Raw genomic sequence first — 72,089 nt, 5'->3', positions numbered from 1 at the left:
AATATATATAGAAAAATATATAATTAGAAAAGAACCCTGACTAACTATTTAACTAAACAAATAATAATCATCAACAAACTAATAGATAGTAATAACTCAACTCTACCAAACATGACACTCATACGTTCGCAGTTCCTCCTCCCTGTATATTGGATTCATAAAACACATTCATTACGGTTGTATAAAAGCCCTTATTCGTGTGGCAGATAAATCTCTGTCCAGGTATTCCAAAAAGGGCTGCCATGTCTTATAAAAATTCTCAGTTTTGTGGTGTACCATACTTATGAGAAATTCCAAGGGGAATGTGTTCCATAACAATCTTCCGCCAAGCCAACAGGACTGGGGGGTTTTCAGATACCCAACCTAGCAAACCATTCTTTCTTGCGCAGAGAGTGAGGATATTGAAAAGTTGTTTTCTTATGCACATCTGCAGGGAACACGCTGGGCAGGCCCAGAAGAAGAGATCGGGTCCTTCTCCACCCTTACACCCAAAATCCTCTCCATTTCACCCGCTACATTACTCCAGTATGTTTGAAGCCCACCACTGGACCAGAGACAGTGGGTAAGAGTGCCCATATACACCTTGCACTTGGTACATGTTGAAGATATCCCTGGTCTAAATTTTGATAAACGGTCCGGATCAGTCAAAAGTGTCTTATTTTTTGAATAAAATCCCTAACTTGAAAAAAATGAAAGAGGCCTCTGTTAGATAGCTCGTATTTCCGTGCTAACTGATTAAAAGACATCATTGTGTTTGCCACAAATAAATAGCCCATGCAAGACACACCCCTAGCTGCCCAATGTTTGAATCCTGAATCTATCATCCCCAGTTGAAAACCCGGCATACCCACTACAGGTGTAAGAGGAGATGTTTTGCCAAAGTTGCCTTCCCTCTGCCGAATTGCCCTCCATGCTTTAACAGTATTGATAAATATTGGGTTATGGTAATATTCCCTAACTGTCCTCATTTTGTCCAAAAACAGCAAACTGGTAAGGGGGCACCTGGCCTGGGGGGTTTCGATATCTAACCATATTGAAAGAGGTTCCCCCACAGGACCAATCACACACATAGGATAAAAGCGAACTTAGTTGGTAGCTTTTAATGTTTGGGAGATCCACTCCCCCCAGTCTGTGAGACACTTGCAAGTTTAGCTAACTTATTGAGGGGCTGCTTATGATACCAAATAAAGGAGCTGAACCAGCCATTCAGTCTTCTGAGAGTTTGCTTATTGAAAATCAGGGGGAGCATCCGTATACGGTAATGCAAACAGGGAAGAATATTCATCTTAATAAGCGCTATCTGAGTCAACCACGGCACCATCTTTGATGGTCTTGTTTGATTTTGTCAAATAATTGAACAAAATTAGCTTTGAGCAGCCGATCCAGAACTGAAGGAATGAATATACCCAAATACACAAAACCCCCCATGACCACTAAAATGGGAATCAATACTCACCCTCAAAACCTAGCACCTTTGTAAGACCACCTATAGGCGTAGCCTCTGATTTTGAAAGATTAATCTTGTTCCCTGAAAAGGCACCAAATGCACTGATGGACTGTATCAGGCGAGGCACTGAAACTGCTGGATTTGACCAAAAACAATGAGAATATTGTCCATGTACAACAAAATCTTATGTAATTTTGACCCCATTTCTGGAGCTGATATATTAGGATCCCTACGAATGGCCTCCGCTAATGGTTCAATCACCAACGTAAAAAGCAGTGGTGAAAGGGGACAGCCCTGCCAGCTGCCCCTAAAAATGCTAAAACTGCTGGATCACACCCCATGGGTAATGGCCGCAGCGAGAGGGTCACTGTCGAGAACCTTTACCCCCATCTTATAAAGAATTCGTCCAAGTCCAAACACTCCAGACTATAGAAAAGGTACAGCCATTCAACTCAGTCAAAGGCTTTCTCTGCATCTAGAGAAATCACCAATCCCTGTATTGACTGTTGTTGACATACTTGGATTACATTAAGCAGCCTCCTAACATTATTGGGGAATCTGCAGCCCTTTATGAAGCCCGTCTGGTCCTCTAACAATAGAAGGTAACACACTCTCCAGCCTTAACGCAAAAGTCTTAGAGAGGATTTTAAAGTTGACATTTTAAAGTGAAATGGGCCAATATGAAGCACGGTCCTCCAGGACCTTCCCTTTTTTAAGAATAAGTGAAATATTGGCTGTATGAGGCATTCAACATGTTGAGCATTGGGCCTGACAATATGCTTATAAATTCCTTATAGAATTCGCTGGGAAATCCATCAGGACCAGGCACCTTTCCACTCTGAAGCTGCTTCACAGCCTCCTGCACCTCTTGGTCTGATAAGGGGGCATTGAGAAAAGACTCTTGTTTGGTGGTCACACCTGGAAGCTCCAGATCCTTAAAAAAGGCCTGCCCCTCCTCACAACCCTCAGATTGGTATAACTTAGAGTAAAATCTCTGGAATGCCACATTAATCTTTTTGGAATCACATGTTAGTATCCCAGGCCCTTCCCTAATCGCCATAATGGCTTGAGGGATGCTCCTTTCCCTGGCGAGATATGCTAAGCATTTGCCTGGCCTGTCACCATGTTCACACAGCCTTTGCTTTTCAAACGTAAGCCCCTTCTTTGCTGTCTGCGTGAGCACAGAGTTCAGTGCAGACTGCAGCGCCATAATCCTCCTTAACTTGACCAATGAGGGCCTATCAGAGTAAACCCTTCTCGGCTGCCTTCAACCGTGCTTCAAGGAGACGTTGCTGCACATTCTTCTGCTGCTTCCTATTGGCCGAGTAGGAAATAATTAACCCACTGGCATAGGCTTTGGCAGTTTCCCAAAGGATGGATGGGCTACTAACTGAGCCTGAGTTACTGTCTAGGAATGTCTGAAATTCCCGAGAGAGGTACACCACAAAGTTATTATCCTTAAGGGTAAAGGGATCCATTCGCCAGTGCCTCGTACCCACTGTAACGTCCTTAATCTTAACCAACAGGTACCCTGGGGCGTGATTGGAGATGGTAATATTACCAACTGCACAAGATGTCACCAAGTCCAGGGTTGCCACGGGGATCAGAAAAAAATCGATCCTGGTGTGACATCTGTGTGGATTGGAAAAAAAATAAAATCCCTGCCTGTAGGGTGGAGACGCCTCCAGATGCCCAGCAGCGCTAACTCCACACACAGACCAACTAATTGTTTAATTTGCACAGAGGGTATAGAGGGGCCTTTGGGCAACCTGTCTACTGTGGGATCCATGAGACAGTTAAAGTCTCCCCCTATAATGATATGCCGGGACTCAAGATGAATCAGTTTAGGGAACATATCTACCAAAAATTTGAGGGGATGGGCCGGAGGGCAATAAACATTTAAAACACCATATTCTTCCTCATTTATCAGGGCTTTGAGAATTACAAACCTGCTGTGTGTGTCTTTAACACACTCTAGTAACTTAAATGGGAGATTCTTTCTAAACAATACAGCCACTCCCCGACTTCTGGTTTTAAAGGTGAAAAGTAAACCCAATCAAAGCCTTTCTGCTGCAGTTTCAAATGTTCCTGATCATCCAAGTGTATCTCTTGTAACAAAGCAATATCCACTTCCTTCTTTCTAAGACTCAAAAGTACCTTCTTCCTCTTAACTGGTGAGTGACTCCCCTTGGTATTCCAGATACACCATTTAATCATGTCATTAGCCATAACCTTCTGCAGTAACATTTGAATTTCAGAGAGGAGGAACTCGAACCACAAATCGCCGAGCCTTCCTGTCACAAGATTCATCGAATATAAAAACTATGCAAACTAAAACCGCTATCGTTAACAAACGTACAAAGCTATCAAAGATTACATGCAACAAAAACCAAAAAAAAACCCAACAGCACTGAATAGGGGAACTCACCCCTGCCCAGAGGGGGCAACTATCCATCACAAAACCCAATTTCCCATCTCGCTGCCAAGACTGTAGCCCGGGCATTTAAATACCTGAAACGGGTATAAACTGCCAGTAAGTAGGCATCTAGCCATCCCAACCATTTTCCCTCCTTCTAGCTAGAGCCTCACCGCAAACACAAACAGGATCCTGCAGGCTGGGCCGCGGACCTGATCTCGGACACTCCTCCCTTCTTCAGCATCTCCAGATGGGGAAAACCAAAGTAAATTGATTTTTCACAGTTTCCTGGGATTCCATGGCTTTTCTAGAGTCCCAGGATATTGGAATAGTCTGGGTTGGGCCAGTTAGAAATTCGTCCCCCTTGTGTTGCGGTGTGGAACTCTGCAATGCGGTCCTCCTAGATCTCCGCCATCTTGAATCCCCCTTGAAAATTATCTGCTGTTTTAAAGATGAATGGAATCATATCAATGATCTTTGACCATATGCTTGTTTTCTTATTCCCTGTAGCAAAATGCAGGTCAACTCAATCCCACCACAGGTCTTCTCAGCAAAATGTAATCAGCACATAAACCGGCAGGAAGCTGAGGTAAATAACTTAGATTTAGAAGGCTTTAACATTTTACCAGGCAAAACTGAATAAATGTACTTTGAGTATCAGTTACAATGTGGCTGATGTTTTACACAGGAAATGTGAGCTGGGATGAGAAAAATGTTTACACCTTACTACTGTCTCAACAGGTCCTCAACACCTTTGAGAATCATAGCTACTAGACATCCGGTGTCAAGAGACTCAGTCAAAAACCATACATTTAATGTTATGTTTCAGGATTTCTAACTAAAAAGTGTGCCTTGTTTTTATCAAATAACACCATGAAGTTAAATGATACTCAATAAAGTGTGGAATTCTTCACAACAATATAATCTGAGCGAAAGGCTTTTCATTAAAGATTGATAATGTGAATTGTTTCAGATAACGAATGTTCACTGAGAACCGTACCAATAAACCATTCGTTCTTGGACACTCAGGTGACCATCGTCCAAGGCAGACTTTGGGTTGGGGATCATGAAAAGTAGCCGAGCAGAAGCTCATAGCCAAGTTTGGTACCCATGGGGATTGCCTCAAGTGGGACCTTGGGTTCATGTCACACTACAGTACACTCACACACTCACACACTCACCCTCTCACTGTCTCACTCTCTCTCTCACTCTCTCTCTCTCTATCTTACTCTCACTCTCATTCTCATTCTCATTCCCACATGCTCACTCTCACACTCCCACATGCTCACTCTCTCACTCCCACATACTCTCTCTCTCTCTCTCTCTCTCTCTCTCTCACACACACACTTTTACATACACACACACACACACACCCCTATGCTAACACCCATGCAGACCGTCTCTCATATACAAGCCTTTCTGATCACCAGCCTCTCCACATTAAAAGATGTCATGCACAGGCATCCTTCCAAGAGGTGGCTTACCTACTTGTATCCTGGACCATAGTCCAATGGTGATCAGTTTGTGGCAGAAGGGGTAGGATAGTGATATCTGGATGATCTTAGTCACAAACTGAGAAATTAGGTGGTGAGTGTCAGATTCCATCATCTTGCTCCTGGATGAGGTAGAGAGAGCATTTCAGCAGCTGCACCCAAGCCTGAGCAGCCCTGTTTAGGACCAACCCCGATAGGGAACAGGGCTGGAAAAGGTGATCTCAAAATAGCCTCCTTCCAAACACCTGACTAGATTACTGCATCCACAGGGATCACCCACATGTGATCAGAAATGAAGAATAATAAACTTTGGAGCCTGGAATGTAAGAACCTGATGGACCCAACTAACAGTGACTGAGCTGAGAGAAGAACTGCAATTACAGCCAGGGAACTGAATAGATGCCAGATTGACCCAGCTGCTCCGTTGGAAACCCACCTTGCAGTTAAAGGGCAACTGAAGGAGGTAAAAGGTGGTGACATCTTCTGGAAAAAGAAGGCTGCTGATGAGCCCAGAATTCATGATGTTGGATTTGCAATTAAGAATCAGCTCATCAGTTGCCTGTCTGAACTTCCTGTGGGGATCGATGACTGACTCATGACCATCTGCCTAATGCTCACCAACAGCCAGAAGGCTACAGGTGTGCTTATGCCCCAACCCTTAACTCAGAGGAGGAAGTAAAGGAGACTTTCTTTGTCAACCTTGACACACTTTTGTCAAGCATCCTCAAGGAGGACAAGACAATTCTTCTTGGAGACTTCAATGCGAGGATTGGTCAAACCCACAATCTTTGAAATGGCACTGTAGGAAGGGAAAGTATTGACAATATCAACTCCTTTTCACAAATGTGCTGCTTTTAACCTCACCATCACAAACAAATCTTCCATTAGAATCTTAGAGGCACCCACACTTTTAAACAATGGCATCTCATTGGTTATGTCATTATTCACTCCAGTCACCATCAGTACATGAATGTCACCAGGGCTATAATTGGCTCAGATGACTGCTGGACTGATCACTGCCTTATCCATTCCACAATGTCCACCAGACTACACAGAAAGAGGAGGGTTTAGAAGAAGCAGACCTGGCCAAGTTTCAACATCAAGAGCCTGGGTGACATGGTTGCTATGCAGTATTTATAGGCCCCACTTCCTGAAGACTGACCTTTGGGATACCCAAAGAACATTGGAGAACACCAGAGTCTGTTTAAATCAACCATTCTCAGGACCTGCAATAAAACCCTCAGGTAGAAGTCCAGAAGTCCATGAAGCGTGGATTGATGACAACGATGCAGAAATTGAACAGTTCAGCTCCAATAAAAGGACAGCCATCTGTGATTGGCAGCATGACCAAAAGAAGGGCTGATGCCAAAGCTAAGGCTGATGTCCTGAAGAGGGTAAGGGAGATCAAAAACTGATAAGGCCTTGGAAACCCAACAGTTGGCAGATGCCAGGGGACACAAGAGGCTTCTTCAACACCACCAAGGCAGTACCTGGTCCAAACTACCGTGGTCTAAACCCCCTGCAAAAACTGCTCAAGGACAGCAAAGATATAAATACTCGCAAGAGAGAGCATTTTCAAGAATTCAACTGCAGTACTAATATTAACTTGGAAATCATTAACCAAATCCCCAAGAGATCCTTGCAAGGTGACATGGGAGAGCCTCCCAGTGTGACTGAAATATGAACTGTCATAAGATGCCTAAGAAACAACTGCTGGCCCTGATGGGGTTCCTGCAGAGATGTCCAAAGATGTGCACGTTTGGTGGATTGGCCATGCTAAATTGGATGTAGTGTCCAGGGATGTGTCAGTTAGGTGGATTAGCCATGGGAAACAAAGGGTTATAGGGATAGGGTAGGGGTGTGAGTCTGGGTGGGATGTTCTTCAGAGAGTTGGTGTGGACCTAATGGGCCAAATGGCCTGTTTTCACACTGGAGGGATTCTGAGATCCTAAAAGAGAGCAGCCCACAGCTCCGTGAACACATACAGGCTTTGACGTTAAAGATTTGGCTGAAAGAAGAACTTTCCTTAGAGCTCAGGGATGCCCCAGTTGTGGTCATATTCAAAAAGGATGTCAAGGCTGACCGTGGGAATTAGACGTCTCTCCTTCTGTCAACCACTGGCAAAGTACTTGCACGTGTCCTTGTCAATAGATTTCTACCTGAGGAAACACTCCCTGAGTTGCAGTGTGGCTTTTGCCACTCCAGTGGAACAACAGACATTATCTTCACAGCACGTCACTTATAAGAAAAATGTCAGGAGCAGAAAAAAAACACTCTGCACACCTTTCATTGACATAACTAAGGCCTTTGATACAGTCAACTGCCTCGCTATCTGGCAGATACTGTCACAACGCAGCTGCCCTTATAAAGTTGCCAGTAACTAAGGCTGTAGCATGATGTCACATCTGCGACAGTGCTTAGCAACCATGGATTGGAGTCTGAGCCTTTCACCGTTGAGACAGGTGCATCACTGTTCGCCATCTTCATTGTCACTATCCTCCATTTCACTGACCAAAATCTGCCCAAGGGACTTCAAATCATTTATGATATAGATAGCTGACTGTTCAACCTCAATAAGTTCAAAGGCAAGCCTCCAACACCTCCTGTTTGGTGCTTCAATATGCAGAAGGCATTGCCAACTCAGCACACTCTGTGGAAGATCTGCAGTGCATCTTGGATGGCTTTGCCAAGTCTTATAAGTTCCTGGGCCTTAGCTTTTAACATAAAAGAGGCTCTCGTACACCATCAACCACCACCCAATAGTCTCTCCATTCCTCCTTGAAAATGTGGATCACTTCTCATACCTCCGGAGCCTTCTCTCCTCCAACATCAATGCAGAAATACAACACCGTCTGAGCTGTGCCAGTGGAGCCTATGCCTGACTCAGAAGGAGGGTGCTTGGAGACCATGATCTACAGGCCCAGACTAAACTTCTGATCTGCAAAGCCAATCACCAATCCGCACTATATGGAGCTGAAACGTGGACTACTGGATCACCTGGGAAGACAAGTGCACAAACATCAGTGGCTTGGAGGAGGCCAGCGTCACCATCATCATAATTCAATAACCACTCCAATGGACTGGCCATGTCAACCGAATGGCCAACTCTCACTTACCAAAACAGATCTTGTCCTCCCAGCTGAAGGAAGGTCAGCGTGCCTGATGTGGCCAAAAGAAAGGCTTCAAAGATAACAACCTCAAGAAATTCCATATCAACATTAACAATTGGGAAGACAGGTCTACCTTCCAGACTAACTGAGGAAGCATCATCCAGCAGGAACGATACGCCATGAAAACAATCTCCACCATGCCGATGAGCAGATGTGACTCCTTCGAAAGGACAGATAGACCATCAAGAAGGCCTACTCACCACCACCATCACATCACCACCGCCAACTCCAACCACCAATAGAACCCACCAATGCCTACACTGAAATAGAATTTGTGGATCCCAGATTGGCCTCTTCAGCCATCTGAAGACCACCAAATAGATGCCCTTATGGAATACAATCATACCCAACCTGAGTAAATGCTGTTATTGTTATTGTTACCACATTGGATAAGTGTTGAGAATTACAAGGGCACAGCGTTCCTTTTGAGTGGAAGACCCAAAGTGTCCATTTTGACCCAGCAACAGTGAAGGAATGGCAATATATTTCCAAATCAAGATGGTGAGTGTTTTGGAGGGGGACCTTGTAGGTGGTGGTGTTCTCATACACTTGCTGCCTTTGTCCTTCCAGATGGAAGTAGTCATTGGTTTTTAACATGCTGTGTCAGGAATTTTGGTGAATTTCTACAGTGCACCTTGTCGATAGTAGTCATAGAGTCATAGAGACAGACATGGGAACAGACCCTTCCGTCCAATCGTCAATACCGACCAGATATCCCAACCAAGTCTAGTCCCACCTGCCAGCACCTGGCCCATATCCCTCCAAACCCTTCCTATTCATATACCCATCCAGATGCCTTTTAAATGTTGCAATTGTACTAGCCTCCACCACTTCCTCTGGCAGCTCATTTCATACATGTACCACCCTCTGAGTGAAAATGTTGCCTCTTAGGCCTTTTTTATATCTTTTCCCTCTCACTCTAAACCTATGCTGTCTAGTTCTAGACTCCAACCCCCCTCAGGGAAAAGACTTTGTCTATTTATCATATCCATGACCCTCATAATTTTATAAACCTCTATAAGGTCACCCCTCAACATCTGAAGCTCCAGGGAACACAGCCCCAGCCTATTCAACTTCTTCCTGTAGGTCAAATCCTCCAACCCTTGCAGCATCCTTGTAAATCTTTTCAGAACCTTTTCAAGTTCCGCAACATCTTTCCAATAGGAAGGAGACCAGAATTGCACACAATATTCCAAAAGTGGCCTAACCAATGTCATCAACAGCTACAGCATGACCTCCCAACTCCTGTATTCAATACTCTGACCAATAAAGAAAAGCATACCAAAAGCCTTCTTCACTATCCTATCTTCCTGCGACTCAACTTTCAAGGAGCTATGAACCTGCACTCCAAGGTTTCTCTGTTCAGCAACACTCCCTGGGACCTTACCTTTAAGTCCTGCTAAGATTTGCTTTCCCAAAATGCAGCACCTCGCATTTGTCTAAATTAAACTCCATCTGCCACTTCTCCGCCCATTGGCTCATCTGATCAAGATCCTGTTGTAATCTGAGGTAACCTTTTTCACTGCCCACTACACCTCCAATTTTGGTGTCATCCGCAAACTTACTTTCTATACCTCTTATGCTCCCATCCAAATCATTTATATAAATGACAAAAAGTAGAGGACCCAGCACCAATCCTTTGTGGCACTCCACTGGTCACAAGCCTCCAGTTTGAAAAACAACCCTCCACCACCACCCTCTGTCTTCTACCTTTGAGCCAGTTTTGTATCCAAATGGTGAATTCTCCCCATATTCTAAGAGATCTAACCTTGCTCACCAGTCTCCCATGGGGAACCTTGTCGAATGCCTTACTGAAGTCCATATAAGTCACATCGACCGCTCTGCCCTCATCGATCCTCTTTGTTACTTCTTCAAAAAACTCAATCAAGTTTGTGAGACATGATTTCCCAAGCATAAACCCATATTGACTATCTCTAATCAGTCCTTGCATTTCCAAATACATGTACATCCTGTCCCTCAGGATTCCTCCAACAACTTGCCCACCACTGAGGTCAGGCTCACTGGTCTACAGTTCCCTGGCTTGTCCTTACCACCTTTCCAAACAGTGGCACCATGTTAGTCAACCTCCAGTCTTCCCTGCGACTATCGGTGATTCAAATATCTCAGTAAGAGACCCAGCAATCACTTCCCCAGCTACCCACAGAGTTCTAGGGTACACGTGATCAGGTCCTGGGGATTTATGCACTTTTATGCATTTCAAGACATCCAGTACTTCTTCCTCTGTAATATGGACATTTTTTACGATGTCACCATCTATTTCCACACATTCTGTATCTTCCATGTCCTTTTCCACAGTAAATGCTAATTCAAAATACTCGTTTAGTATCTGCCCCATCTCCTGTGACTCCACACAAAGGCTGCCTTGCTGATCTTTGAGGGGCCCTATTCTGTCCTTGGTTACCCTTTTGTCCTTAGTGTATTTGTAAAAACCCTTTGGATTCTCCTTAATTCTATTTGCCAAAGCTATCTCATGTCCCCTTTTTGCCCTCCTGATTTCTCTCTTAAGTATACTCCTACTGCCTTTATACTCTTCTAAGGATTCACTGTTTATATCCTGTCTATACCTTGCCGGGATGAGACCATTCGCCGCCATTGATTAGCCACTGCCCTTTCACCACCGAGGATGCTTCGCCACCGACCACTGGTCACTGAGGACAATTTGCCACCACAAGTGTTTGTAACTCATTTTTATGTATAAACCAATAAAATTATATTTATTTCACCTTTTTTTTATCAATATGTACAATGTTATTGTATAAATAAAGGGGACTGAGAAGTATGAAAGAACAGCTAGGAGGGAAAACAATCAGTACATATATATATATATTTCCGGTGACGAATAGTCTCCAGAGGTCAAATGAGCCCAGTGGAGAAACGCTGGTAGTAAATCAGCAGTAGCTAATCGGCATTCCCTATACATGCCAGCCTTTCCTTTCACCCTGTGAGTAAAAAGTGAGGTTTGCAGATGCTGGAGTTCAGAGCTGAAAATGTGTTGCTGGTTAAAGCACAGCAGGTCAGGCAGCATCCTAGGAACAGGAAATTCAACATTTCGGGCCAGAGCCCTTCAACAGGAATTCCTGATGAAGGGCTCTGGCCCGAAACGTCGAATTTCCTGTTCCTAGGATGCTGCCTGACCTGCTTTCCTTTCACCCTAACAGGAATATACTTCCTCTGGATTCTCGTCATCTCATTTCTGAAGGCTTCCCATTTTCCAACCATCCCTTTAATTGCGAACATCTGCCCCCAATCAACTTTTGAAAGTTCTTGCCTAATACTGTCAAAATGGGCCTTTCTCCAATTTAGAACTTCACCTTTTACATTTGATCTATCCTTTTCCATCAAAAAGAATGGAAAAAATTTAAAACTAATAGAATTATGGTTGCTGGCCCCAAAGTGCTCCCCAACTGACATCTCAGTCACCTGCCTTATTTTCCAAGACTAGGTCAAGTTTTGCACGTTCTCTGGTAGGTACATCCACATACTGAATCAGAAAATTTTCTTGTACACACTTAACAAATTCAAGGTCATCTAAACCGTTAACACTATGGCAGTCCCAATCTATGTTTGGAAAGTTAAAATCCATTATCATAACCACCCTATTATTCTTACAGATAGCTGAGATCTCCTTACAAATTTGTTTCTCAATTTCCTTCTGAATATTAGAGGGTCTATAATACAATCCTAATAAGGTGACCAACCCTTTCTTATTTCTCAGTTCCACTCAAATAACTTCCCTGGATATATTTCCGGAAATATCCTCCCTCAGCACAGCTGGAATGCTATCCCTTATCAAAAATGCCACTCCCCCTCCTCTCTTACCTCCCTTTCTGTCCTTCCTGTAGCATTTGTATCCTGGAACATTAAGCTGCCAGTCCTGCCCATCCCTGAGCCATGTTTCTGTAATTGCTGTGATATCCCAGTCCCATGTTCCTAACTATGCCCTGAGTTCATCTGCCTTTCCTGTTAGGCCCCTTGCATTGAAATAAATGCAGTTTAATTTACCTTGTTCTCTGCTTTGTCCCTGCCTGCCCTGACGGTTTGTCTTGCCTTTGTTGTCAACTGTACCTGTCTCAGATTTAAATCTTTCCTCACTATCTCCCTGACTACCACTCCCCCCCCTCCCCCCCCACCACCCCCCACCTTGCTAGTTTAAATCCTCTCCAGCAGCTCTGGCAATTTTCCCTGCCAGTATATTAGTCCCCTTCCAATTTAGGTGCAATCCGTCCTTCTTACAGAGGTCACTTCTACCCCAAAACAGCTTCCAATGATCCAAAAATGTGAATACTTCTCCAGTGTACCAGCTCCTCAGCCATGCTTTCATCTGCTCTATCCTCCTGTTCCTGCCCTCACTAGCTCATAGCACTGGGAGTAATCCAGATATTACTACTCTCGAGGACTTCCTTTTTAAATTCCTGCCTAACTCTGTGTAATCTCCCTTCAGAATCTTTTCCCTTCCTATATCGTTGGTTCCAATGTGGACAATGATCTCCTGCTGGCCCCTCTCCCCCTTGAGAACATTCTGCACCCTCTCTGAGACATCCTTGATCCTGGCACCAGGGAAGCAACACACCATTCCAATTTTTCACTTCTGGCTACTCAATTTTGGTGGTTGATGGAGTAGATGATTGTGGATGTGGTATTGTTCAAGTGGATTGCTTTGTCCTGGATACAGTCAAGTTTCTTCAGTGTTGTTGGAGTGCACTCATCTTGGCAAGTGGGGTGTATTCCATCATACTTCTGACTTGTGTCTTGTGTAGGTTGAACAGGATTTGGAAAGTCAGGAGCTGATTTACTTGCCACTGTATTCCTAGCCTCTGGCCTGGTCTTGTAGCGACTGTATTTTTTTTGGCGAGCCCTGTTAAATTTCCGGTCAATGGTAACCATCAGAATGTTGAGAGTGTGGATTGAGTGATGGTAACACCATTGAGTGTCAAGGGGCAGTGATTAGACTCAAAAATAGAAATTGCTGGAAAACCTCAACATCTTTTCCATGGTGTGAATGTTACTTGCCACCAACATAAGAGTGGCAGCTCTTTTCGTGCCATCTCTTAGTTACTGGCTCCACCTCATCGCCACTGCCAATGCCGGGTCCTGCCCACAACCAGGAGGCTTTGGTTCTGTTGCCACGTTGACGACACATGGAGACCCACTCAGGGCACGCCACCCTGCTGCCACTTCAGCTGTCGCATCGCTGACACTTGGAGTCCCTGGGTCCACTGCCAGGCTAGGCTGATGCTGCCTCCACCAAGAGTCCTGGTCTGGCTGCCCTCCTCCGTGGTATCACCTCCACCACTGACAGGAAGAAGATAAAGAAAAAGGGAAAGAAAGAAGACATTGAAGGGTAAGGAAAGAAGGGAGGAAGCAGCTGGCCTGGACAGAACAGACCCAAGAGCTTGAATGCTACCTGACTCGCAAAAGGATTTAACTATCGGGTGGTGACCAGTTTCGACCCAATCCACGACAAAGTGGTTTTGACAGAGTTTCAAGGCTAGGTCCTTTAAGCAAATGGAAACACAAGTTTTTAAATCAAATTTGGTGAACCACAATATTTCTGATGTCTTGGTGGAATTGTTGAGAAAACTCTGGGATCTGTCCTGACCACATCTGCTATTTGATACACTCTGGGATGTTTGACCACAGATTGTCTGTTAAGCCATATTTACTTCATGTAAATTTGGAAGTTGTTTGTACTTTGTAGATTGTTTTCCTTTTCAAACTGTAGCCGTAAAATGGATTGTATTTGTGCGAAACCATGGAACCTTGTGGCTTTATTCTCCAAGTCTGGGTATTGAGCAGTTTGGAGGTAGTGGTGTTTACTTATACCTTCTGCCCTTGTCCTTCTACATTGGAAGTGATTGTGGGCTTGGGAAGACCTTCAGAATGGTTCTGAAGAAGGATCACCAGAGCCGAAACATTAACTCTATTTTCTTTCCACAGATGCTGTCAGACCTGGTAAGTTTCCCGAGCAATTTCTGTTTTTGTGTGTTTACCATAAATACTCAGAGTTTCTAAAAGTCCCAGAAAGATGTTGAGGTGACCAGTTTGTAAACAGTTGCGCTGTAAACTATCCATTTACTTATCACATCAAAGAGACCTGGTATTTCAAGGAGCTAATTAGCATTTCCAAGTGTTACATGAGAGTCAAGCATAGGAACTGCATGGAGATTATAAAACAAGCATCCTTCATTCCACTGGCATTGAGTCTTCAGCAGTTGTGTGCGAGAGACTAACAGTGAAGGAAGAGTGTACCTAAGGTGCAGATGTAATTGACCTGCAGTACAGAATGTATCCCGATGTAAACAAAGACATTTTCAAGAGATGTATCAGAGTGAGACTATAGTTACTTCCACATAGAGAAACCCTTCAGACTATGTACCAGCTGTCACGTTACCCAAAGAAACTTCAAAAGAGGATCCAAAAGTGGAACCAAACCACAAACCATACTCGCTGTCGTTGTGACACCAATTTAACAATAATGTGATACCATCCTCGAAATCCACTAAGTGAAATCGAAAAAAGATTTCTACAAATGAGAAATCAAAAGACTTAACTTTCGTGAGAGGCACATTGAGAAATTGGAGTGATGTTGACACCAACAGTTTCAGTCTCTTCCACAACTGTTTGAGAATCTGAAACCAGAGAGGGCAGCCTTGGCAGTCGTGCAGAAGCAGTTCCAGAGATATCAAACAGTGCTGGGTGTACGTGTGGAAGAACTGACATAGCAGGCTAGTAAGCATGGGGTACAGAGTGCTGTCCAATACTCAAAGATACCATCCTTGACAATAGGGCACAAAAAATGGTGCATTTATGACTCAAGATCCTCAGACACTGTTTGGGATTGAAATGCAACATTGCCAATGCACATGACCATAGCAGTATCTAACAGAATAATGAAGATACAACATACAGGATTAAAGTGACATTAAATATATATCTGCAAGTGTGGTTCATTTGCTGGTTGTTTCTCAAGTATGAAAAAACTGATGGGTGTGTCATCCTCTGCTGCATGATTCACAATGCTTCTCCAGCATGGACATCCAGTTAACTGACCATTGCATAGCTGCACATAACCTTCATCCTGTCCACTAGGGACAATAACGCTCTCTTGCGGTCCAGCTGCTGAACCAGTGCTCCAGAACAAAAGACTCTGTACTAGCACTAGCCCTAATTGTGACTGAAGTAAATGTGAGAGTTGCATTTGTACAGCCTTTTTAACAACCCCGGATTGTGCCAAAATACCTTCGCAGCCAGTTAACCACATTTGAAGTGCAATCTTTGATGTTATGTAGGAAGTATGTCAAAAGACTTGTGCACACAGCAATGTATCGAACAGGTATTTTGTATCTGTTTTCGTTCTGGAAAATACAAAAAAAGTCCCAAGAGTATTTGACAATGTAGATGTAAAAGGGAAATAGTAAACCAGTTGCAATCGAAAGGGAAAATACATCAGTAAAGCAGTTATAACTAATGGTTGATATGTCCCCTGCAGCTGATGGCCTGCAATGTAGTGCCTTAAAAGAAAAGATATTCAGTTATGAATTTTCAAAACTCCTTGGCGTCTATAAAAATCCCAGTACATTGGAAAATTGCATTGTAACATCTCTGTTCAAGGGAGATGTGAAAAAGAAACTAATTCATCTGACCTTTGTCATAGAGAAAACCTGTTATTAAAGTGGTTTGAACAGGGCACTTAGCAAATCATAACCAATCACTCAGAGTCAACCTTTCTGTGAAAAGAAATTAAAACAGAAATTGCTGGAGAAAGTCAGTAGGTGTGGCAGCAGCTGTGGAAAGAAACAGACTCAATGTTTCAATCCAGTCACCTTTGGAATTCCAGAATCCGCAGCACTTTACTTTAATTTGTGAAACTTTGCACAGTATTCCAGATGCAGTCTCACTCAGCCCTGGTTTTGTGACACATTCTGACTTTTCTGCTGAAGTCCCCTTGCAATAAAATCATTTGTTAAGGTGTGCAAGATTCTTGAATTGCTACCATAATGTTTTCATCCTGTAACAATCCAAATATCCTGATCTTTTTGGATCTGGACAGAGACTTGAGGGATGATTTCTATGTAACAAGGAATATCACTTGTGAACTTAGCTTACAGCACAATTGAACGCCTGAGTATGGAAGCCCAACAATACTAAAAACTATATCAAATTATCACAAAATCAGTGACTGAACAGATCATCAGCCTGCCAAATACACACACAAATTTAGAAATACTACTCAATGTGGATGAATTGAGATTTTCAGAATGTTATGTTGTGCAGTACTCTGGGCAACTTTGTATAACCGTGATGTTTGAACCTGAAGAAGGAACAAGACAAGTGCCAGTTTGGTCCTCATATTCAATGTCTAGTAATCCTTAACCTTGTCTTCGAGTTATTATCAACATGCATACAAATTGTCAATTAAAGTAATTACTTATATCTTGACACCACACTGGAAGAATGCAAAGGCTGAGTTAGCATTTCACTTCTTCCCCTCTCCTCTCAATTTGCTCATTTATGATTTTCAAATATAAACATTAAAATATTTGTTTGCAATTCTGAGAAAGATGAGAGTTAAGACTTGTGCTCAAATTCCTGGAGAATTTTTCTCTCTTCTTACTGTCATTCATTTTTTCCTTCTGTCCTTTTCAGGAATGTCTCTAAAAGTTAATATGACTTTAAAATGGATGTGTTTATGAGGATTCAGTCATTAAACTGAAAATCTAGAACTGCTGAAATTCACATCATTGCACTGTCAGCATTTCATGTTTGAGTTGGAGATAATTCTGGAGAATGCGTTTTCTTTACAGATGCTATTGTTTCATCAGATTAAGCAGGTTGTGTTTATGGATATTGTCTACAAGTATATAGAGGCCCCAAAGTAACTGAATGAAAAAGGTTCCAAAAGGCAAATATTACCATTTTTGTGGCTTCAGTTTTATGTTTTGCATTAGAAATTCAGGTACATAGTTCAACACCTCTGTTTTGTAAATGCATGAATTTTTGGTTCTAGTTGAAATCCATAGTGATTTTAAAGGGGCTGTCTGGAAAGTACTTGAAAATGTTGAACCACTTGGACCTTGTCTGGGTTAAGAAGAGTTTAGATTAAATTACTTACAGTGTGGAAACAGGCCCTTCGGTCCAACAAGTCCACACCGACTCGCAACCCACCCATACATTTACCCCTTCACCTAACACTATGGGTAATTTAGCATGGCCAATTCATCTGACCTGCACATCTTTGTGACTGTGGGAACAAACCCACGCAGACACGGGGAGAAAGTGCAAACTCCACGCAGTAAGTCGCCTGAGGTGGGAATTGAACCTGGATCTCTGGCATTGTGAGGCAGCAGTGCTAACCACTGTGCCACTGTGCCACCCATAAAGTTTACTTTGTTATTTTTTCAGAAATAAACTCAACAGTTTTATGTGTGCTGTGGTTTATCTGTTCTTTATTGGAAATCAAGGCTCAAGTGAGCAAATGCGAGGTTTTGCACTTTGGAAAAAAGAATACAAGCATGGACTACTTTCTAAACGGTGAGAAAATTCATAAAGCCAAAGTACAAAGGGATCTGGGAGTGCTAGTCGAGGATTCTCTAAAGGTAAACGTGCAGGTTGAATCCGTGATTAAGAAAGCGAATGCAATGTTGTCATTTATCTCAAGAGAGTTGGAATATAAAGGCAGCAAAGTGCAACTGAGACTTTATAAAGCTCTGGTTAGGCCCCATTTGGAGTAGTGTCCAGTTTTGGTCCCCACACCTCAGGAGGGACATACTAGCACTGGAACGTGTCCAGTGGAGATTCACACGGATGATCCCTGGAATGGTTGGTCTAACATTTGAGGAACGGCTGAGGATCCTGGGATTGTACTCATTGGAGTTTAGAAGGTTAATGGGAGATCTAATAGAAACTTACAAGATAATACATGGTTTGGAAAGGGTGGACGCTAGGAAATTGTTTCCATTAGGCGAGGAGACTAAGACCCATGGGCACAGCCTTAAAATTAGAGGGGTTAAATTCAGAACAGAAATGCGGAGACATTTCTTCAGCCAGAGAGTGGTGGGCCTGTTGAATTCATTGCCGCAGAGTGCAGTGGAGGCCGGGACACTAAATGTCTTCAAGCAGAGATTGATAAATTGTTGATGTCACAAGGAATTAAGGGCTACGGGGAGAATGATGGTAAGTGGAGTTTAAATGTCCATCAGCCATGATTGAATGGCGGAGTGGACTCGATAGGCCGAATGGCCTTACTTCCACTCCTATGTCTTATGGTCTTATAGCCTTAAGTCTTTTACTGGCTGGACAGCTGTTATTCTAGCGAAGGTAAGAATTGTTCATGGGACACTGTGGAATCTCCATCATAGTACATATTGAAGAAATTACCCAGGAAACTGGATTTACTACTGGGAGATTCCACTACACCTGGAACCCTCCAAAAGTCCCTATTTAAATTATAGTCTTTGGTAGAGCTCAATAAAATTAAGTAAGTAGTTACTCAGGAAAGGTTAGACTGTTAAGCACTCATGTATCTTTTGATCTGAACCAAAAATCATAATTTGCTCAGCATCATGGTGAGTCCTAATTGTGCCCTTTTAGGATGGTGGTTGATGGTGACTGATATTTCCCCTCCTTGGCTCTGCATTCTCAGCAGGATTATTGCTCAAGGTCTTCAGTTGGTTCCAAACATTAATGCCAGAGTCTCAATCCCAGTTGGTTTGGGGAGATGGATTTTAACCTTGCTGTTAAACAAAACAAAATGAAATAACAAACAAGGAAGCTCGTGGAACTTAGTCTGGACTGTAAATACAATTCTAAAGTTATAGTAAGTTGGAGTAAAGGAAACTGTTGTAAAATACCTGATATTCCACCCCTTCTTCCTGGAAGCTAGTAATTTAAGCGAGGATGCAGTTCAAGAAGACAGCAAGGCAATGCTTTTTTAATTTCTTTTTTAATGTGCACCCCTTTTAGGTGATTTGATGAAGAGCACAGGCCCTTTAAATTACTTTGCACATACATCTCGGTGTGGTAAATCGATGGTATTGACATCTCAATGTTGGCAGGATGTTTCAGGTTGCTGTATAATTTGGAGTGAATGTTGACTGATAGTCTTTTGGTAGTTTCCTGAATTATCCTTGTTCCATGTGTAGATACATTGTACTGCAGCTAGTGAACTATAGAAGACATCATTTCCAAGCCTATTCCTCTCTTCACCTGAAACCCACGTGTTTCAGGCTGAACTCACTGTAACAGTGATCAGGAATGGGAAGCTCGCTGAACTTTCTTCTTCTGGCAAGAATCTGCTTGATTATACGTAGAGATCCAAGATAGAAGCTTGAATCTGTCAGTCCTGGAGCAGTGACGATCATTCTCATGCAGTGTTTCAATGAGCCAAATTCTGCATTATGTATGATTCTTGATAAAACCCTGAGTCTCGCTTTCTGATTCAAAGCCTACAACTATCCCTGAGTTCTTGTTCGGTGTATTGCCAACACTGCATGAATCACTGGCAAAAACACAAGTATACTTTTATGCCATAATCATAAAGACCATAGCATTTGCTATATGTCTACAGTTCAATAACATTTATCCAGGGAAAGTGCTTGAGCATGTAAAATAGCCCAAAGTCTTTTATTTTGACATATTATAAATTGAATTGAATCTTTCATAAAAATCAGATCCAGAAGTGACTTCATTTGGTGCCTTATGGAAACAGAACACATAGTTAGTTTCAGATAACAAAGAACAACCGAGAGTAACATAATTTAACACCTGATCATGTCTCTGTGTATAAAGTTAGAGGTACATAATTACAACTGGCTCTGTACCTGAACATACCCTTGACTAACGTCTATTGTTAACTTGTTTAAATGATTGGAAGGGATGGAGAAGTAACTAGCAAGCAGTGGCTACAGAATTGCTTTGACATTTTGGATTGAAAGAAATTTAACATTGATTAAATATGAGTGGAAGGAAATGAAATAGTTATATTTTTGTACAGCTGTACAAAAGGCAGCATGCTAACATTATTTTTGTTCCGGCAGTAGGAAGTGCGGAAGTGTCACGCAGGAGGCTGGTCATAGGGTTGCATACTTGGCCGGTTGCTTTACCCCAAACACCACTCGGGTAGTGTCTCCCACCCATACCCCTCCTCTAACCAAAACAAAGTTCTGTGAGTTGGTTGGTAAGGTGGTAAGTGGTTTCTTTCATGTTTCATTTTCTCAGTGGTCTATTGGGGAATTTAGAATAGTGGGAATGGAGATTAGGGCAGCTGAATGTTTCTCCTGCAATATGTGGGAGGTAAGGGTCACCTCTATTGTCCCTGCTGACTTTGTTTGTGGGAAGTGCACCCAACTCCAGCTCCCCGTGTTAGGGAACTGGAGCTGGAGCTGGGTGAACTTTGGATTATTCGGAAGGCGGAGGGGTTATTGAGAGGAGTTATTGAGAGCTGAAAAATGTGTTGCTGGAAAAGCGCAGCAGGTCAGGCAGCATCTGAGGAGCAGGAGAATCGACATTTTGGGTATAAACCCTTCGTCAGGAATGAGGAGGGTGTGCCAAGCAGGCTAAGATAAAAATAGGGAGGAGGGACTTGGGGGAGGGGTGTTGAGAATGTGATAGGTGGAAGGAGGTTAAGGTGAGGGTGATAGGCCGGAAAGGGAGTGGGGGGAGGAGAGGTCAGGAGGAAGATTGCAAGCCAAGAAGGCGGTGCTGAATCCGAGGGTTGGACTGAGATAAGGTGGGTGGAGGGGAAATGAGAAAGCTAGAGAAATCTGCATTCATCCCTTGTGGTTGGAGGGTTCCTAGGCGGAAGATGAGGCGCTCTTCCTCCAGGCATCGTGTTGCCATGGTCTGGCAATGGAGGAGGCCAAGGACCTGCATGTCCTTGGTGGAGTGGGAGAGGGAGTTAAAGTGTTCAGCCACGGGGCAGTTGGGTTGGTTGGTGTGGGTATTCCAGAGGTGTTCTCTGAAACGTTCCGCAAGTAGGCGGCCTGTCTCCCCAATGTAGAGGAGGCCACATCTGGTGTAGCGGATGCAGTAAATGATGTGTGTGGAGGTGCAGGTGAACACCCTCCTCATTCCTGAAGGAGGGCTTATGCCCGAAACGTCGATTCTCCTGCTCCTTGAATGCTGCTTGAGCTGCTGCGCTTTTCCAGCAACACATTTCCAGCTCTGATCTCCAGCATCTGCAGTCCTCACTTTCTCCTAGGAGTTATTGAGAGCCAAATGAAGAAGGTGGATGGGTTGCCGTCAAGGGTAGGAAAGGGAACCGGCAGGCAGTTGAGGGATCTCCTGTGGTGGTTCCCCTCAACAACAAGTATACCGTTTCGGATTTTGTTGGGGGGATGACCCACCAGGGTAAGTAATGGGGCAAAGGTCTCTGGCGCAGAGTCTGTCCCTTGCTGCTCAGAAGGGAAGGGGGAAGAGGAGCAGACCTTTAGTCACTGGGGTCTCCATAGTTAGGGGGACAGATAGGAGGTTTTGTGGGAATGAGAGACACTCACGATTGGTGTGTTGTCTCGCAGGTGCCAGGGTTTATGATGTCACTGACCGTGTTTTCGGGATCCTTGAGGGGGAGGGGGAGCAGGCCCAAGTTGTGGTCCACAAAGGCACCAATGACATAGGTAGGAAGAAAGGTGGGGGTCTAAGGCAGAAATTCAGGGAGCTAGGGTGGAAGCTTAGAGCTAGAACAAACAGGGTTGTTACCCCTGGTTTGTTGCTCGTGTCATGTGACAGTGAAGCAAGGAGCAGAGAGAGCGGAGCTGAACACGTGGCTGCAGGGATGGTGCAGGAGAGATGGTTTTGGATTTTTGGATAATTGGAGCTCTTTCTGGGGAAGGTGGGACGTCTACAAACAGGATGGTCTTCACCTGAACCAGTGAGGTACCAATATCCTGTGGAGGGGGGAAGAGATTAGCTAATGCTGTTCGGGGGGGTGGGGGGGGGGGTGTGGTGGTGGAGGGGGAGCATTTAAACTATTGCAGCAGGGGGTTGGAAACCTGAATTGTAGTTCAAGTGTACAGGAGGTTCAAGATAGTGAGGTCAGGGATAGGTTTACAAGGTCGCAAGAGGTCATTGGCAATCAGGATGTTGGTTTGAAATGTGTGTACTTCAATGCCAGGAGCATCTGGAATAAGGTGGATGAACTTGCAGCATGGGTTGGTACCTGGGATTTTGAGTTTGTGGCCGTTTCAGAGACATGGCTAGAGGAGGGGCAGGAATGGTTGTTGCAGATTCTGGGATTTAGATGTTTCAGCAAGAACAGGGATGTTGGTAAAAGAGGGGTGTGCGTGGCATTCTTAAACAAGGGTAATATTACAGCAGCTGAGAGAACATTTGAGGACTCATCCACTGAGGTAATTTTGGCTGAGGTTAGAAACAGGAAAAGAGAGGTCACCATGTTGGGAGTTTTCTATAGGCTTCTGAATTGTTCCAGGGATATAGAGGAAAGTATAGCAAAGGTGATTCTCAATAGGAGCAAGAGTAACAAGGTAGTTGTTATGGGAGACTTTAACTTTCCCAATTTTGACTGGGAATATTATAGTTCAAGTAGTTTAGATGGGTCAATTTTTGTTCAATGTGTGCAGGAGGGTTTTCTGACACAGTATGTAGACAGGCCAACAGGGGGAGATGCCATATTAGATTTGGTACTGAGGAATGAACCCAGTCAGGTGTTAGATTTGGAGGTAGGTGAGCACTTTGGTGATAGTGACCATAATTTGGTTATGTTTACAAGCAATGGGCAGGGATAGGCATATACCATAAGGAAAAAGGTATAACTGGGGGAAAGGCAATTATGATGTGATTAGGCAAGATATAGAATGCAGGATGGGGAAGGAAACTGCAGGAGACGGACACAGTTGAAATGTGGAGCTTATTCAAGGAACAGATATTGCAGGTCCTTGATTAGTATATACCTATCAGGCAATGAGGTAGTTGAGAGAAGGAGCCCTGGTTTACTAAAGAAGTTGAAGCTCTTGACGTGAGGAAGAAGGAGGCTTATGTGAGGATGAAGCATGAAGGCTCAGATTATGAAGGTTTGAGTGTTATAAGTTAGCCAGAAAAGATCTAGGAGAGGGCTAAGAAGACCCAGGAGGGGACATGAGAAGATGTTGACAGATACTATCAAGGAAAATGCTAAGGTCTTCTATAGGTATATCAGGAATAATAGAATGATGAGAGTAAGATTAGGGCCAATCAAAGATAGTCACGGAAAGTTATGTGTGGAATCTGAGGACATATGGGAAGCGCTTAATGAATACTTTTTGTCAATATTCGCATTGGAAAAGGGCAGTGTTAGTGAGCACATGGAGATCCAAGCTACAAGATTAGATGGGATTGAGGGGACAACGAGGAGGTTTTAGCAATTTTGGAAGATCTGAAAATAGCTAGATCCCTGGGCTGGATGGGATTTATCCTCGGATTCTCTGGGAAGTCAGGGAGGAGATTGCAGAGCCTTTGGCTTCGATTTTTATGTTATTATTGTCGACAGGATAGTGCCAGAAAACTGGAGGATAGCAAATGTTGTTCCCTTGTTTAAAGACGACAACCCTGGAAATTATAGGCCATTGAGTCCTACTTCAGTTGTGGGTAAGGTATTGGAAGAGCTTATAAGAGATAGTCAACATGATTTTATGAAGGGCAGGTTGTGCCTCACTAACATTATTGAGTTCTTTGAGAAGGTGACAAAACAAGTGGATGGAAGTAAAGCAGTTGATGTAGTGCATATGGACTTCAGTAAAGCATTTGATAAGGTTCCACATGGTAGGCTATTGCACAAAATATGGAGTTTCAGGATTGAAGGCGATTTAGTGGTTTGAATCAGAAGTTGGCTAGCTGAAAGAAGACAGAGGGTGGTGTTTGATGGGAAATGTTTATCGTGGACTCAGTTACCAGTGGTGTTCCACATGGATCTGTTTTGGGGCCACTTTTATGAATGATCTGGATTTGGGCACAGAAGGATGGATGAGTAAATTTGTGATGACACTAAGATAGGCAGAGTTGTGGATAGTGCTGAAGGATGTTGCGGGTTGCAGAGGAACCTAGATAAGATGCAGAGCTGGGCTGAGAAGTGGCAAATGGAGTGAATGCGGAACTGTGTGAGGTAGTTCATTTTGGAAGAAATAACAGGAATGCAGAGTACTGGGCTAATGGTACAATTCTTGGCAGTGTAAATGAACAGAGAGAGCTTGGTGTCCCGGAGCATAAATCCCTGAAAGTTGCCACACAGGTTGATGAGGTTGTTAAGAAAGCATATGGTGTGTTGGCGTTTATTAGTAGGGGGATTGGGTTTCAGAGCAATGAGGTTATGCTTCAGCGGTACAAGACACTGGTAAGGCCACACCTGGAGTATTGCATGCAGTTCTGGTTACCGTATTATCGGAACCATGTGGAAGCTTTGGAAAGGGTTCAGAGGAGATTTACTATAATGTTGCCTGGTATGGAAGGAAGGTCTTACAAGGAAAGGCTAAAGGTACTGAGGCTATTTTAGTTGGAAAGAAGAAGACTGAGAGGTGACTTAATCGACACATGTAAGATAATCAGAGGGTTAGATAGAGTGGACAGTGAGAGCCCTTTTCCATGAATGGTGAAGGCTAACACAAAGGAATATAGTTTGAAATTGAGGGCTAATAGATTTAGGATAGATATTAGGGTAATTTCTTCACTTGGAGAGTAATAGAGGCGTAGAACAGCTTGCCTGCAATAGTAGTAGACTCGCCGACATTAAGGGCATTTAAATGGGCATTGGACATACATACAGTAGGATTAGGTGTTCACAACATCTTTTAGATAGTTAGAGATGCTTGCAGACTTTCTTCAATCACCAGAGACAATTAACACAGTGCAAAATCTCACAAGGCCCAAGTGCAAGCTGGGAGAGAAGTCACAACCACCTCTTACCATTTCCTGTGTGTTTAGATTTCTTGTGGTATTTTGGTGAGGCAGTAGAGAACAACCAATTGTTCTGCAACTGTGTGTTAGAAAGTCTGGGTCACTTTTCCAGAATCCATCTTCCTTTCATAACAGGGAAGGGTTACACTGTGCTCATTCTTATTCTGAGAAATTGAATGTGTGGGAAATCATAGGAATAATCCTGTTGCTAATCCTGGTAACACATTCCTAGTTCACACATTAACATGCCAGACTGCGTAAATGGGGAATTTTTATGTGTGGTCTCCCACTTCATTGCTGTAAGTTTTGTGGAGACTCAGGATAAAGCAATGTAACATCAAAGGACCATTCACTGAAGATTCTAACAATGGAGTGGAAAAGGCCTTGAGGATGTTTTTGAAAGTGTCAATTGTCTATTTAAGTATGGTACCATAAATCCCTACTGTATTCATTTTACTGTTGACCCAGTTTAGGTAACCTGATTGATTTTTCATGCTCTCTAAACCTAATGAAGACAGACATGTCCCCAGCATTATCTCAACCATGACCAGGCAACAAGAATGGAAATTTGCCAACAGCACCAAGCTAAGAGGATTAATAGGTTGTTATATAGAATGTTAAAGACTGTAGATGGTCTTACAGACAACATCTGAATGTAAATGATATAAATGAAAGGCGTCTTATATGGAATATATTTAACTGAGTAAACAGAGGAACTCCGGTGTGCTGACATTATAGTGGCAGTTTGAGACGTCATAATACATCATAAACAAAACAGACACATCTTTGGTTTGAATCCAGAGGCATAACTTTATGAAAGCAAGCCAGCAATGTTTAACTTGAACAAGATTACTACCATGCAGTTCGAAAAGTGTGTGTAAATTGGACATTACATGAGTGAATAGTAGTGGGAAGGCACAGGGCTATGATTTAAGATAAGTGCCTTAAGATCAAGGAGATAGATGGGATGTTAGTTTTCTCATCAAAGTGAAAAGATTAGGATAGCAGATGATGGATGTTCTCAAGATTATTAACAATTGTTTGATAAATATTTGTTTCCACTGATGAGGCAGTAATAAGTTAGCACCAGTTAAGATAAACAAAGAACTAAAAACAAATATAATAAAGATTTTACACATGGAAGGTGGTTGGATTATGAGATTTCATGTCAAAAATTATTGTTTTAGTTGTCTGTAAATTATTTCAAAAGCAAATTACATAATTATAAAAACAGAAAAAAGGAATATTAGAATCTTTGATAACAAATAACATCAACACGCTTCTAACTCAGAGGCATGTTTGCTATTACTAATATTATATTATAGATACAATAGTAGTAAAAGAATGACAGGCATTGAGGAGAATTAACTTAATGTAGAATCTTATTCTAGTCTGAAATGGGATGCATTCAAGGGTGGTGGAAGCAGAAAGCAAGCTTAATCTGTATTTGAAAAACAGAATGGTTATAAGAATGGTTGTAGGACAAAATGGATAACTCCTTCAAAGTGTCAGCTGATTCTTACCAAGTTAAATGACCATCTTGTATGCTCAATGATTCCGGTTCTTTTATGATTAATTGTGAAAGTGTAGGGCCCAACTCACTGAACATCAGACAAACTTTTACATTTCTCAAATTTTGAAACTACTTTGATGACATAATTGCTGAGAAAAATCAAATTGAAAAAAAAAGCCCGTGGAAAACCAAGAATCCAAATTATCTTCACATTAACACCTTGAGGAAAATATTGTGATTTGTGATAAAGCTGATTTGTAAAAATAGATACTGTGAATATACCAGAAAGACATTGCTGCATTGATCTTCACCTACTTGTAGACTCAAATTCAGCACACTTGTATGATGTGTTTAAGGTTATTCTTTGAGGGATCACAGCCTAAAGGTAAGCTCGGTACTGAATAATTCCAACTTTTCTATTTATGATACATTTACTTGCTTCTGGCAATGACTTGAGACAAAATAATGTAATTTTCTTTATTGCGTTAGGTACTGAATTTGAGGAGGATGAAAAATGAGCACTGCTATGCTTGAGCTTTTGAGAAGGCAAAAAATGGTTCGGCTCCATTTGTTTTAGACTTGCCTCAGCTCGATAAGGTTATTGCATTGAATTCAATTCCAGTTCTTTACTGTTTTTAGCTGTCTTAACAATGCTGTATTGCAGGACTGCATTTTGTTAGAGAAGTTAGGTTTTGGAAAAGACAACATGAGTTCTAGTAAGTGTTAAGGATGACTTGTTAAAGGTAAATTGTTCAAAACTGGTTGGGGAGGGTAATAGAAGATATTTGGGCCTACACTCTCTTGATCACCTGCTATAACATTAACATATGTCATTGAGTCATAGAAACGTACAGCACGGAAGCAGACCCTTCGGTCCAACCCTTCCATGCCAACCAGATATCCTAATCTAGATAATCTAGTCCCATTTGCCAGCTCTTGGCCCATATCGCTATAAACCCTTCCTATTCATATACCCATCCAGAAGCCTTTTAAATGTTGCAATTGTACCAGCCTCCACCACTTCCTCTGGCAGCTCATTTCATACATGCACCACCCTCTGTGTGAAAAAGTTGCCCTTTAAGCTCCTATTAAATTTTTCTCCTCTCACCCTAAACCGATGTGCTCTAGTTCTGGATACCTCCACCCCAAGGAAAAGACCTTGTCGGTTTACCCATGCCCCTTATGATTTTATGAATCTTTACAAGGTCACCCCTCACCCTCCAACGCTTCAGCAGATTCAGCCCCTCCCTCTCATTCAAACCCTCCAACCCTGGCAACATCCTTGTAAATCTTTTAAATCTTTTCCCTCTCATGTTAAACCTAAGATTTAAGAGGGTCCTGAGGGGCAACGTTTTCAAACAAAGTTGTGTGCGTATGGAACAGGCTGCCAGAGGACATGTTGGAGGTGAATGCACTTATAAAATTTAAAAGATATCTGGATGGGTACATGAATAGGAAGGGTTTAGAAGAATATGGGCCAAATCCAGGCAAATGGGTCTAGTTCGGTTTAGGATACCTGGTCAGCACGGATGAGTTGGACCGAAGGATCTGTTTCCATGCTGTATAACTACAACTCTTCGTTGCATACAGCAGATGCATCTGATCAATTTTGGAATCAGTTCATGGACTCCTAGATCATTTATAACTTCAGCTATGTGGTATGATGAGTGTCATATTTGTGAGGACTATGAATATTTTTGGCCTATATTTCACTATTTGAAGGGGCTGCTCCTAAATTTCTGAATCATGGTCCCAATCTTTGGCTACCTTCTGTGATAGGAATCGGGGCAGCATGTTTACTATGTCATTTCGCAAATTTCCTTCCTTTCTGATTTGTGTTTTTAAATTAGTTTCATCCTCTAAATTTTGGGAACTTGTGTTTCCTTACAAATTGTAATAATGATTTGACAAAATGACTGCATAGACAGTCAGCCAGGCATTACCAGTGAATTTCCATTTGAGGGCCCATTTTGATCGATGAATTCCTGCTGGTTCCTGTGTTTTGGAAAGTTGTGGAAAATATACATTAACTCAGTTAATTGTCATTTGTAACATAAAAGAGTGTAAAGACAAAAGTGTGAGACATATGTGTCTATCTTCACTTATATCAATCGATTCATTTCTCTGTCGAGTTATCTACAACAGAAATACATCCCAGCATCCCTCCAGGCAGATCCTCATTTCACTTCAGCACCTGGATCACAATAAAGCGATAACATACAATCTTGCTGAAAATGTGTTGCTGGAAAAGCGCAGCAGGTCAGGCAGCATCCAAGGAACAGGAGAATCGATGTTTCGGGCATAAGATTCCTGAAGAAGGGCTTATGCCCGAAACGTCAAATCTCCTGTTCCTTGGATGCTGCCTGACCTGCTGCGCTTTTCCAGCAACACATTTTCAGCTCTGATCTCCAGCATCTGTAGACCTCATTTTCTCCTCTAACAGAAATTCTTGTCTTGATTAAGAGGGGGGCCATTTGTCTATAAATATTATTATAATTCATGATGAGAAGCACTTTGTATATTAGAGTATGATATGAATATTACCAATTCAACTGTCTATCAAATCCCATCATGTGTCCCCAAAGAAACATCTCCCTTCCATATCATTGTGGTGTAGAAACAATGTTGAGTGAATTTGGCATCAATTAATGCACCTTAGAGAAACTGTCCCTGGACTAACTCATGTATTCCAGACTGCTGGAATGATGATTGAGATATTTAGATGACCGCTAGGTTCCCCACACATCCATGGGCATTTTGCTCATATTGGGTGAGTCTGTCACTACATGTCAAACTATCCCAGTGAGTTACAGGTTGGATCTCCTTTGATTACACAGACTGTTATTCCACTCCAAGCCCAATTAACTGGGGCTTACCTGCCTAGCATCATCTTCCTTCAGCCAAACTTATCTTACTTTGAGGAGAAAATGAGGTCTGCAGATGCTGGAGATCAGAGCTGAAAATGTGTTGCTGGAAAAGCGCAGCAGGTCAGGCAGCATCCAAGGAACAGGAAATTTGACGTTTCGGGCATAAGCCCTTCATCAGGAAAGGGCCTATGCCCGAAACGTCGAATTTCCTGTTCCTTGAATGCTGCCTGACCTGCTGCGCTTATCTTACTTTGAGACTGTGCTGTTATTTAGGCGCCTCATAACTGGTGAGAGATCAATAGCCAATGTTAGCTGTGACAATGTTCAGACTGTTGAGTGTCTGTTCTCTGGTTGAGTCAGCAACACCCAGGATGGACCACCATCTTTAATTAGATGGCAGCCTGAATATGATCTCCTTATTAACCCATTGTGCCAATATACCACTGGCCCTGACACCTGCTGAAAAGTAGTTGTATTCTGTTCTCAGTCCTGGCAACGAAATCTCCTAGTAAGCAGAACAATTCAGACCCTTGTACTGCCAGAATAGGGAGTAATGAAATGGGTAATTCAATTGTCACAAATTACCTATTGGTACAATATTCAGAAAGATTAATGTGCCAGTTCCAGATTTCATTTTAGATTTTCAGCACTCACAATCTTTCTAATTATGTGTTTTATTTAATCTGTATTGAATTAACTAAGAGAAACACAGTCTGTTATGATCAAAGAACTCCTTTATACCATTGATGCCTCTTGTTTGCTCACTCAGGAACATTCTTCTTTGCAGAGAACTTGTTCTGCCAAATGAGAAGCATCAAGAAAACTGCATGTGATTGACAGTGAAATCTTTGTTTTTGACCACATTCAATAATAAGTCTTTGGAGTGGTAAGCAAACTCTGCTATCTTGTGTCTGCGGTGACAAACAGTTTCTCTCTTGAAGCAGAACCTGAGACACGAACAGGGAAAGCAGCTAACACCTCTGGGCAACTCATGAAGCATGCTTGAGTATTGCTATATTGACTCTGAGAACCAAGGTGTTGGTGCATGAGAGTGGTGAGTAGCACCTTGCTGCATCTCTATGAACATAGAGGGGGTGACAGAAAACCAGATGCCACGTTCCAATGGAATCGATTAGGGTCACCAAGCTGCATGATGTCTTCAGCACCCTGCAGGTGGGACACAGCAAAGATACATCTAGTCACAGTCCATCAGGTCTATCTGTTCAAGGATAGATTTCTTGTCTGTGACTCAGTCAGATCCACTAATGACTTCCTGATTAAGGGCTGCGGCCTGAAACATCGATTCTCCTGCTCCTGGGATGCTGCCTGATCGGCTGTGTTTTTCCAGCAACACACACTCAACTCTGATCTCCAGCATCTGCAGATCTCACTGTCTCCCATCAATGAATGTACCAAGCCTGCTTCCACCCAATGCATATACTCACATGCAACAAACAACGGTTAATTCAATCTTTGTAGAACTTGCATTTGCCTGGGTTATGTGTAATTTGAAGGCTATCACAATACCCTGGCTGAGATCAGAACGTACATGGTGATAAAATTGTTTTAACATATGGCAAAGATAGGAAGGGCATAGACATTTATAGCAACCTGGCAGCATAGCTAGTAAATGTTCTGCTTTAATTACATTATGAAATAATTTAAATTGCACTGTTTGTTAAAGTACTAAGGAAACATAAAGATATTAAAGATATTTAATACAGCAGATATGATATAGTATCTGTTCATTAAGAGAAACTGGCAAAACAAAATGAGTGATTTACTTCATGGGGGCATGTGGAACCAACCTTGGCTTCTCATTCCCTGAGAGTGTTGTACACCAGAGCCTAGCACTGACCCTTAGCTGGAGTCCCATCTCCTCAAAACCCATTCGACTTCGCCTCCCACTGTTGTCAATCTGCTTCCTTCCTCCTACTCTGCAGCCAGCCAAACGAGAAATTAACTGGAGTATTCATATCTTCTCTGCAGACTTGTGCCTGATATCAATGTGGGGAACACATTCCCCAAAACCTGTCTTGTTTAACTTATAATTTTCATGTTTGAAATGATTGATTTCAATACATTTCCCGGGAGGATTTTGTATTAATAAAATTAAGTAGAATTGTTAGAAATGCCTTGTAAATCTCAAAATGTGTTTAATGCTGAGCAACATGCTTTAAAAAGGATGTTATGATTTGGAGATGCCGGTGTTGGGCTGGGGTGTACAAAGTTAAAAATCACACAACACCAGGTTATAGGCCAACAGGTTTAATTGGAAGCATTAGCTTTTGGTGCGCTGCTCCTTTATCAGGTGGTTTTGGAGGATACAGTTGTAAGACACAGAATTTATAGCAAAAGTTTACAGTGTGATGTAACTGAAATTATACATTGAAAAATACCTTGATTGTTTGTTGAGTCTTTCATCTGTTTTGAATACCATGATAGTTTCATTTCTTTCACATGTAAATCACAAAACTTTTTATAAAAGTTACATTCTCAGGTTAACTCAGGTCATAGACACTCACAACCCCCACCACAGACACACACACACACTCCCATACTCACACATGCACCCCCTCACAGACTTAGACACTCTACACTCACATACACACACATATACACTCTCTCTCACACTCACAACCCCCCACCCCAGACAGACAGACACACACCAAAACCCATATGCACATATATACATATACGTTTGTGGGGTGAATTTGTACTTACAGAGTTACATTGCATGAATTAATGTAAGACTGTTAACTCACTTTTTACATTAGAATCAGTCTAAACATTATGGCACAGACAGAGAACACAGGGGCCTAACACCTTCAACATATTATGTGGCTAACACCAATTGTTACAGTTAACCTGAGAATGTAACTTTTAAAAAAATGTTTTGCGATTTACATATGAAAGAAGTAAAACTATCATGGTATTCAAATAGATGAGAGACTCAACAAACAATTAAGATATTTTTCAATGTATAATTTCAGTTACATCACACTGTAAACTTTTGCTATAAATTCTGTGTCTTACATGTTGTGGTTCTGTTCGCCGAGCTGGGAATTTGTGTTGCAGACATTTCGTCCCCTGTCTAGGTGACATCCTCAGTGCTTGGGAGCCTATGGTGAAGCACAACTCTTCGCACAAATTCTGTGTCTTACAATTGTGTCCTCCACAACTACCTGATGAAGGAGCATCGCTCCGAAAGCTAGTGCTTCCAATTAAACCTGTTGGACTATAACCTGGTGTTGTGGAATTTTTAACTCTAAAGGATATCACAGCCTTGGAGAGTATGAAGAGGAAATTTACTAGAGGAAATCAGAGTTGAGAGTTAATCTGCTTTGCAGATGGAGATTTTCAAACTCCTGGTAAATTACTGTTCCCAGTGATATTAGATGTTGCTTGCCAAAGGAAACACTTTTAAAGTGATTGGTAATTGACCAGAGGTGACTTAAGGAAGCAATTTTTCCCCTGAAATGTTGTAAACTGAAATATGCTGAATAAAATGGTGGAATTAAGAGATTCAGTGACAATATTCAAAAGACATTTGGATAAGTACTTGCATGAACAATATTGATGTGATTATTGTAAAAGAGATGCGAAGTGGGATTAATTAGACAGCTTCATGAAAGAGCTGGCAAAGATACATCAATCATATGAAATAGGAATTGGAAATGGGTGTATCATTCAGCCTACTGAGCATGTGCCACCATTCTAAAAGATCCGTTTGTGGTCTTGACTCCACTTTCCTGTCTGTACATCATAACCTTTGACTTGCTTAGAGACACAATGGGCTGAATGAACAGCTCCTTTCGAATGGGCAGCACAGTGACTCAGTGGTTAGCAGTGCTGCCTGACAGCAGCAGGGACCCTGTTTCAATTCAATGAAAGGTGACTATCTGTATGGAGTTGGCACATTCTCCCCATGTCTGCGTGGATTAGCACTGGCTATTTTGGTTTCCTCCCACTGTCCAAAGATGTGCATATTAAGTGGATTGACCATGCTAAATTGCCCATAGTGTCCAGGGATGTGTAAGTTAGTTGGATTAGCCATGGTTAATGCAGTGCTACTGAGATGGAAGTGTGTCTGGGTGGGAGGCTCTTCAGAGTGTTGATGTGAATTGGATGGGCTGAATGGCCTGTTTCCAAAGTGTAGGGATTCCATGATTCACTATTGCCGCATAGCGTTATGGACCTGGTTTCAATTCCACCCTCAAATGACTGTCTATATGGAGTTTGCACAGTATCTCTGTGTCTGGTTGGGTTTCCTCTGGGTGGTGCTGAAAATGTGTTGCTGGAAAAGCGCAATAGGTCAGGCAGCATCCAAGGAGCAGGAAATTCGACGTTTCGGGCATAAGCCCTTCATCAGGAATGGCTTCTGGGTGTCCTACTTTCCTCCCAAAGTCCAAAGATGTGCAGGCTAGGTGGATTAGCCATGGGAAATGTAAGATTACAGGGATAGGGGAGGGATGTGGGTCTGAGTGGAATACTCTTTGGAGGGTTGGTGTGGACTCTATGGGCTAAATAGCCTGCTTCCACGTTGTAGGGATTCTATGATTCTGTGCTTTCTATTCTATGATTCGATTAGGTGATTGCTATGGTTACATTCCCTCTAAAAAATTAAGAAATCAGCTACAAACTGTAGTTTCTTTTCCTAAGAGTTGCTCAATAATGATCACACAAGAGACACACACTGATTCCTTTTGTACACTTGAAGCTGACTGACGCAATCATATATTACAGCTTAAGTAAATAGAGCAGATTTTCAAGGATACTTACGGTTTAATAAAACATCTCTTATAGCAAATGTAACCAATCACTAAGATTAAGATGATTTCTATTGGTGTAGAAATTAAATACGGAGTCCAATCTATTGCACCTGAAAGTTGGGCACAAAGAGAGCAGTTAATAGAAATGAAACTTAAACAAATTAAAAGTAATGTGTTATCATACTGCGCAGAAATCCAAACAAGAGGAATTACTCTGCATGACCAGGATAGACAATAAATACTAGTCTTACGAGTGAACCATACATTGCATGAAAGAGCAAGAAGGTTTTGGCAGCCTCAGCGGCCTCCGCTAGTTTGTGCAGTATGGGCACATGAGTGTTACCAAAAGGTCCCTTACTGTCTCCAAAAGTGCCCTGGGACCAAATGCAAAGATGTTCCTGATGTGGTTTCATGGGTCAAACACCCCAGCCAGGATAATATGATCTGAGTGCTGGCCAATGTGTTAACTCACAAAAGTTAGGGTTCTTGTTGAGACAGATGTGGTCAAGTTTATTAACACTGACTATTTACATTTGTTATAATATCATAGATTTACATATAACCTGGACTGGAACTTACTGATGTGGCTGTGTGTTATTTACATTTAGTTGACTGAACGGACACACTACACTGACTCTATTAGCCGAGCGAGAGTTTGGGTCCACGTGCTCTGAGAAAAAAAACAAACACTTACTCTGCCCACTCTGGGTTGGTTTCAGCATTTTCGGTTTCCTCCAAGCCTTCAGGTTCCTTTTGTCCTTGCAGTAAGTGTGGACTGAATCAATTCTGAACTCCTGTGGGTTTCCACTCAATAATTTTGGTTATGACTTCACTTCTGAACATTACTCCTGGAATCTTAGCCCAAAGGTTTACTGAGCTTTATAAGGTGGTGTTGAAGTAGGATTCCTAAGCAGGAGCTTGTCCGCTCCATCCAGTTCTTTTCTTCTTTTTCCTCTTTTCGTGTTTTCTTTAACCTTTTTCTTCTTTCTATTTATTTCTCTCTACTCACCTCCATTCCTCAAATAGCATGGGTCGTGCAGAGTTGAGCCAGCACAGACTCGATGGACTCCCCGTTTCGAGATGGAGCCTATCTCGGACTCCCAGCCTTGAGGTGAAGCCCAGCACAGACTTCCAGCCTCGAGGAGGCCCAGCGCATACCCCCAGCCTTGAGATGAAACTGAGCATGGACTTCTGGCCTCGAGGTGAAGCCCAGTGTATTCTCCCAGCCTCGAAGTGGAGCCCAGTGTATTCTCCCAGCCTCAAAGTGGAGCCCAGCACAGACCTCCGGCTTCAAGGTGGCCCAGTATGTACTTCTAGCCTCAAGGATGCTCAGCATGTACTCCCAACCTCAAGGTGAAGCCCAGCACAGACTTACAGCCTCAAGGAGGCACAGCACGACCTCCCATCTCGAGGTGAAGCCCAGCATGGACTCCCTACTTTAGAAATTTTTTGACTGAAATGCTAAAATTTTACACCTTTACCTCTATTTTCCTAATTTACACCTAAGAATTTGGATCTAGGAATTTTTGGATCAAGCTTTATTGGGACTGGAATGCTGATCTTTTATCTTTATTTCTTCATTTTTCCAATATTTAGATTTGGGAATCTTTGTACATAAAATGGCATTGGAAATGGCAACTTTGTACACTTTTCACTGTTTTCCTGTATCCCTGCACTTGAGCACAATAAACCTAGTTCTAATGCTAACTTTAATTCCTGTGATAAATACATCCAGAGGCCTTTCTGGGATGCATCTAATTCCAAAGTGATAAGCTTTGAGTAATCACAAAATTGAAGAATACTCTTGCTGGATGATGAAGCATTTTTGGGAGATTGAATAGTACGATGGCGGACTTGCTGCTGTAAGTAATATGTGTTGTTTTGCAGAAGATCAAAAAAAGGACGTGCCTTGGTCACAAATTATGGAACACTTGGATAAAAAGTTAAAGAACTTGAGACTTTATTATATAAGCTCCATCTTGCTGTGTAGGCATCTTCTGTATGTCTTCTCTTTTATTTGGTGAGATGAAGTACAAAGGGTGGTTGACAAATAAAATCAAAGTAATTGATTTGGCTCATATTGTTTAGAATGTTATACATTTGAGAATAAAACCATGTTTTCTTGCTCCTGTCATTAGCTGAAGAAGGTTTGTGTCATTCTCACGTTTTGTTTTCTGAGGATTGCAATGTCATTTTTCTTTGTGAAGTGCTCAGTCACCAGAATGTAATTGTGTCCTGGGACATGGAAAATATCATGTGTCAATCTTGCAAGATAGCTCAGAAGGAATCTTTCATGGAAGGAAAAGTTCCTTCAATTATTGAGATTAATGAATACACTCATTGTTGCAGTCTGAAATCTTTGGTTACCCAAATGACTGATTCATCGCTTTATGAATTGTAATAATGCATAGAACTGTGCAGGTTGATAGACAAATGATAGTTGATCCTGCTGTTTCAACTATATAAAGGCTTCAGGCGTCCAGCTCAAGGAACTAAATCAACATTTAAGATGGATAATGGCAATACAAGTATAAACAGTTTGCTCACCTTGGATGGACTGTAGCACATTGTGCCAGTTTCCTGAGTTCATCTCATGTTAGATACATAAATTGTAGATTTGCACTTGCACTGTTTGAATCTTGGTATTTTGTGCATTTGTCTATCCCTTTGTAGGTAAAAGCTTCAAATTTTCTGATGGGTCCATGTTGTTTCTGGGATTGCTGACTGATATTGTCTGACTGGTATCTGTAAGCTGTGACATTGCAGATACTCTTTGAAATCTGTTCATACACTTGCATGTCATGGATGGGATTTTGGAAATATCCTTGACACCGTGCTTTGGTTGACTCTCCTTCATATACAGCTAAAAGGTATCAGGTTGAACTATGGGTTTTGCTGACCACATGGGCTTCTTGCATATTTTTTCACGTCATTTGTGAACTTTATGCTTTGTAAATTGCTGTTTACAAATCTGTATTAAATGCAATTCTAACAGTACCTTTTTCTCTCCAAAAAGAGAAAATTGTAAAATATTCCTCTCGTCAATACCTCTCATCCCAATATGCAGTACCCAAGCACCACCCATGCAACACAATACTCTCTACCCATGCCCATAGTCCATGGTACATCTAATTTCATGTTTTACTTCTTTATCAATCCCAGTGGCCTTTCATATTTGATGGCAACTTGGTATCTACTTCCAAAAGTCACCTTCTCCCTTTATCTACCATAACACTCATTGAGTACCCACAAGGACTAAAGTGCATAGGAGAAAAAGATAAAATGCTATGAATTAATAGTCTATATCTTTGACTTTCTCTATTAAGAAAGTCATGCTCATTCATAAAATCACAGTTTGGCATTTATTGACATTTCTTGACACATCTTGACAGGTTGGACTGTTCCATGGGCTGCATGTGCTTTTTTATGGGCAATCTTCTCTATAGATAAAAGTCCCAAAGAAAACCTGACCCAGCTCCCCAAACGATGCTTGATGTCCACCCACAAAGTGTCATGGTACCACATCTACAGAAGTCATCAGGTCTCCTGGCAATCAAAAGATATGCATTGCTTTTCCTTCATTTAATCTCCACAATCCTAGTTCATAACTCGAATGACTCCAAAACCTAATTGAATCGGAGGGAGCTGATTATTTAAACAGACAGCTGAAGGAGAAACCTTCCATGTGTGAACTATGGATCACTCCTACCCCACAAAATTCAGCGGCCTGGGGTTGGGATCAGTTTTGAAATTCCTGACTTTATCACCATGGTGATGACATTCTCTGCTTGACAATCTATAGTCGAATGATTTGAGTGAGATGCACAAATAGATGTATTACAATTACACCCAGTGACATGCTGCTGGCTACTAGACTCAGTGTGGCACTATTGAACTTCGGAATGCTGCTTAAAATATGCTAATTCTATATATATAAAATTATTTCACAAGACCCCCAAACCCCTCTTAACCATCCATGCAAGTTAATAGCAGGTAACCATTAGGTTACACTCTGGAATACACTGTGTGAAAGGACAAAGATTCAATAGTAATTAACTAAAATGAAATTGAATATATAATTGAAGAAGGAGAAAATTGGAGAGGTAAGAACAAAGGGATGGAATGAGCTGCCAAAGGAAGTGGTGAAGGGTGGTATAAATGCATCATTTAAAAAGCATCTGGGTAGGTATATGAATAGGAATTGTTTAGAGGGATAAGGGCCAAGTGCTGGCAAATGGGACTAGATTACCTTGGTATATCTGGTCAGCATGGATGAGTTGGACTGAAGGGTCTATTTCCATGTTGTGCATCTCTATGACTCTATAGCTCTAAATCAGCATCAAATTGCAGAATAGCATTAAAAACATTCTTTCTGAATGCATGCAGCACTTGCAACAAGATAGCTTTATTTGATTAGAATACTAGTAGAAGTAAAAGGGTATGATTTAATTGTCATTATGGAGTCATGGCTGCAAGTTGGCAGAAACTGGGAACAGAAAATTAAAGCACATTCAATATTTAGGAGAGAAAAGCAAGACGAGAAAGGAGTGGGATAGCGCTGATAATAACGGAAAGGTTCGTTATATGCTGAAGAGAGAACCCTTGAAAGAATCTGGATGGAACTAAGAAATGGCAAAGGTTTGCAGGACCCCAAATGGTTGTGGTGTAGGATCAGACAGTTATGGAAGAGTCCCTTCAGCCCTTTGAATCTGTACTGTCAAAGATACACTGTCTATGCTAGTTCCATCTTTCTGCACGAGGCCCATCGCCCTGAATGTTTAGATACTTCAAATGTTTATCCACAAACTTCTTAAAATTTGTGAAGTTTCCCACCTCAACTACCATCCCAAGCAGTGCATTCTGGTTTTCCACCACTCTCTGGATGAAAAAGATTTTCCTCAAATCCCCTCTGAAACGTCTACCTTTCACTTTAAAATTGTGCCTCCTTCTAACTGAGCCCTTGACTAGGGTGAACAGCTGCTTTCTAATCACCCCTCATAATCTTATATACCTCAATCACCTCCCACCTCCCACCCACAACTTCCCTGCTCTAAAGAAAACAACCCAGGCTTATCCAGGTTTTCTTCATCGCTGATAGCTCCATCCAGGCTGGTGTAAGTCCTTGAATGTGTTGAAGGCAGAGCTAGGTTGATTCTTGATTAGTAAGGGATTCAAGGGTTGCAGGGAAAAGGAAGGAGAATGAGGTTGAGAAATACATCAGCCATGATCAAGTGGTAGAGCTGATTTGATGGGCTGAATGGTCTAATCCTACTCTTCCATCTTATGGTCTAATAGAATCTCCACTGCACCCCTCCAGTGCAATCACATCCTTCCTACAGTGTGGTGACCAGAACTACACACAGTATTTCAACGAGCAGAACCAAACTTTTTTAGAGTTTCATGTGAACTCTCTGCTCTTACACTCTTTGCCACAACTGATAAAGCCCAGTGTCCCAGATGCCTTGTCAATAATGCTATTAACCTGTCCTGCTATCTATAGGGTTCTGTGGATAAGCCCCCGAGGAGCCCTCTATTGTTCTGATTTTCCTAGTGTCTTGCCACTCATTGAGTACTCTCTTGTCTTGGTCCTTCTTCCAAAGTGCATCTGTTCATATTTATGAGGGTTAAATTCCAGCTGCCACTGATCTGCCCATTTGACTAATCTGCTTATATCCTTCTGTTACCTAACACCTTACTCCTCAGTGTTACGGCAAGGTATAAATCAGGAATTTAGAAAGGCATGAATCAAGGGAAATGTCTTATCATGAGTAACGTCGATTTACAAATGGTCTGGGTAATTCTAATGAGAACCGAAGTGTTTGCGTAGATTTCTGGACCAAAATGTTGAGGAATCAAGAGCATCATATATTTTAGATCTTGCATTATGCACTGAGAAAGGACTAATTAATATTTTTGTTGTATAATCTTTAGATATTAGTCAAAATAGTATGATAAGATTTTCCATGAAGTTTGTAAAATATGCAGTTGAATCTGAAACTTGGGTGTTAAATCTGAACAAGAGCAATTATGAAGGTGTCTGTAGGACGTTGCCTGTGCTGACTTGGAAAAATAGATTTGATCGTAAACAGGCCATTATTTAAAGAATGAATTTCAGGTTTTAAAAAATAAACATATATTCCTTTAGGCAAAAAATGAATAAGAGAAGAGAGAGAGCAACCGTCGACAAGAATGGGCGGCACAGTAGCACAGTGGTTAGCACTGCTGCCTCACAGCGTCAGAGACTAGGGTTCAATTCCTACCTCAGGCAACTGACTGTGTGGAGTTTGCACATTCTCCCTGTGTCTGTGTAGGTTTCCTCCGGGTGCTCCGGTTTCCTCCCACAGTCCAAAAAATGTGCAGGTTAGGTGAATTGGCCACGCTAAATTACCCATAGTGTTAGATGAGGGTTAAATGTAAGGGAATGGGTCTGGGTGGGTTGGGGGTCAGTGTGGACTGGTTGGGCCGAAGGGCGTGTTTCCAAGTAAGTAATCTAAAATGTTAAAATTTGGGTTCGAATCAAAGATGGAAAGTTGCCAGAAATGGTTGCAAGCTTGAGGGTTGGGAGACTTTTGGAGTTCAGCAAAGAAGGACCAAGAAATTAATAAAGATAGAGAGAATATGATAGGAAAAATAAACAAAATCTCTTCCCTAGGGTCGGGGTGTCCAGAAATGGAGGGCATAGGTTTGGGGTAAGAGGGGAAAGATATTAAAGAGACCGAAGGGTAAACCTTTTCAAGCAGAGGGTGGTGTGTGCAGGGAATGAGCTGCCAGAGGAAGTGGTGAAGGCGGGTACAATTGCAACATTTAAAAGGCATCTGGATGGGTATATGAATAGGAAGTGTTTGGAGGGATACGGGTTGAGTGCTGGCAGGTGGGACTAGATTGGGTTGGGATATCTGGTCGGCATGGAAGGGTTGGACCAAAGGGTCTGTTTCCATGCTGTATATCTCTATGACCCTAATAGAAAATGAATATAAAATAGCAAGTTATTATTGTATAAGTTTCTATAAGTATGCAAAAATGAAAGGATTACAAAAGAGAAATGTGGATCCATTATAAGCTGAGATGAATTAATTTCTAATAGAAGATAGAGAAAAAGCAGAAAAGCTAACTAAACTCTTTGTGACTGTCTTTACAGAGGAAGTCTCCCTGAATTATGATCCAAGTGAGAGTGAATTGAGCCAAATTAAAAGTTGTAAAAAAGTGGTGTTGGAAAAATTAATGGGATTGAAAATAACAAATCCCTGAGATCCAATAAATATCACCCTAAAATGTTGAAAGAGGGAGCCATGGATGCATCAGTGATCATCTGGAGTATTATGTGCAGTGTTGGTCTCTTTGCTTTTGGAAGTATGTACTTGCTACAGCGTGAATGCAATGGATGTATACCAGACTGATTCCTGCAATGGCGGAACTATCCTATGAGGATAAATTGAGGAGACAGAGCCTGCATTCTTTGGAGTTTAGGTCATTGCAAAATTTTTAAAGGGCTACTCAGAGTAGATGCAAAAGGATGTTTCCGCTGGTGATAAGTTGTTGGGAAGAAATGTGGAGGTGGTCCCTTAATCAATGACACTGAGTACCTGATTGAAGGACTGTACATTGAGAAGGAGGAGACCAAAGAAAGCCACCTCCCTCCGACTTCCCTGACACCCCCCTTCTCTTTATGAACCTTAACCTGCCTTGCTCACCCCGTGGCTTGAGCCCTTGTGGTCCTGCAGCTTTGAGTTTTATTTTTCCAGCAGCAGTCACAGCCTTCTCAGTCACGTTGCTGAACACAAGAGTTACCAGCCTTTGGCTGGCAGCACTCATCAGGCAAGACTTTTGCCCCAGGGTTTTGATTCCAGGGGAAGACCCACGGGTGGCCTCACCACTGCCTGACTGTTGTACGGTTCAGTGGATCTTCCTGAAAAGAGGCAGCATGAATCTCTCACTTGTTTTCCATTTGGTGAACAAGATGCAAATCCCACAACTAGGTCTTGCCTATTAATAGGAAATCCCATCTCACCAGATACTGCTGTTATAACGTCACCATTGTGATATGTCTGTCTTGCATATTGTTGCTGCTGCTTGTAATTATTGCCAGGAGGTGCACTATCATGACATGTCTGTCTTGTGCCATACTCATACACTCATGTAATTTGTTGGAATTACTCTTTGACAACCATCATCCAACTCTGACTAGGTTGACTCGTCTTTCTACTTAACTGCCCTTTGCCCTCTCAAAGTGATCTCAGAATTTTTCAAGTTCTGATCAAATGGCCAAAATACTGACATTTTTTCTTTTCTGGATGTCAATCCTTTTGAGTTACTTTTACTCTTGCAATTTCAAATGTTTCTTCCCTTGTCTTATGGTCTGCTAAAAGAAGTTTCATCACACGTCTGTGAATCTGCATTGCATGTTGCATATCACATATTGCAGATAACTAACTAAAACTACAAGCTTAGCATCTACAAATTAGATAAAACTATAGTGGAACTGTTTTGTAAAATTTGCTTTTGTTTCTCTTTTGAAAAAGAGGGATGAGAAGATTGAAAGCAGGAAGTTCTTACTTGAATCAAAAATAACAAGGTGCCATTTGGTATGCAGTTGAAAGTTAACTCCATCCAATGTGCAGCTGTAATTCCCAGCATCAGAAGTGTGTAGTATTTTCATCTGAAGACTGAAGGGTTCCTTGTGAGTCCACGATAATCTCAGAGTAGTATTTGATTTGTATGTCTGGTTGAGAGTATGTAAATAAGAATAAAGTTGTACAAGTTTATCGTTCTCTTCTTTACTCCAGGTAATTTGTGTCAGATTTTCCAGTGTGGCATTTTTACATTGAAGTTTAACTGTACTTCCAACTGAAATTCTAACCAATTCTCGATCATCGGCACCTGTTAAAATAAAATCTGTTCAACCAAATGATTTCAATATTAGCTAACATTTAGATTTACATTGTATAACAGAAATTTAAAATAAGATGTGCACATGTAAATTATTTTGTAAATTTAAATTACAATTATTACTTCAAAGCTGTTTTCATATTTGAATGTAATACACAACAGGGAGCCAGATTTTTTCCCCTTGTACTGTTCAATGAACAATTTTGGGAGATGCTAATTCAGGATCTACAAGCTATAATACAAAATCTTTTTACTTTGTATGAAGCTTTGAAATAAGAAATAAGACAGAAATATTGGCCTAGATCTTCCAATCTCCAGCAAGGTGGAGACTAGACTTATTCTGAAAGGTGTATATTAGAAACTGTGGGATATAGGTAAATTAATGTTACTTCTGCAAATCTGCAATTATAATTGATTATACAAAAATAAATGAACTCACATCAGTGTGTAATTGTTTCAGCCAAGAGCTGAGTCAACAAGAAAGGAAACTATGTGGAGGAAATGCATAATTGTTCTTTTGTATAAGCTAAAAATGTATGCAAGAAAGAAACGGGACTGCAAAACAATGGTAGATATTACAGGCACTAGATTAAATGCTGTGAAGAGAGGCAGTTAAACTAGATATGCCTGTATAAACAGTAGGTATAAACACCTGTTTCCCACTTTTACAGAAACACAGGAACAAGCCCCAATTAAAAGGGCTTAGTGATAAGATGCTGTGAGGGGCAGCACAGATAGAGGGAGTAGATAATGGTAAGCAAAGGGTGGGGTGAAGTCAAACGGCCTTGTGAGGCCAGGAGTAAACATTTTGTCACAGACAAGGCCTGATAAGACAAGAGATAAACAAGAGTAATGGGTAGTGGTCTTAGGGAAATGGAGGATGTAAATAGGGGAGGAAACAATGAAATAAGAAAAAAATGTAGGAACCAAATTATATAAATATCGAGTATTTGTTGAATTCACTGTGTTTTGTCCCTGCCTTGTGGACATCACACCCACTTGCAAGTGTGAAATAAATGACACAACTGATTCAGATCTTGTCTCAGACTGAAATTATTGAAGTGAGTGAGCTTTGTTTCTCACAGAAACTCTGAAATCCTGATGTACTAACGACGTGGGAATAGGCTCAGGAAATGTAACCTTCTATTGAGCATTCACCTTGAATCTAAGATCCTCCCAAAAAGTCTCCAACTTTAATTTTAGAAGGTTCCAATTTACCTGGATAACTTGCCATGAAATGTTAGATTGATTTAAACCTGCTCCATAAGACCATAAGATATAAGAGCAGAAATTAAACCACTCAGCCCATGGGGACTGCTCTGCCATTCAATCATGGCTGATTGGTTTTCCAACCTCAATTTCTCACTTTCTCTCCAATTGCAGCCTAACTATAAAACTGGTCCCCCACCCACTACTCACACACTCCCACTGAACTCTATATCCTCATCCCTGAAACCCACCTCCCTGATCATATGCCTCTTCCCTCCACAACCCCAACAAATTACAATCTTCAATCCTTAGAATTCCAATCCCTGTCCAATTCTCCCCATTCACCAGAAACTCGACATGTCCCTCCCATAATCTCACCACTTAATACTCCCCTGATCTTTTACCCATCTTTGTTTGTCCCCTGCCTTCCACTCACCACCTACCTGCCTGGTAATTCGCTTATTCATCCTCCACTCGAACTACTTACCCACCTTCTAATTTTACCCCTTACTGACCCACCTAGCACCATGTCTCTTGCTGATCCATTTGCCAGCTCACACTTGTGCCAGGAACCTACCTAACCACTAAACTACTGCCACCCTACTCCATTAATCACCTACTAATGTACTCACTCACCCAATTACCTGCCATACTAACTCCTCAGTCACTTACCTTATACATTTATATTCTCTGTGTAATGTTTCTAAGAAGCTTTGAGACCTTCAAACTTTGATAACTTTCATTATAGTGCTATACAAAGTGGATGTGACTTCCCTGGAGATTCACTGTGCTCCCTCTGTAAAGGTTGCCTGAGTTTTTAGGAGAATCTTCATTGGAAGTCAAGTTCAAAAAACTCATAAGCAATTAAATAAGTAAATAAATGACTTCTTGTCTGAACTGGTTTGGAAGTTTGAATCCCCAACCAGATTTTTCATGATGATTGCAAGGTCTCTGTTCTCTAAACTTTGCTCAGTGGCTGTGGAACAGGAGTCCCTTACAACTGTTAAGATAAGAAGTTCAATGATGTCTGTCTTCACTGTTCATGTTGTATTATGAATCCTGTTTCCAAGAAGAGTTTTTAGTCTCAGACAGTTAACCCTCTTTCTGTTTTCACAGATACTGCCAGACCTGCTGCATTTCTCCAACACTTTCTGTTTTCACTTCAGATTTTCAGGTGCCTGAAATTTTATGTATTTACGACAAAGGGAGAGTGGAAGGATGAGGGGATGTCCTCCAAGTTGATCGCAACGCCTTGGTGTACTCCCCCGAGGTGGAACCACGTTGTTTCAGTTTAACACCTCCGTCAGCTTGAGAGATGATGCAAACAGATGAGATCATTACGGTTTACAAAGATCAGTCTATTCTGCTTTATTATGCAACCATATGATTCATGAACAGTCCATGGTCAAATGAATGTATAAGTGTATGATTAATTAGGAGTAGGGTTTCATAAGGTCATAGTTAGCATGGTTGTGACTTTAACTCTATTCTTCTGTGAAACACTGTAACCTTTTCCTCCCTTGTCAATCAGCAATCTATCTAACAGCCTTAAAAATGTTCAACAACTTTTCCTCTGCTGCTGTTTTGGGAAGAAAATACATTGGATTAATGTCCTTCTGAGATAAATAGTTTTTCCTCATCTCAATATTAAATAACCTGTTATTGTTAACAGTGCCCTCTAGTTCTAGTCTTTCCCATAAAGGGGAATATACTCTCAATATCCACTTTGTCAATCTCCTCAGGATCATCATTTCAACATCACGTAGATAATGCCACTTCACTTCACTTCACCAGCTTGCTTGCATTTTTGCCTTCGACCTGCTGCAGTGCTCCACAGAAGCTCAATGCAAGTTGAAGGATTGAAACATTATTTTTGAACCATGCACTTTACAGTCTTCAGCACTCTTCATTGAATTCAACAGCTTAAGATCATAAATTTTTCCCTTCATTTTGATCATCTACTAGCAAGTGCAAGCCTGCCAATTGTCTTCGTATTTTTGCTTTCTAACACCTAATCTGGGCATACATTACTTCAAAATAACCACTACTGCTCACTTTGCCTGCTAATGAATGAAATCCACCTGAATCTGGGACCAATGTCCTTGCAGAACGGATAAACAGGGTGGTCACAAAGACTTTAGACAAGTGCACGGGGTTAGGTCTTGGGGGATATCATTAAACGTTCAAAAACAAGGAACAAGTCAGGGAGTAAAGAAACAGTCAGGAATCACACTGCGGTACAACAAGTAATCATAAAACTAGCAAGTTCTGTACATTAATTAAATTAGAAGAGAGAAATAATAAACAGATAAATAAATATCAGTGCTGAAGGACAGTTTAGAGTGAATGGGACAAATAAGTGTTCTCTATAAAGTTATGAAGTTGAAGTTGTGTATTGTCCCTTTAAGAGAAAGGGAATGCTTGGAATAATTCAACCGAAGGGTCTGTTTCTGTGCTTTATGACTCTGTGATTTGGAATGTTATTCTGAACTGAGCGATTACAAGCACCTATGTATATGACTAGATGGCAGTCCCAGAGTGTACTGGAAAATTGAAAATATGTAACATTTGGCTGTGAAATGGTTACCTGAATTGGTTGCTCTTTTGACAACAATTTGAATTTGACCAATCAGTTTAAATTAAGCCCTAAGATACTAAAACCCAAACGCGTTTGAATTTATTGTTTTGCTAACATCGAACAAATTAGACAATCCAATGTTGAAGGGGATATAAAATGCAGACCTTTTGAAAATTGGTCAGACAGAGCAACTGCCATCAAGACAGAAACACCTGGAGATCAAACATCTCACTCTCCACGAAATTAGGAAACACTATCTATCAAAGGTACCTTTTCATATGAAATATACACACGGCAAATAGAAAGAAGACAACCCAAGGAATTCAGCAGCTGGAAGGGTGAAGTCAATAGACAATAGACAATAGGTGTAGGAGTAGGCCATTCTGCCATTCAATATGATCATGGCTGATCATCGTTAATCAGTATCCTGTTCCTGCCTTATCTCCATAACCCTTGATTCCACAATTCTTGAGAGCTCTATCCACCTCTTTCTTAAGTGAATCCAGAGACTGAGCCTCCACTGCCCTCTGGGGCAGAGCATTCCACACAACCACCACTCTCTGGGTGAAGAAGTTTCTCCTCATCTCTGTCCGAAATGGTCTACCCTGTATTTTTAAGCTAAGTCACAGAATACGACAGTGGCTGTGTGGTTTTGAAATTAAGTTGATGTAATTTTAATAAGTTCACGTTATGTCTCACATACTTGATTGAGTTTTTTGAAGAAGTAACAAAGAGGATTGATGAGGGCAGAGCGGTAGATGTGATCGATATGGACATCAATAAGACATTCGACAAGGTTCCCCGTGGGAGACTGGTTAGCAAGGTTAGATCTCATGGAATATCAGGAGAACTAGCCATTTGAACACAGAACTGGCTCAAAGGTAGAAGACAGAGAGTAGTGGTGGAGGGTTGTTTTTCAGATTGGAGGCCTGTGACTAGTGGAGCGCCACAAGGATCAGTACTGGGTCTACTACCTTTTGTCATTTATATAAATGATTTGAATGTGAGCTTAAGAGGTATAGTTAGTAAGTTTGCAAATGGCACCAAATTGGAGGTGTATTGGACAACGAAGAGGGTTATCTCGGATTGCAATGGGATCTTGATCAGATGAGCTAATAGACAGAGGAGTGACAGATGGAGTTTAATTTAGATAAATGCAAGGTGCTACATTTTGGGAAAGCAAATCTTAGCAGGACTTGTACACTTAATGGTAAGGTCCCATGGTGTGTTGCTGAACAAGGAGACCTTGGAGTGCAGGTTCATAGCTCCTTGAAAGTGGATTCGCAGGTAGATAGGATAGTGAAGAAGGCACTTAGTATGCTTTCCTTTGTTGGTCAGAGTATTGAGTATAGGAGTTGGGAGGTCATGTTGCAGCTGTACAGGACATTGGTTAGGCCACTTTTGGAATATTGTGTGCAGTTCTGGTCTCCTTCCTATCGGAAGGATGTTGTGAAACTTGAAAGGGTTCAGACAAGATTTACAATGATGTTGCCAGGGTTGAAGGATTTGAGCTATAGGGAGAGGTTGAATGGGCTGGGGATGTTTTCCCTGGAGCGTCAGAGGCTGAGGGGTGACCTTATCGAGGTTTATAAAATCATGAGGGGCATGGATAGGGTAAATAGAAAAAGTCTTTTCCTTGGGGTGGGGGAGTCCAGAACTAGAGGGCATAGGTTTAGGGTGAGAGGGGAAAGATGTAAGAGACCTAAGGAGCATCTTTTTCATGCAGAGGGTGATGAGTGCGTGGAATGGACTGCCAGAGAAAGTGGTGGAGGCAAATGCAATTGTAAGATTTAAATGGCACTTGGATGAGTATATGAATAGGAAGGGTTTGGAAAGATATGGGCCAGGTGCTGGCAGGTAGGACTAGATTGGGTTGGGATATATGATCGGCATGGACGAGTTGGACCGAAGGGTCTGTTTCCATGCTGTACATCTCCATGACTCTCTGACTCTATGACCTTTATATGAACAGCATATTGTTATGGAGTTTTAGGCAGATGATAAGCAGATAAGAGAAAAGGGGGCTTAGTATTGTGAATGCTTATTTAATTTTCACTTATAGAGTTAAAAAATAAATTAATGTTATTTTCTTTGAACAGTGGATTTTGTGAGTTCTCTGTCACTCATATATTTTAACAGATTACGATGTGAGGTGAGCTTTTCTGGGTGTCCGGTTTAATTAACAGAGGGGTTCATCTCCATGTTGTTAAAATATGAATGCACAGAGTGTCAGGTGTAAATTAAATGAACTGCAGCTCAAATTCAAGTTGGAGATTATGATATAGTAGTCATTACAGAGACATGGCTGCGCGATGGTCAGGACTGAGAAGTAAATTATGAGATTAAGGTTTTGAGGTTTCACAGGAAAATGGCAAAGAGGGTGAAGTAGCCTTGCTGATTAGAAACAGAATCCCTTCATTGGTGAGGAAAGGTATAAAGAGAGGAAAGCATGGGGCGGTGTGGTGGCTCAGTGGTTAGCACTGCTGCCTCACAGTACCAGGGTCCCAGGTTTGATTCCAGCCTCAGGTGACTGTCTGTGTGGAGTCTGCACATTCTCCAGGTGCTCTGGTTTCCTCCCACAGTCCAAAGACCTGCATTTCAGGTAAATTGGCCATGCTAAATTGCCCACAGTGTTAGGTGCATTAGTCAGAGGGAAATGGGTCTGGATAGGTTACTCTTTGGAGGACTGGTTGGGCCAAAGGGCCTGTTCCCACACTGTAGGGAATCTAATCTATTGGAACCTGTGCAAGAAGAACCTAGAACAATAAAGGATCAAAAACGGTGTTGTGTCTCGACCTCCAGTAAAATCTCTGATGTAGTAGATTGTATGAATGTAGAAATTAGGCAATTGTTTTGGAAAGCTGGAGTAGTATTAATGGGGGGATTTAACATTAGCATAGATTGGGAGAGGTAGAAAAGTACCTCATAGAGTCATAGAGCTATACAACATAGAAACAGACTGTTTGGTCCATGCCAAACAGACATCCTGAATTACTCTAGTCTCATTTTCCTATCCATGTATCCATCCAGATGCCTTTTCAATGTTGTAATTGTTCCAGCCTTCACCACTTTCTTTGGCAGCTCATTCCATAGATGGCACCACCCTCAGTATGAAAATGTTATGCCTTAAATCCCATTTGAATCTTTCCTCTCACATATTAAACCTATGCCGTCTAGTTTTGGACTCCCCTAGTGAACTGTGGAGTGTGTCCAAGATAGGGACACAACAAGGAGAAAAGCCATCTTTGGTAATGAGTGATAAGCCAGATCTAATTACTAACCTAATTATGCATGACCATCTATCAAATAGTGATCATAACATGACTGAGTTCAATGTAACATTTGAAAGTGAAAATCACAAATTAGCTGCTAGAATTTTAGATTCAGGTAAGTCTGTCATCAATGAGATGAGACAGAGGCATCAAAGGTAACCTGGATGATCTGCTAATGGGTAAAACAACCAAAGAACAGTGGTTTAAAGAAAGGTTTACCACAATACAAAATCAGTTTAAGCCCTTGAGGGGGAAGAAGTCCACTTCACAGAATAAACAGCCATGGACAACTCGAGAGATAATGGACAGCATAAACTAAAAGAAACGGCTTACAGAAATGCGAAGAATCACACAGATTCTGCTGAATAGAAAAAATTATGAAGACCACCACAGAGCTATAAAGCTGCTTATAAGAGCTACCAAAGGGGATTCTGGGACATAACTCCATGATACAACTTGTTCAATTCAGGCTTATGTGAGTAGATGCTTCTAGGTGTAACATCTCTGAGTGTCTGTGTACCTGAATGGTGACAGCCCAGCTGGGGATGAAGTGAGTAGGGGCCTTTCCTGTTCAGGATTCTAACAGGCTGGTCTGCTGGTGCCTTGCAGGCTGCAATGGACATTCCCCAGTACTTCAGGGATTCATAGAATCCCTACAGTGCAGAAGCAGGTCATTCGGCCCATTGAGTCCACATTGACCCTCTGAGGAACATCCCACACAGGCCCATCCTATCCTTGCGTTTCCCATGGCCAATCCACTTAAACTGCACATCTTTTGGATGGTGGGAGGAAACTGGAGCACCCAGAGGGTGCCCACAAAGACACAGGGAGAGTGTGAAAACTCCACACAACCCATCATCCAAGGCTGGAATTGAACCCAGGTCCCTGGTGTCATGAGGCAGCAGTGCTAACCACTGAGCTACCGTGGTTAAAAAAGAAGTCCAATGTAACCTATACATGAACCAGCCCATCTGTCTCAAAATGAATATAATGTCCCACCCTCTGGAATTAGCAATTTGTGACCTTTCGGATGGTGTGATAAGCTTTCATATATGTGATGGCCCCACTTAGATTTAACCCCTGGAATGACATGGGTGCAGAAAACATTAGGCTGTCAGTAACCTTGGCTACTCAAAGTAGGGGGACGTCAGGATGTCTATGATGCCTCACGTTGGGTTATCACATGTGAAGATCCATCACTTTAAGAGATCAAATGCAAATGGGGCAAGTAGCTAGATGTTGTCATATCATCACAAACTCAATTCTGCAACATTTGTGGCTTGGGCTGTGCTTGGAGATTTCTCTGTACTGTTTGTATTATTTAGCTGTAAATAAGTCCAGAATTGTTTGAGCAAACAGAATTTAGTTTGTGTTACATTTAGTGGACTATTATTACATCCGATTGCCTGGACAGGTGAGGGGCACCTCTGACATGGGGGCTTCTGAAATTGGAAATCTGGAGATGGAGACCCAGTGTCTTGGCATCACCTCCTTGCAAATTCTTGAGTTGCTCCCCTGGCCTTTTCCTGAAGAGAAGAGTGCCTCTTCTGACACTCCTCCTCATTAGGTCTATCCAATGACAGTTAGAATTATTAGAAAACTAACCAAATCTTAAACAACATAACATGTAGCCTGAGGCTCTGTGAAGTAGTAAGGAAACAAAATGAGGAAATAATCTATTTGATTCATCCTCACTAATTATCACCTTTACTGATTCATCTATTCATAAAGCAGTGGCAAGAGAGATCACTGCACATCACATTCCTTGCAAAACCTAAGTATTTTCTCCATAGTAAGGACACTTTAAGAATGTAGTGCGGCACTTTAGTAAAATTAGACCAAGAACAGACCAAGCTTTCCAAGGTGGTCTTCCTTTAGGTTTCTATTTGAGAGAAAACAGCTTCAGTAATGAAGCAGCCAACGCAGAACACCATGACATCCAAACTTGGACTGCCAAGTGTCAGCTAGCATTCTTGCTACATGAATCATATTGATCTCAAGCAGGGGAAACCCAGCCATCTACGTCTGACCTTCAGAGGCATTGCTATTTCTATACCTTCAGTCATCATCAATTTGGGAGTGACGTCTAATGACATACTGTCCAACATTGTCACTTTAAAGGGAAGATTGAAGTGTATTATCCTGTAATGAATAGTTGATGTTCTGATTCCTTTGAGCTCTAGCAGGGCCAACTTAATTAAACAAAGGAAATTGGGAGAACAGTAAAGAAGCTTGACAAAAAACAGAGCAGAGCAATTCGCCTGATCAGTGCCTTTGACCAACACCTCTGTCACCAAACACTGTGATTGTATTATTTAAATTTCCAGGTTGTTCTGTAGCAGTTCACTCAAGTTACTTAAGTTGAAGCAAACACAAGCATAGCCTATAGAAATACTCTTAATTCTACAATTCTACAAAACCTTCATTTGTATGGCTCCTTTAACATATAAAAAAATCCAAAGGCACTTCATGGGAATGGTTTCAAACAAAATTTAAGAAGAAAGCACATATTGGAAGTGAGACTAGATATTCAGTTAATGATAAATGTTTTAATTAGCATCTTAAAGGAGGAAAGGAATGCAAAGAGTAAATCCTGGAGCTTAGGACTTAGAGAGTGGTAAGCACGCCCATCAACAAGAAAGTTATGACAGTTTTCCAAAAATTCATTTTGAATAACGAAGTGATCTGAGAGTGTTGAGGGCTGGCTGAGCCCACTTAATGAAGGAGAGGCAAGGTCATTGTGTCATTTGAAAGGAAGAATGAGAAATTTGTAATTCTGTGATGTGAGCTGACACAGAAGAAAAATGTCTGAAATGAAAATTAACTTAGTTTTTTTAAATCTCTATAAAGGCTGTCAGACCTGTTGAATATTTTCTGTTTGTGTCTGCAAACCATCAGGCACTGGAGTGACAAGTAGACAGAATTTGGTGAGTTTTGATAAGCTCACTTTTACACAGGTTTGCACGGTTTGAGAAAATTGGAGTAACAGAGACAACAAAATAATAGATGCATGTAACATGAACAGGTGAGCCAAGTGTCAAGCCAGACAGCTATCATATACAGTACTCTGTTAAAACACTTGAACCACTAGTTCGCTAATATAGAGCAAGTGGTCAATGCTCAGATGTGTAAACAGTACAGTAGCAATGTAATAACAAATTTGAGAGAGGGGTGATGCTACCTGCAGTCTTGTATTAAGTTTAATTGTATAAAAATTAGCATAATGTTAAAAAAAGTAATTCAATAAATGGCTCCAGTTGGTGCTTTATATTCTATCCAGGACAAAATCCTATCTAAGATACATTATCATGGCAACAGAATTGGCACTCTACCCTCTCTGAACTTTACATTTCATTCATGATGTTCATTCACATTAAGTTAAAAGTTTCAAGTGCTTGCAGTTTCTGCTTTCTCGCTTTAAAGAATATCGATGATTGATAATTTTATTGGTCTCTCGTAAAAAGAGCTTCTTTCACATAAAGAAAAATGATTCCTCCCTTTAAAGCTTCTTACACATCCCATTGTCATTTAAAATGATGTACCTTTAAGAACTCAACATGCATTATAGACAAGTACCCAGATGCTGTCACATGATCACACACTACAGGAATTTTTGCACTGCAGCACTCAGTATACATTGTATTTGGGGGTTACTCTTTACTGTATAAAAGTTAACAAATAGGAACAGTGTAGGCCAGTGAGCCTCTCTATTATGCTGTGCCATTCTATAAGATCAAGGCTGATCTGCCCCACACGGACCCTGCTGCCTCACAGCACCAGGGACCTGGGTTTGATTCCACCTTTGGGTGACTGTCTGTGTGAAGTTTGCACATTCTCCTGATGTCTGTGTGTCTCCACTACACCTAAAATAACCTGTCCCTGCTTAAGTTCTAAAATATCTGGTACATGTTCCAAATTCATCTTCAATTTTCCCTGTGCTTATCTGAGTTACCTAGTCAAAAGGCAGATTAAGATTGCCCATGACAATTGTCATGCCCTGTTTATATGCCTCCATAATTTTCTGAATTATATTTTGTCCTACAGCAAGGCAACTCTGTGGTTACTTTTGGATGACTCCAACATATGATTCCTTTCCCTTGCTAATCCTTATTTCCACCCAAACTAATTCCACATAAAAATCTATTGAATCTATGTCACTTCTTACAGTTGTACTCATATCTTCCTTTATTAATAACACTATCCAACCTCCTATCATTTTTGCCTGTTTTGTCAGAACATCGAATACCAAGGTTTTGAGTTGCCAGTCCTGGTCACTCTGAAACCATGTCTCCAAATTCCAAATAGGAACCAAGTTTGTTTCAAGTCTGGATACCAAAGATTTTAGTCACTAGGCTTAGCCAAGAAGCATTAGGAAGTCACTACCTTCAGAACACCATTTGGAAAATATTCCTTTAAGAGGCTACCTTTTGGTAAATATGTCAATCATATTCAGTTCCAGCAACATATGAACAGAATTTCAGAAACTGTGCCTGGATGTATACATGTCGTTGATGATATTGTGTCAATGGGCAAAACCAAAGTTGGGCTTCACTCACTGATGGAAGAAGCTCATTTCTAAGGGTTCATTTTCTTATATGAGAGAAGACAGGTAAATGTAAGTCAGGTCAATATATTTTGGCTTTGTATGTTCAAATTGTGGAATCTCTCCTGACCCAGGAAAAGTCAAGGAGGTAACATAAACATCCACCACAAAAGACCAAGAAAATACACAGAGATTTCTTGGACTTTTCAATTTCTTGGTACGTTAAATTTCAAACTTTTGGAACAAAGCATCATCATTGAGAGAACTCTCAAAGAAATGTGTATGGTGGGTGTCTGTCGATATATCTTCAATTCACTCAAACAAGCATTGTCAGCTTGAGAAATGCACCCAAGGAAAAAGACAATCCTAGAAGTAAGAGCTTTGTAGAAAGGAATAGGATCAAACATTGTGTAAGATGCCAAGAAAATTGTTTTTGGATTCAAATACCTATTACAAGCACAGTCTAATGATTCCAATATCAAGTATGGCATATTTACTCATGTAAAAAATGAGGTCTGCAGATGCTGGAGATCACAGCTGCAAATGTGTTGCTGGTCAAAGCACAGCAGGTTAGGCAGCATCTCAGGAATAGAGAATTCGACGTTTCGAGCATAAGCCCTTCATCAGGAATAAGAGAGAGAGAGCCAAGCAGGCTGAGATAAAAGGTAGGGAGGAGGGACTAGGGGGAGGGGCGATGGAGGTGGGATAGGTGGAAGGAGGTCAAGGTGAGGGTGATAGGCCGGAGTGGGGTGGGGCGGAGAGGTCAGGAAGAGGATTGCAGGTTAGGAGGGCGGTGCTGAGTTGAGGGAACCGACTGAGACAAGGTGGGGGGAGGGGAAATGAGGAAGCTGGAGAAATCTGAATTCATACCTTGTGGTTGGAGGGTTCCCAGGCGGAAGATGAGGCGCTCCTCCTCCAGCCGTCGTGTAGTTGTGTTCTGCCGGTGGAGGAGTCCAAGGACCTGCATGTCCTCGGTGGAGTGGGAGGGGGATTCTAATATGTTTCACTTCACTTCAATAAGTAATTCACTATGGCAATCAATCACAAGCTAATGGAAATGATTTGTTGCAAACTCTGACAGGTGCACCACCAAAACCACAATAGCTTCAGGTAATAGAACAGGAAAATGACTGAGTCTGCCACAAGCCTGGTACCAAATGATCACCAAAGATGTGCTATGCAAATTCCTAAAGCTGGATTAAAGATACAGACATTCCATTGGATCTATATTTTCATTGCGTAGACATCCATGTGGAAGATGAGCAAATCCATTGCAATTTGGCAACAAAATTTGGTAAATGAAGGGGAGATGATGGCCTAGCGGTGCTATTGCTGGACTGTTAATCCATAGAACTATGTTCTGAGGACATGAGTTTGAATCCTGCCATGCTAGATGGTGGATTTTGATTTCAACAGAAATCTGGAATTAAGAGTCTAATGATGACCACAAATCCATTGCCAATCATTGGAAAAACTGATCTAGTTTACTAATATCTACCTTTAGGGAAGGAAATCTGCCATCCTCACCTGGTCTGGCCTACACACAACTCCAGACCCACAGCAATGTGATTGGCCCCTAACTGCCCTCTAGGCAATTAAGAATGGGCAATAAATCCTGGCCTAGCCAGTGACACCTTCATCTTGTCAATGAATCAAAAAAAAACATACACATGGCCAGCTTCATTCAGAAATATTTAACAACTGAAGGCTGTCATTGAAGAGCAGCCCTGGGTGGTTCTTCATTGGTTAAAGCACCTGTCTAAAAAAGCAGGATGACCCTGAGTTCCAATCTGTGCAGTGTCTTTCTAGGAGTCCTTGTGGCACAGTCATGATTTGGAGATGCTGGTGATAGACTGGGGTGTACAAAGTTAAAAATCACACAACACCAGGTTATAGTCCAACAGGTTTATTTGGGAGCATCCATTTTGGAGCATCAGTAGGTCCTAATGAAGGAGCAGTGCTCCAAAAGCTAGTGTGCTTCCAAATAAACCTGTTGGACTATAACCTGGTGTTGTTTAACTTTGTGGCACAGTGGTAGTGTCCCCACCTCTGAGTTTGGGGTCCAGCAGTTCTAAGGAAGAGTCACTTGCCTCAGAACATTAACTGCAATGTCTCTCCATGGATGCTGCTAGACCTGCTGAAGTTTTCCAGCAATTCCTGTTTTTGGTCCTGCATTCAAGACTCAACTCCTCCAGGCATGAGTAGTAACATCTCTGAGCAAGTTTATCTTTTTATAAGAAACTGAAGGTGGCTCTACATGCTCGGAGCAGTACCATAGTCTTACAGATGCTTTTGGCCATACAGAGATGAGCTTGGTGTCTTGAGATGTAAACCAACACTTGTGCTCGAATCTCTTCACCAGAACATATTGTTGCAAAAAAAAACTGAGGATATACAGGCATGGAGCAGACAAGACAGTGGGCATGTATTATAATTTATTGATCAGGATTTAATGATGACATTGAAAAGTTGGTGAGGATGTGTAGCAAACCATGTCAATGAACTGAACCTCTGTACCCCTACGAGATTTTATCAGTCCCTTAGTCAAACATCGTCAGTGATCTTTTTCCCATGAATGGAAAGTGCTGAATCTTAGTCATCAAACTTTTCTTAAAATTTCCAGTTGTCAGACTGGTAAAGAACATTTCAAGTGAATTGATGGTAAGCACATGACACATTTGGTGCACTTGAACAAATTATTTCTGACAATGGAGCACAGAGTACAGGCAAACCCTTCAGGCTATGTGTGTGTCAAGTGAGGGGGAATCACAGAATCTCAAAATCACAGAATTGCAAATGTGCTGAAGGAGACTATTCAGCTCATCATATCTGCATCAGCTGTCTGAACATTTTGACATAGTGCCAAGTTATAGCCTTTTCCATATGACCTTGTGCATTGTTTCTATTTTAATAATCATCTGTTGCTTTCTATAATCTTTAATTGAACCTGCGTGCAGTAGTGCGTTCCAGACTCTAACTTCTCACTATGTGCAAAAGTGTTTTCTCACATTGCATTTCATCTTTTGCAAAACACTTAAAAACTGTATGCTTTATTAGCAGTTCTCTTCATTGGCTCTGCCACCTTTAATGCCTTATGTACAAATATACCCAGGTCTCCCAAGTCTTGCACACTCATTGGAATAATACGCTACATTTTAATTTTAAAAAATTAACCTATTTTTTAAAATCAACCTGTTCACAGATGTTATTACACACCTCCGGAGCAGGTATGACTTGCACCTGGGCCTCTCGGTCCAGGTCTAGAGGCCCACTCTATATTGTCTCTCTATGTTTTTTGTGCCAAAGTGCATCACATTGCATATCTGCACATTGAACTTGATCTGTCACCTATCCGGCCAGTTCACAAACATGTCAATGTCCTCCGGACATTTTACACTGTACTCCTCACCGTATATAATCCTCCCAGGTGTTGTGTTGAAAGCAAAATTTTAAATTGTCCCCTTCACACGGAGATCAAGATCATTCCTTTTTATCAGGAAAATCAAATGTCACAATACTCATCTCTGGGGAACTCCACCAGAAACACTCCTCCAGCCAGAAAAATATTCATGAACTATTACTTTATTTTTTCGATCCTTTAGCCAATGTTTTGTTCATTGTGTAATAGTTCCTTTTATTCCATGATCTACAATATTTCTGACAAGTCTGCTGTGTGGGTTTGTATTGAGTATCGATAGTGAACTTATGTGCATCACACCCACAAGTTTGCCCTCAACAATCCTTTCTCTTACCTCTTCAAACAAGCTCCAGCTACTTCAGTAGGTACAATTTCCTCTTAAAAATTCATGCCAACTCTGCTGAATTAACCCACAGGTTTTCATGTGACTATTAATTCTATGCTGAATAATTGCTCCCTAAAGTCTCCCCACCACTATATTTCAACTGACTGGTTTGTAATTACTGAAGTTAGCTTGAACAAGGAACAATGTTTGTAACCCTCCATTTGACATCCTCACCATGTTACCATAGATGAAATGGTCTCAATGAGTGAATGGTTTGTACAATAATTCATCTTGAAATGTAACCAGATTGCTCCTTAGAGTTAAACCACAAGATATGGAGGTTATCATCACTAGCAGACATCATGTTTTGAATGTACATGTGAATGATATTGCCAAGTCACCATCAACCATATTTCCTGAGATGCAAATGAGGGAGAATGAAGAAGATGAATGATCTATAGGCAGGCTCGAGTTACCTCAACTACTCACAGGACAAAAGGTCAGAGTGGCAGCAGGGAAGTTTGAAAAATAAATGATTTAGTCAAACAAGGATAGACATGTCACTGCACAACAATGTACTCCATCAACATCAAAACTGTTGCAGGTGCAAACAGCTTATGTGACAAACAGGGAATATACTTCAAATGGCGATGTGTGAAAGTCAAAGGAGAAGGGTCCTTATTTGGGTGAAGGGAGTAAGTCAGGGAGTGATGCCATAGTCAGACAAGAAGTTTGTCCATTTATACCATGGGAGACAGGCGATGGTCAGTCAGATACTCAGTCCAAGCATAGGGCCATGGTGAGTCCTGCAAGTCAAATGCATTGAATCTGAAGATTCCAGTTAGTTCAGCCAGCATGCTACTGAAAAGTCAGTTCAAGTGAAGTGAGCCTGTTGGGCAGAGATGAAAGAAAGGATTGAATATGATGGAAGTGGATGCAAAAGCAGCTAGTGATCAGCTGAGATGTCCCCAGTGAAAGGAGAAAGGGCAATTTGGGGCATGTTGAGATGGGTGACAGTCCTCAAGTGATCATGATGCGTGATGTACTGAGAGTGTAATACTTCATCCTACGTGAGATGCATGTGCAGTATTAGAGTTAGCAGAGAGCTGAAGGTGAGATTTAGCCTTGCAGAATGCGGAAGACATCCCTATGGTATTGCTGGGTTTGCTGCTTCAAGCTCGCTGTGTGAGGTCGCATGGCCTTCTGTGTCAGTGCTAGCCCTCCATCCAACAACATTGCCAAATTTAAGTTTGTGAACAGGGGATGAGCTTAACTTTCTCTGGGCCATGTCTTTGATGATTAGGGTCAAACAGCACAGTGTCAGGGATCATTTCTAGCTTACAGCATTTCAATGAATATGCCACTACCCTTGAAATATAGCACCAGATGTGTGAAAGCATGTCCTCAATCTCACATCTTTGATTAATGAGCTGCATTTGGCCATTCAGTGGACTCAATGTTGCGAAACTAACTGCCAGCTCACTTTAACTACGAAAGCAAAAATTCAACTAATACTGTCAGGCAAATATTTAGACAAAGGGGACTGCATTAAAATATTTAGACGGAAGAAAACTGGTTGGGTAACATTTGCCTTCAGATTAACAATTACTGGAATATGGCAGTAAATTATTTCCATGGGTTTTTGTTTAGTTTTATCTTAACAATTATTTATAATAATTAAAAATCAAATTGTTTTTCTGGGGCTTTGTCCTTGGTCATGATCCAGTGGTCAGAGAAACACCACCAGGATTACACCATACACAGCATCACACCAAGCCATTCCCCGGCTGTCATGTTGTCATTATAGGCAGTTTGAGAGAAAAAGTACTTTGAAAAAACTGTTGAGGTGAAAATATAGTTGAATCTATTTCAGTGATTATGGAGCTTTGATGGTCAAAGTACAAGGCTGAAAATTTATCTGTGTTAAATTTGTACTTCTCATTTTTTGTACTGGTCGAAATGTACTTTGATCTCTGCTACTTTCCACACTCTGATGAATTTTCCATTCCACTGTCACATTATTTTTCAGTGGAAAACAACAGTTGGTGGGCGGGAGAAGAGGGGCAAGTGAAGATTACGAAGATTGGACAGCTCGGTTCAGTCATCTAAGTCACCGAGAATAGATGGTACGGCATCAGGGGCCAGGGAATGGAGAGTCCATGAAAGTGCATTGGCTGAGGAAGGAGGGGAGGAGAGGGAACCTGATGGAACACAGACTCAGGCTTCACGTATGGGGACAGCAGAAATGTTCTGTTTTCCCTTTTAATCTCACAAAAGGAAATGTATTTACCTCAGGGGAAACTTACTGACCCACCATAACGCCAATTTGCTGCAGATTAAATTCAGAAGTCTTACGGCAACAGGTTATAGTCCAACAGGTTTATCTGAAATGACAAGCTTTCGGGTGCTGCTCCTTTGTCAGGTGATGTCACTTCATGGAATGAAGGAGCAACCTTTCGAAAGCTTGTGATTTCCAGTAAACCTGTTGGACTATAGCCTGGTGTCATGTGACTTCTGAGTTTGTCCAACACTGGCACCTTCTCATCACAGATTAAATTGTCATCAACCCCATTGAAGATCACTGGACGCCGACTTAAGAAAGACGCTTAGACTGGCAGGAGTCTAAACAACATCAATAGTTGTTTAGAGGCATATTCTAACTTCTGGAATTCTACTTTCAAAAAGCTGTTGACACTGGGTTAATTGAAAAGTCTAAACCTGAGATTGATCAATTTTTGTCAGGAAAGAATAGCAAGGGTCAGCCATGATCAAATCGGGTGGAGGGTCAGGTTTGAGGTGTTGAATGGTTTACTCTGGCTTCTAGACTCATGTGTGTCTCAATGTAGCTCAGATCAGATTATTCGAAACATGCAAAGCTAAATTCCTGTTCCTGAGATATTGTTTAGTCTTATATTGCTTATGGCTGTAAGAAATTCCTTATGCCATATAGGGCCCTAATCGTGAGAAAACATGACTAATGAAATTCTTTTTAGACATTCACTTCAGCTTCCCTGGACAATAAATAAAACTTCCTCCTTAAAATACTATGAGACAAAGATAGATTATCTCGTCATTCACCAGTTTTATTATGTGTGATAAAAATACACAAACGTGCAAAAATTATCCATTTGATTTTCTGATGGCCAGATTTTCTGCTGTGTAATTGAGAGTCAGTCAACAATTCATGAAAGAATCCCCAATGTCGCAGACTCTGAGTGAATTGTCTTGAAGATTCTGCTGGGCAATTGCCCTGCAGCTAAAGCCCTCTAATATTTGACTAGATGTCAGATTGTTGAATTGTTATTTTGTAAATGTCGGGGATGGTGTAAAAGAGAATGTAAAGACAGGCTACAATAATAAATGCGAGGGCTCTTTTGGTGTAGTGGTAATGTCCCTCCCCCTTGGCCAGGAGATCTCCATTCAAGTCCCAACAAGAAAGATGTGACATAAGATTCTGAGCAGGTTTGTTAGAAGTGTGTGCAACAATTAATGCAGAATTCTTTGGATTGTTGCTTATGCAAATGAGAAACGCTTAAAAATTGAATGTTTGAATATAGAACAGTGAAGAAACTGTGCTCAGAAATATACTTTATAAAACTAATGAATATTACTTTGGCATCTAAGTAATGTATTTTTGACTATATGTATTAGTAATCTTAGTTTACGGCATCTGGAATCTGAAATTTCTAAGAATTTTATGGATTTGAAAAGAAAATGATATCTAAGAAACCAAACATTAACAAATACAAAACATATGCTAGGCGAAAGTGAGGATTGCAGGTGCTGGAGATCAGAGTCGAGAGTGTGGTGCTGGAAAAGCACAGCAGGTCAGGCAGCATTGGAGGAGCAGGAGAATCGATGTTTCTGGCAAAAGCCCTTCATCAGTTTTTTTTTCTTGATTTCCTGAGCCCATTTAGCGCTGTTTCTCTCAAAGTTATATGGAAGGTGATGAACACTCATGAAAATCCAACTCAATGGTATTTTAACCAGTTAGTGGATTAATTTGTTAACATCCACTGGCAATTTTTATAAATCATTATATTTTTGTTTCCTATCTTTATCATTTTAGATATAATGATTCCCTCAGTAATCGCATTGTGGGTCAACCCACGGTAGCTGGACTGCTGCGGTTCAAGAAGGCAGCTCACCATGACCTTCTCAAGGGCGACTAGGGATGGACAATAAACGTTGGCCCAGCTAGCAAAACACACATCCCACAAAAATGATAATAAATTAAAAAATCTGAGTTCTACAGAGTGAGTTTGGGTGCTGCTCCCAACCTTTAAAAAATGAAGAGAGAGAGAGCTACTGAGCTGTATCTTTAAAAGCATAAGAAAAAAAATTAGTAAATAGTTTTTCTCTGATTTATAAATGTTTCTGATATGGTAAGGAGGGAAAGACCATTGATTCTGATTAGAAAGTAAGAGGTCTCATCAATTTGAGGTTTGTATTAAGAAAGCAAAAAATGATAGTTTTGACAATTGTTTGGATAGAAAAAAGTAATTAAAATGCCAAATATCTTGCCGTGGACAGTGGTTGAAGCAAAGCTGTTGCATCATTTAAAGCAAAAGCAAATTTTAACTGGAGGATATTAGTAAACTGTGGTATGTTGCTAGAGAAAAGTAGTTACTTATAGATCCCATACAGACATGGCGGGCTGTATTTTCTATTTCAGTGCTGTAAATATCCATTGTTCTCAGCTTACTTTTCAGCGAATATCATTTCTCTTAATGATTTTTACCCTGTAACATTCAAGAAGACAGGGCAGAAACTTTGATTTGCAAAATTCAAACACTTGCAATAGGTTCCGCTGTATATATTTACAGAATTGAGACTATTCAAAATAAACATGTTAGACATTTGTCTAAAAATGCAAAGAGAAATGCATTTGAAGTGCTTGAATGTGAACAATGCAGATCAAAAGCTCTATCCAGTTAGGTTCCATTATGCTTTTGAGCACTGTAGTACTTTAACAATGAATAACTGAATATGAAATCAGCTTCTGATCAGCTTCATGCAGAGGGGTTTGTGATCCAGGTGAATGAATACACATTCTTGTGACCACTGAAAATATTTCAAACTCATCGCCTGTGGTGTGTGAGGATATTAGTTTTCCAACAAACATGGAATGTGCAGGGGAACCTAATGTATGTAATCAGACATGATTTTGGGTTAGGTTAGTGGATTTAGATTCTGTTCCATGCTGACATATCAATGCTCTACTGAGGGAATTATATTGATGGTATCGTTTGGATGAAATGTGAAATCAAGTACCTTTTATTTTCATGTGCAAGTAAAAGATCCAAAGATCATCCTTGAGAGAGAGAATGAAATTCTTCAAGACTTCTGGATAATATTTATCTCAATCAATATCATTAAAAGAGATTATTTGGTCATTTATTTTACATTTGCTGTTTTGTTCTCAGTGTTCTAATCTACTGCCATATTTCCTTACAGCACAAGGTTGAATGCACTTGAAGTGTATTCAATTAGCTGTGAACTACTTTGATATCCCCAGAAGTCATAAAAGGCATTGTGTAAGTACAATTTTTCTACATTTTAAAAATGAGATTTTTGCAACAAGATTAATCAATTAAATGACAATGAGCGCGCACTCTAAACAACAGCATGATTAATCAGGAAAGCAGTGGAAGCAGTGGAAGTAAGGCCATTCAGTCCATCGAGAATAAGGTGTGATTATGAACTACAGCTATTTGAGATTGCTTTCTTTTACTTTTTTGCAACGTTTAGCAATACTTGTCTCTAATGTCTGCTTTATTTCACTACAATTGGCCCAGAGTTTCCTTGAACTATGTATGCCTTCTTCGTCTTTTGGTAAATGCAGTCTTAGAGATGTACAACATAGAAATAGATCCTTCAATCCAACCCGTCCATGCCAGAAACATGTCCGAAAATAATCTAGTCCCATTTGGTCCATATCCTCCAAATTCTTCCTATCCATACACCCATCCTTTTAAATGTTCTATTGGTGTCCGCCTTCACTACTCCCTCTAGTAGCTCATTCCATACACGCACTACTCTCTGCATGAGAAAAGTTCCTTTTATATCTTACCCCTCTCAGCTTAAACCTATGCCTTCTAGTTTTGGACACTGCTAACCTGGGGAAAAGAAAAAATAACTGTATCCATGCCTCTCATGATTTCATAAACCTCTATAAGGTCACCCCTCAGCCTCTGACACTCCAGGGAAAACAGTCCCAGCCTACTAAGCCTCTCCCTATAGGTCAAACTCTCCAAACCTGGCAACATCCTTCTAAGTCATTTCGAAACGCTTTCAAGTTTAACAACATCTTTACAATACTGTGGGAGATCCTTAGCCTACAAAATTGTTTAAGATGCAGATTGATGCAATAGATGTAACAGGGTGGTTATCTCTTGAACTGATGAGATTTAATTGTTAAGAACTAAACAGAAGGATTGAGGAATGGTGTAATTTAGACTTGGTGAATTCAATGACAAATCAGGGATAAACAGAAAAGAAATAAAGATAGAGGAAAAAAAACACTTGGATTAAGAAATGAGAGAGAAAAAAATATTTTAAAAAGTACATTTATTGACAGCTTTCAAATCTTCTAAATCAATTCACAACCTGAAGGAATGAGACTCCACACTTAGAATTGTTCATTCTCTTGAGCTGAAAGTGATGATTTGTAATCATTAGCAATTATAGAGTCATAGTATCAATTTATTACACATTAAAGACATTCTTAGCAAATTAATTATTTGGCTGGTCTTGCTGTGGTAAATTTATGCCTAAATGTTGTATCTTTTGGCTAATCATAGTTGTGTTAAAGGTAAGATGCTATTTACACTCAGCAAAAGCAGAATAGCTTAATTCCCAAGATAATCCTTGCACACCCAAAGCTGCTGCTTGACAATGAAAGGAATAATTTTTTTTCTTTATTTTTGTAAGCAGAAGTTGGACCATTCTAGATTCACCATGTCCGTTAAACTACATGCTACTGCAAAACTGATGATTATCAGAACTGAATAGGATAGTTGCACATACAAATACTTGAATTAATGGTTTATCAAATTAACAAACAGAAGAGTTTTGCTCAGCACTTCTTAAGCAATTTACCAATATTAATGCTGGTAAAGTAGGTGTATGAACATTTAGCGATAGGTACAACAGTGTTTTGTTGGTAAATACAGGTGTAATTTTATGTAACCACTTATACATCACACATTAATTCTTAGAATTCTCAAAATATAATTCAGAATTAATTTTCTGCCTCTGCTCTGTTGCTTCTACAGCACAAATCAGAAAGCTGCATTCTGTAAGTCTAGAGTTTCTCACCCTTTAATTTTAATGGTGGAAATTGTTACATCGTGGATACAGTATCCCAAAATGAAATCTACTATTTATATTCCTCATTATAGAACAATTGCTGGGCTTTAGAATTGTTATATCACTGTAAATAACATTACACAAAGTTTACATTCCAAAGGCTTGTGTGAATCTGAAATGGTTCATAGTATCAGGACAATTTCATTATGCAAAAGGTAAAATGCGAAGATTAAGAACCATACCTGAAGCACTGAGGATAATCAGAATTATTTCACAGTAGAAGAATAGTTTATACAAATAAGAAGGCTTCATCTTGCAGTAGGAAGGAGCACATCAAGTAGTGTAAGTTATCTTGTTTTAACTATGATGTGAAACCCGATAATGTTGAAACATGTGGTTTCTCTTTCCTGTGACATAGAACGTAACTGCTGCTTCCCCATTGCACAATAAAGCATTTTACTGCTAAAATAAGAACTCAGAGTAGGATTGTGTCTTTTGAGTGAATGATTTGCATGGCGTAACAAATAGAATTCTGAAAAATTACCCTCAGTCCCTGGCACAATTTCAGCTCAGTTACCACAAAGTTTATTTCTCGTTTTTGAGGAAATCTAATGAAATGTTACTGACATGAAAAAAATAACTCTTTCTCATGGATATTGCAAGGTCTGCCGAGTAGTTCCATTATTTTATGTTTTTCTGTTTAATTATCATCATCTGTGATATTTTGGTATTTTGCTTATGGTTTTCACTTCTCTCTGGTCACTGTCTGATGCTGAACCTAATCATAGACTTGGCTTTCTGTTAATCTCAGAGGTGAGATCCACTGCATTATCAGAGCTGCCTTGTCCCACCCATCTACTCCTCAACCTTAACTTGTGGCAATATCACTGGAGCAGTAATGTAGAAACCCAGTTTTATGCCTTTGAAACATGAGTTCAAATGCCGCCAAGGCATCTTGGTGGAATTTGAATTCAATAAGTAGAACATAAGTGGTCAGATCATTGTGGCACAGACATCCCACACAGGGCGCTCACACCTTAAATGCATTATCTGGGCTGACATGACACAAAATTGTTAAAGTTCACTTGAGAATGTAACTTTTAAATGTCTGCAATTTACATATGAAAGAACTGAAACCAACATGGTCATTCTAAAAGATGAGAGACTCAAGAAACATTCCAGGTCTTTTTCAATATAATTTCAATTACATCACACTGTAAACTTTTGCTATAAATTCTGTCTTACGATCTTATATTCCACAACCACCTGTCGAAGTAACAGTGCTCTGAAAGCTAGTGCTTCCAATTAAACCTGTTGGACTATAATCTGGTGTTGTGTGATTTTTACCTTTGTACACCCCAGTCCAACACCGGCATCTCCAAATCATAATATCTGGAAGATAAAGCTAGCTTAGTCATGGTTACCATGGTAACTACCATTGATTGTTGTTAATGTCCATCTATTCCATCAATGTCCTTCAGGGTAAGAAACCTGCTGTCCTTCCCCAGTCTGATCGATATGTGACTCCTGACCAATGACAATCTGATCAACTATTAACTGTAAGCCACTCAGCTCAAGGGCAGTTGAGATCTGCAACAAACATTGGCCTTGCCAGAAACAGCCACATTTAATAAAAGAATAATAAAGAAATGTCATTTTGCTGCAAACAGACTTATCCCTGCCATTGTTATATTTCAACTTGTCTATTCAAATGCTGGCTTCCCCACTTTTACTCTCCATATATTCAGATTTATTTAAAACTGGAAATCAAAATGCACTTGAGGGAAATCAGAAACAAAAACTGAAATGTGCTGGGAAAATACTCAGCACGTCTGGCAGCATATGTGGGGAGAAATCAGAGTTAATATTTTGGCTCTAGTGACCCTTCTTCTGTGACCTTTCTTTAGACCCTTCTCCAATTCTGATGCTGCCAGACCTGCTGAGTTTTTCCACTAATTTCTGTTTTTGTTTCATTTACAAATCTGCTGTTGTGGCCTAACTCACAATGTCCTGCTCAGCCCTGTACACAGTGCTCTACATAGGCTTGCAGTTGAACAATTTTTAAAAATACCTTTTCTGTTTTCAATTCCATTAATCATAGGATCCCTACAGTGTGGAAACAGGCCCTTTGGCCCAATAAGTCCCTACCGACCCTCTGAAGAGTAACCCACCCAGACCCATTCCCCTACTGTCTTATATTTACCCCTGATTAATGCACCTAACCCACACATCCCTGAACACTACGGGCAATTTACTATGGCCAATTCACCTAACCTGAAGATCTTTGGATTGTGGGAGGAAACCAGAGCACCCGGAGGAAACCCACGCAGACACGGGGAGAAGGTGCAGACTCCACACAGACAGTCGCCCGAGGCTAGAAGCGAGCCTGGGTCCCTGGCACTGTGAGGTAGCAGTGCTAACTATTGCACCACCCCTTTTTAAAATTAAAATTGATGGTGTCAGAGTGAGTGAGTAAAGTTTAATGAATGTGGAATTAACACAGGAATATTAAATTAAATACTTTTCAGTGAACCCTGCAGCAAGACATTTTCTTTAAATAAGGGGCAAAACCACAATATAGTTCACACTCTTCAGAGCATTGTAAAGCTGCTGATGAGAAATACATGAACATAAAAAAAAGTATTCTAAGTTTCTTGCTATTGCACTAGTATGCTTGCAATACACTGGAGGAAACCCGCAATCAGATAAAAAAATACAGGGTCCTAAGTTCTATAATTATACTGGATACTGCACCTTGACCAACATCAGCAGCATCTATCTCTAGTTTTCAAGATAGTATTTCCTAGAAAGTCAAGGGACAACTTCATTATAATAAGTTACTTTTCCACCAAAAACGGGATATTGATCAGAGTTGGTCTGTTTTGGATCAAATGAACTTTTTTGTGTAACTATGAATTATGCAAACTTAGAAAGTAATCATAAATATCTGTACATAATTTGAATAAAAGGAGATGAGACTCATGTAGAGTCATAGAGACATATAGCACAGAAACAGGCCCTTCGGCCCAGCTTATTCATACCGACCAGGTTTTCTAAACTGTACCAGTCCCGTTGGCCTGCGTTTGGCCCATATCCCTCTCAAATTTTCCTATCCAGGTACCTGCCCAAATGCCTTTTAAATGTTGTAATTGTACTCACCTCTACCACTTCCTCTGGTAGCTCATTCCACAAAAGCACCCCCCCCACCCCATGTGGAAAATTTGTCTCTCAGATCCTTTTAAAATGTTTCCTCTCTTAGCTTAAATCTATGCCCTCTACTTTAAGACTGCCCTAACCTGTGAAAAAGACTTGGCTTATCTATGCCCCTCATGGTTTTATAAACCTCTATAAGGTCACCCCTCAACTTCCTACGCTCCAAGTCCCAGCCTATCCAGCCTCTCTTCCTGGTTCAAGCCCTCCATTTCTGGCAACATCCTGGTAATTGTTTTTTGCACTTTTTCTGATTTATAGCAGGGGTTAGATTGAAGGAATCTGAAGCTGATAAGTCTCTCACGCTTTTAAATATATTGATTCAGATTTTCCAATAGCAAAATAGTTGTTTCTGCTGTGTAGATGGGAAGGACATATAGGAAGCTTGTGGTATCCCCAATGTAGCAAACTCTGAGGGAATGACCCTGGAAATTGATGATGGTGCTGTGCAATTTCCCTACATCTGTGACTGGAAAGTATCCATTTCAACCAAAGAACTCAGAAGTTCCACTACAGTTAAGAAACTAGTTGGACAGGAAAAGTTACATTGTTAAAATCCTAGTCTATCTTTTGGATAACTATTAAACTGACTTCCCAACTTGCCACACTAGCCCTCAATTAGAGTTCCACAGACCTCTTACACCAATGACCTCCGACTCAACATTGCCAACACCCGCCAACACTCTCCGTCCCACCAGGACTTGATAGTCTACATCCTCCATTCGATAACTCCCCTACCCTCAAGGAATTGACATCTTTTATGTAGACCACACCGGTGGAAGATGATTAACTCATGTGACGATTGCTGCTCTATTCCATGCCTTACTCGCATAGATAGTAGCTTGTACTGCAATGGGGCATGAAGCTTTGTAGCCAATCATCTAGTCATTATTGTCTTGGTTTTATATGCAGCTGGTGCACCCACCAATCATGGCGACTTATGGGTGTGTGAGTAATTACTGAGGGGCTTCAACTGGACTTTTATGATACCTACACAGTTATAATCTAATTAATTGAAGTTTAGACTAACAGGAAACAGCTAAAACATTTGCTTCACTTTTGTCCTTTGGGTACAGTTAGGGTGGAAGCAATGGACACAGTTATGTCTCTTTGTTCTGAATTCCTGTAGCTGAAGTTGAGGAAGATAGATCCGATCTTTCTTGCTCTGGGTACCAATAATACACCATGACACCATTAGTACTTCTTCAATACTTCTTGCCTACAACCATTGGTGATATCTCAGCTTATTGCACTGTCTTAATTTTCATTGACTACAGGTATGCAGTTGTGACTTCAGCAGCCTACAATATGGAATCTCTTTCATCAGCCTCTCTATCTTTTTACTGGCTTTTACTCCTTTAAAGTGGCTTAAAAATACATCTTGGATTCAACATTTGACCATCTGTTTGATGATGGTCCTATGAAATACATTAAAAATATTTTCTATGTTAAATGTACAAAGTTATTGTAATTGTTGGTGACACACAAGAGAGTCTCAAATATCTTCCCTGGTCTGGAATGGTCCTGGGAAAGCTGTTGTTAGCTTCCTTGTCCTAAAATTCCAGGGGAGAAGTTATTTAGGTAAATCTCCAGTTCTCTAACTGTGGTCGCTGCATGAGAACAGCAAAGGTTCCACCTGTAAGCAGTTGTTCCTTACTGAACAAAAACCTATTGAGTGGTGGAGTCCCTGCCTTTGAACTGAGAGACCTAAGTTCAAATCCTACCTGCTCCAGAGATGGATAATATCACCTTTGAAATATGATTAGAAAATATCCAAAAACCTATTGACACAGTGTGTTATGCTGAGACATGATAGATTGGTATTTGAGCTAAGGGTACAAGCCATAGAAATGCACAACAGTGTGTATTACTGCTGTCAGGACAGATGAGTTGGTTGGTGGAGCTTACAGTGAATGAAAGAAGTTGCCTCAGCTCATGTGCTGCTGAAACCCTTATCCATGCCCTTGTTACCTTTCAACTTGTTAGAATGCTAGTAGAAACCAGTGACTCTTTAAAGCAATATGAATTTCCAAATTGTTTTGCAAAGAAGAGCGCAACAGGATTTCATGTTTTAAGGCATTTATTGTAACAAACCAACTAAAAGCAACATTGTCTAATGATTAAATAAAATCACAATACTGCGGATGTCGGAAACCTGAAAATAAAATAGAAAGTGCTGAAGAAACTCAACAGGCCTGGCAGCATCTGTGGTGAGTGAAACAGAGTTAACATTTTGAATCCAGCTTGACATTTTCTCTTCTGAAGAACTCTGTTTTCTTTTTACAGATGTTGCCAGATATGCTGAGTATCTCCAGCACTTTCTGTAATTGTTGATTAAAGATTATTTCATTAGCATCTAATAGGCTTCACCACAGAAATGATGCCCTCCTGTTAGTCAATTGGCATAAATAAAAGCCTCATGTCACAATGATATGTTATGCCACACTGTTAGCTGATTTGTGGCCTCAGATTCCTCTCACCAATTAAAAAGGCTTTCTGCTTTATATTGAGTCTTTGAATGTATTTTTAAATATCTATTCATTTATTCCCATGTATACTTTTTGCAAAGCACATTGTGGTGAAATCTCCATCTTAAGCATGGTGGCACAGTGGTTAGCACTGCTGCCTCACAGCGCCAGCGACCCGGGTTCAATTCCCGACTCAGGCGACTGACTGTGTGGAGTTTGCACGTTCTCCCCGTGTCTGCGTGGGTTTCCTCCGGGTGCTCCGGTTTCCTCCCACATTCCAAAGATGTGC

General features: G+C 41.0%; 1 protein-coding gene across 2 annotated transcripts; it reads right to left on the bottom strand.

Annotated features, from left to right (window-relative positions):
• Positions 1-19,505: 19,505 nt before the first annotated feature.
• On the bottom strand, positions 19,506-66,435 carry LOC132816642 (uncharacterized). 2 transcript variants are annotated; one of them, XM_060826469.1, is made up of 5 exons: positions 66,365-66,435; positions 43,134-43,457; positions 34,591-34,690; positions 28,885-28,936; positions 19,506-20,241 (listed from the first exon to the last, which is right to left on the bottom strand). In XM_060826469.1, exons 1-5 carry the CDS (start codon positions 66,432-66,434, stop codon positions 20,170-20,172), a joined length of 618 nt encoding a protein of 205 aa, XP_060682452.1. In that variant the 5' UTR covers position 66,435; the 3' UTR covers positions 19,506-20,169. The 2 variants fall into 2 exon arrangements, with proteins under 2 accessions (XP_060682452.1, XP_060682454.1); XM_060826471.1 differs by lacking the exons at positions 43,134-43,457; positions 66,365-66,435 and adding an exon at positions 35,275-35,375.
• Positions 66,436-72,089: the final 5,654 nt, after the last annotated feature.

Source organism: Hemiscyllium ocellatum, chromosome 6 (genome assembly GCF_020745735.1).
Source record: "Hemiscyllium ocellatum isolate sHemOce1 chromosome 6, sHemOce1.pat.X.cur, whole genome shotgun sequence".
In the NCBI taxonomy this organism is placed as follows: domain Eukaryota; kingdom Metazoa; phylum Chordata; class Chondrichthyes; order Orectolobiformes; family Hemiscylliidae; genus Hemiscyllium; species Hemiscyllium ocellatum.
The sequence above is the reverse complement of the archived record's forward strand: the minus strand, read 5'-3'. Positions and strand labels throughout refer to the sequence as shown.

Bases quoted from the DNA above. Each gene is read 5' to 3' on its own strand.
- LOC132816642 (XM_060826469.1), bottom strand. From the start codon at position 66,434: ATGAAGCCTTCTTATTTGTATAAACTATTCTTCTACTGTGAAATAATT. The intron at 28,937-34,590 runs GTAAGTATCCTT...TCCAAAACACAG, and splicing joins AAGAGATGTTTTATTAAACC to GAACCAGCAGGAATTCATCG. The intron at 20,242-28,884 runs GTAATGCCTGGC...TGTTTCCATAAG, and splicing joins CCTCAAATGGAAATTCACTG to GCACCAAATGAAGTCACTTC.